Source organism: Sesamum indicum, linkage group LG2 (genome assembly GCF_026168435.1).
Source record: "Sesamum indicum cultivar Baizhima isolate 11 linkage group LG2, ASM2616843v1, whole genome shotgun sequence".
NCBI classification, from domain to species: Eukaryota; Viridiplantae; Streptophyta; class Magnoliopsida; order Lamiales; family Pedaliaceae; genus Sesamum; species Sesamum indicum.
In genome coordinates, this window is record NC_142658.1 from 754,525 (window position 1) to 811,730 (window position 57,206).

The following is a 57,206-nucleotide window of genomic DNA, read 5'->3' on the forward strand; positions in this document are numbered from 1 at the left end:
CACAAATCTCTTCATTTCACTGCCCACATACACCACAAAATGGCCTCTTGGTGCAACCTTCCTGCCCTGCAATTCAGCTTCTGCAGCACCTTTCTTAGCCATATTAGACAAGAGTAGCTAGTGAAGAGACAGGCAAAGAAATGGAGAGGCGCTCGTCCTCGTCGTCGTCCCGATTGTGTAAAAGGGATAAATGTTTCCATATATATAGGGGCTCGAACGTGAGCAAGGCCGTGCCCGTTTTGGATATATAAGTGAGGGAAGAACAGCCATAACGTGTATTAAAGGAGTTGTATGAATGCATGCAGATGCTGAGGTTGACTATATATAAATGTGAGTACTCTGTGATTTTTCTTGGGATCTTGGAGTGTTGTGTGTGTGAGTGTTGCACATGGTGTCACTGACTAGATACTTCCAAACTGACCTGAAATGGATACACACACAAGAATCCAGAATTGATCAGTGATGAGTTACTACAGACACAAACAATAAATTACCAAGAAACAAAACTAGACATATTATCCTATGCTTTTAGACTTATGTTTGAGGTTTGATTAAGTTTATGCAGTGTTTCTAAGTTTCCAAACCTTAAAAGTCCCATGATCATGAGTTGAAATCACTACAATGTTGTCCAAACTTTAAGCTTAGATATCCTAAAATTTGTAGAAAAAAAGATTTTATACACGTGAGTCGTTCAAGATTGCGTTCTTATGCATGCATGCATTCTTACCTGCAAGCATTTGTATCAGCCCATGTCATGAAAGATAAGATATGAAGATATGGGATTTGACAAGATATATGTGTACCACAAAGAATGGATATATAAACTGCTACTTTCTCTAGGATTCTAACTAGCTAGCTAGCTAGCTATAGCCTACAGGCCATAGCAGTTTGCACATGGAATGAAGGACTCTCCAAGCTGCAGCTGCTCCCATTCCTCTCCACACTCATCTAATATTTAGTCTTTTGTCTCATCAATCATAAATATCATATGCGCTCACTACATATGATTGTAATGTTTTGTCTTTTCTTCCTAGACTCACGTTAATTACCGGTGTCCGACCTGTTTTGACCCTATTCGAATTTTCTATTACAAATCTTATTTCATCTTCTCCTGTATTCAATATATACATATATCACACGCATAAATATTTTTTTGTAAATAAAACATATGATGTAGTCGTTATAGATGTGGTTCGTGTATGCTAAGTAAAATATGAGATGAATTAGATTCATAACAGAAAATCTAATCCGAAAGTCCGAAGTCTTTCTAAGTAGGTCGTGTTTTGGACAAGACAAAAACGTTAATAAGAACTCCACTGAAGCTGAAGAAATACCCATTCCTGTGGGGGCCAGAAGTTACGTAGGCAGCCCTGATATTGTCTCCGTCAGCGTAGCCCAGTTTATCTCTTATGATTGTGGATTGGCCCATTTGAAGTAATCCATTCACGAACTACAATTATGGTCTTATTTTCAACTTTGTGTAAGAATATAGTCATATTTCCATGTTCTTATTTCATTTTGCCATCTTCTTGCCTCTTGGGTTGTCTCAAAATTTTCAATCAACCACAACAAATAACAAGTCAAAATGAGGCGGCAATGGAAAAGTATTCCGGATTTGTGTTTTGCAGAATTGATTATTATAGAAGAAGAAGAATTGAAAGCAAATTGGAAACGCCCATTTTGATCTAATCTAACCACCAGCAGATTTTGTAACAGACAGTTCTTTGCCTGATGAAAAAAGAGGGGATTTTCAGGAATTTTGTTCTTGACTTTCTCGCCTGCAATTATGCAATTGAAATCCATCAACACCTTTGTGATCACACTTATGTTGGGTTTTGCACTCATCATCTTCTTCTTCACAACCAGCTTTCTTGAATTCCCATCTGCCAATTCTTCTGTCTCATCAACCCTAGAGTATTCTATTTTTGAAACTCTGTCGAATTCCAGCAAACCAGAACCCTTCATTGACTTGCACAAGGCATTCAATAAATGGGATTCTCAAGTGGGTTGTGCTCAATTCAGGGAAAAACACAAAGAATTGTTGGGGAATAGGTCAAAGATCTCATCTTTACAAGATGCCGAGGGTCAAATCCAGTGTGGTGAGTTGCAGATGAACCACGTGAGTGTTCTTGTCAAAGGGTGGACTTGGGTTCCTGATAATATGAACAACCTGTATAGTTGCAGATGTGGGTTGAGCTGTTTATGGACTAAATCTTCAGTTCTTGCTGATAGGCCTGACGCCCTATTATTTGAAACCACAACTCCTCCATTTCAGGTAATTACTTGTTCTAATCAATAAATTTCTGTTTCTTGAAAAATTGAACTTTTTGGGTATTGCAATGTCTGATGTATGGTTCAACTCTTTCGGTTCACAATATGTAAACCATATATAATGATAGAATGTGGTACTCTCTGTTCCTCTACTTATACTTTGAGGTTCTCCTGGATTGAAATATCAGATCATGATGTTGCAAGCAGTAAATTGATCTACAGGCCACACCTATCTGTTGTTAGCTATCACGACCATGTCTGTTTCTGATGTGTTACCCACGGTCCCTAGGTAGGAATTAAACTGGATTGATAATGAAGCATAGATGAAAATTAGCCTTCACATCCTAGTAATAATTATCAAAGTCCCTTGTAGTATTTCTCTGGTGTACTGTTGTCTATGTTAATATCAATACGGAGATCCATATCTTAGCGTAAAGCAAGAATAACCAGCACTCCTAAATTGCTGAGTTGCTAGGAAGATTCTGAATCATAATGTTCCATGTCTCTCCAGTTACTGGTTCCTGCTTTCTATTGCTGGTACAAATTTCTGTTTGACAATGAGGACGTTGGTGGCTGGTTCATTATTTTTCCTGCTGCATTCTTCATGTGCAAATAAACAAACTCCAACATTGTTATCTCATGTGCATCTCCTCACTCAGAGTCAGCTTTTCATTTCACTTCCTCATAGTTACTGTTATTGTTATCTTTTATGACAGAGGCTATCTGGCGATCCCCTTCGTGTCTATATGGATCTTGAAGCTGGGAGGAAGAAGTCTGGCTATGAGGACATGTTTATCAGTTATCATGCTAAAGATGATGTCCAATCAACTTATGCTGGGGCTCTCTTTCATAACAACAGAAATTATCAATTATCTTCCATCAAGAACAATGTTAGTGCTCTCGCTAACCCATGCCAATGTACCCCTTTTTTATTTCGACCTGTTGCTTATTTGAGATATCGTTCATTTTAATATCATTACGTTGATATTATTTTTATCTGCTTCATCTGAATTTTGAAATTCTTTACGACTTCTACATTCAAGGATACCCTTGTTTATTGGTCCTCATCACGCTGTCTACCTCAAAGAAACCAACTTGCCAAAAAGCTACTGAGTTTGCTGCCACACCACTCATTTGGCAAGTGCATGAACAATGTCGGAGGCTTGGACCAGGCACTGTCCTTCTATCCTGAGTGCGTGAAGGATTCCAATGAAGCACCAAAATGGTGGGATCACCTGCATTGTGCCATGTCACATTACAAGTTTGTCCTTGCAATTGAGAACACCATAACTGAGAGCTATGTGACTGAGAAACTCTTTTATGCCCTGGACTCGGGGGCTGTTCCTATATACTTTGGCGCCCCAAATGTTTGGGACTTCGTACCTCCTCATTCAATAATAGACGGAACACAATTCAGTTCTATGGCGCAATTAGCTTCTTACATCAAGTCCCTAGCTAATGATCCGGTTGCTTATGCTGAGTATCATGCGTGGAGGAGATGTGGTGTTTTAGGTAATTATAGGAAGACTCGTGGAGCAAGTCTAGACACGTTACCTTGCAGGCTGTGTGAAGCTGTGAGCAGAAAAAATGGGAGAAATGCAAAAGCCTTGTAACTTAGTTCTAGTTGTTACTGAGAGTTCCGTGGCCATTACATTTTGATGCTCATTTTGTGTCCCCATATTGTTAGTTGTATACAAAGCACTGAGAGAGGGATGTTGTAGCAAGACCTGCAAACTTACGAAATCAATCATACAGAAGTTTTTGCTTCTACCCTGAAGTTTGAACATACTATCAGCCGGCACTTTTAAGTTTTGCAAGGTTCACTGGCATTGTGATTAAATATTGGCCAAAAATCCATGCAAGTCACAAGAGCCCTCTTGATCTAGTTTTGCTATCCCTGATTTAGCAGCACTTAGAATAAACAAATGCTGGCACCGAGATTGATTATCAAACCGACCTGAAAACCTCAAGGGCTTCAATTTTCTTAGGTGAAAAACATAAGGCTATACGACTTTGCACAAATTTTAGTTTATCAGTGTTTCTGCAGCAATCCACATTCCAAAATAAGATACATCATAGAAACAGGAGAAACCACTGGACAGAACTTTAAGGAGGCAACTATGTTCTAGAGTTGTACAAGTACAATGATCACAACAAGAGGACATGTGAAACTAATGCCACTGAGACCTAGGCTTCTAACTAAATTGCTTAAGAAGTACATCATGCATACAAGTAAAAGTTACATTACTAAGGAGAAACCCTTAGGGTGTGAAAAAAGAATGAGAACTGACTATGGATCACATTGGCAGTGTGCATTTCTTTTGAGAATGCCCAAGCATATGGCAGCGACCACATTGGACAACTCTTTTTGGGCGTTTTAAACTCTCTATGCGGAGAACTTTCTTTTTGGGTCTTCCTGGAGGTCTACGAGTTTTGGGTGGGCGAATTGTGATATCAACTTTAGCACTTCCACCCTCAGCGCCTTCACCAGCCTCCTTCCAAAGGCTTTTGTCGGGAATGGGATATATCATCTGTGAGTAGGTTTCCCGATAACTGTGAACAGTGAAACAATGCTCAGCGAACAAATGAGCATTTTGCCCACAAGAAATAAGTGCAGCAGCAGCATGTGCACATGGCAGACCGTAGAGTTGCCAGCGGCGACATGAGCAGACTCTACTCCTTATGTCCACAATGTTTGTCCGCTCAGTTGACACAATCTCGAATTCAACTTCATTTGCACGGAGTACTTTATAACAGCGAGCATCAGCAATAGCTTCTGCAATTCGCTTTTCAGCAGATGGCACAAGAATTGAGGTCAATCTCATCCCGATATTACGGCGATCATTGAACCATGACATTAACTGATGCCGGATATGCTCCATCATCTGTACAATAGGGAGCTCATGACATTCCAATGCCCAATTATACAATAGTTCTGTGACTGTCAATGTGAAATGGCCATACCGTACCCCTTCAAAGTATGCCACGGCCCATAGCTGGGGGTTGAAATGGTGAAGCCAAGGCAACACTTCCTGTGAAATCTGTACCATCTCAGAGATTTTACTTTCAAACTCAGCTGTTGTAAGTGCGTAAACAGCATTCCAAAATATATTCACCAGCTTTGAGTTCTTAAATGTATCGCGGAAGTTTTCACTGATATATCTCAAACAAAAACCATGAAATGCATTAGGAAAATGTGTCTCAACTGCGTCCACCATTCCCACTGTTCTCTCTGAAAGGATTGTGAGCCTGGGCATACTGTCAGTGTTAACTCCAAGAAGCTTCCGCAGCTCTGACATGAACCACATCCAGTTCTCATCACTCTCAACATCGACAATAGCTATTGCCAATGGAAACAGTGAATCATCAGCATCAACAGCAGCAGCACAAAACACCGTTCCCAAGTACTTTCCTTTGAGATGAACCCGGTCCAATTCCAAAAGTGGCCGACAAGCATTTATGAATCCGTATATTGCAGCACGATAAGAAACAAACAACCGCTGAAATGAATTGTCCTGTCCAGTGGCGACAACGGAGGCAATGCTTCCTGGATTAGTCTTTCTTATCTGTTCACAATACGCAGGAAGAAGTTTAAAACCTTCCTCATAAGTCCCATGCAGAGCAGCCATACTACGCTCCTTCCCACGCCATGCCTGCATATAAGAGACGGCAACCCCATGTTGATCTCGAATGTCTTGCAAAATCTCCTTGGGCTTATACTGGGGATTGTCCCTCACACGTGCTTCCACAGACCGTGCAACCCATCCCACGGATGCCTGTTGATGGTGAAGATTCTGGACCCCTTCACAAGTGTGCTCCCCATGAAGTGTTCTAATGGTAAAAGTGGGGACTCCGGGGCATTTTGCCACGTGGACACGCCACGGACAACCCTCTTTGGAGCACTTAGCTATGAACCTACTCCTATCAGATTTCACTATCCGTATCTCAAAATGTAATGCTATAGCTATATCTTTCAATGTCCTCCTACAAGTATCAACATCCGGGAACTCCTGTCCAATCGACAGCGTATGGCTTGCCAAAGAAACAGCTGCATTCATACTAGAGACCGGCGAATATGCATTTTCAGCCATGTGGCCAGCCAAAGCAACATCCGCATTCGCATTGGGAACTGTGGATAAAGCCTGCTCAGCCATTTGCATCATTCATTGAAACAACACTTAAAGTTGGAAACCCGTCATCACGTCCTCTTCCAAATGTCACGTTTCACGGGAAATATCCATCAAATGCCAAAATTTCCAAACTGCATCCAAGAGCGCCAAATTCTGCAACCGGGCGCCCAGCAAATCCAAAACTTTCCAAAATTTCACCACAAATCACGTAAATCTCACAAATAGGTTTCCAAGAATAATCCCGAATTTCCAAGTAGCTACCTACAAATTAAAAAAAAGAAAAATGAAATTCATATAACATAAAAACACTCAAGATTTAGTCACTGGAATCTCAACATTCAATAAAACCCATCTATTCGTAAACGCCCATGCACAATTCTACTCGCAAAACAATCAAAATGAGTCTGCACAATCAAATAATCAGTCAATGAGTGATTGTATTTCACTTGGAGTGTAAACACTCAATTCGGGTCGGTCCCGCCAGCGAGTCTACTGTGAGTGTGTGAGCCGGGAAAAGAGAGTGAAAAAGAAAATCGAGTTACCTCGTAAAGACAATGAATGTGCTCAGAATTTGTGAGATCTGAAGTACAAACTAACAGATGCGTATGTATCTGTGTGTCTAAGTAGACAAATATACATATACATAAACACAAAACTCCGTGTATATATATATAACTAGGAAGGATTACAGAAAGAGGTGAAGACGTAGAATCTGAGAGTTCTAAGGGTAATTTCGAGTGAGAAAATCAAATAATTTCTGGTGTGATTTGGTTTATGGGTTTGCCCTAATTGAATGGAATGGAGAAATAATGTGTGTTGTGTGTGGGGGGTAGAGAAATATGTGTTGGGGATATTGTAAACATATGGCCAAGTTACAGATATGCCCTTAAGTTTGGACTTAATCTCGAATATAACCAGTTTTTGCCTATTTGATTTGAAGCCCGGGCTCCTAACTCGGGCTATGGCCTGTGGGTGACCCGCTAACCCGTTTAGACGGCCCACGTCCAATCCACATTCTGATACGGGGTGCAAGTGCAACACCAAACTCCAAACCGCTTTATACTTTACTACTGTGCTTTTCCTCTTCTTTTTCAGTGTATCTTCTCCAACTCTGAGGTAACCAAGATTATAGGGGGAGGTGGATTTTATTTATTGATAGAAATGGAAAATCTTGCCCTTGTCTCATCCACGAAAATTGTAGTGGGTTTCTCCCCAAACCCCAGAAACTCTATCGTTTCCGGCAATTCCTTTGTGGGTCTGCCATATTTGCTTAAGAAAACCGGCAAAAATGGCAGAAATTTCAAGTCTAGTTCTTCAGTTTCAGTTCTCTCCTTATTTCAGGCGCCTATGGTCACCAAGACTATTGGTAAACACTTCTTTTAATCATGTTAATGTGGTGATTCTTATGCTTTTTTGGTAAAGCTGAAGTCTCTATGCTGAAGGACTGAAATTTGTATCTGTACTTGCGTATTTTCGATCGGGAGTTTGTTTCTCTAAATAGGACTTGTGTATTTGCCAAAGGTGTGAACTTTATTATAAATGCTGATCCTATTTGTGAAACGTATGCATGTTTGTATGATCTTATTTTATGTTTGCCTTTCTGCATGTTATATCTGGGCTTGCTTGTAGTCAAGATATAATTTTTCAATGTAGAATGGTGTTTTTACGTGCGCAGTTTTGTAACTGTTTTATTGTTGTGTTGTAATGCTATCTTTCTATGTATAGATAGATGAATCTGTTCGTTTATACAAAATCAAGATATAATATTTTTACCTATTATAGTGTTCAGAAACATTTTCTGTGTTATTACTTGAATTATGTGTTAATGTTTGGATCTTTGCCTCGTTTGATCTTCGTTTCATGGGGTTACCCTTTACACACTTTTGGTTTTTTTATGTTATATGCTATTTATTTTGGTGACTTGTACCACACTGATTATGTTGGCAGATACTACTGCTTTTTTGTCCCATTCGTTCTATTGTTTTAGTGCTTGTCATCATAGTATTACAATCCTCATACAGTGCCAGAAAGAGTTGCGAGAGACTGTTTTGCTAGCATTGCTTCTTCAAGCAGCCAAGAGACTTCCTCAGTTGGTGCAAATCCCCAGCTTCCAGTGACACCTCCCCCGTCCCAAGTGTAATCATCGCTTGTGCTTTCACTTTCTATTTTCATTCGTAGCTGTTAGTGATTATTCTTTGTAATTAACATTACTCATATAACAAATCTATGGTATTATTTCGTTGGACCTTACCATGCTGTCTAACTTTTTCACTCTCCGCGCCCTCCTATATGTCTTCTCAAAATAGGGGGTCACCTCTCTTCTGGATTGGTGTTGGTGTTGGTCTTGCTGCACTTTTCTCCTGGGTGAGTACAAGTAGACTGCTTGTTGTTTTCGTAGTTTGTTTCTTAGAGTTCATTTCATCATTTCTAGTTAAACTTTCTTCCTGATAATTTTCATAACATCGCAGGTGGCTGGTCGAGTGAAGGTGAGTACCTTACTATGTGGTCCGATAAATTACGTTTTCTGCATTCCATTTGGCAGTTGAACTTTTCTTTTCCCTTTCTTTCTTTTTCTCCTTGTTCTTCTTCTCTTTTAGTTGGTCAGATACTGTAGTTACTTTTCTGATATAAATTCGGGTCCACAAAAATAGTTTTGGAGGCTACGTAGTGGCATGTGCTGGAGACAGGCCATACATTGAGTCGTTTATGGGTTATAACCTGAGGTTGTATGGTTGAAGGTGTAACATGACACAATCTTCTATGCACCGGTAATCCCTTTGTAAAAGAAGATGAGTCAGGTGGCACTGATATTCAAGGAATTACATTGTGGAGAAAGTGGTTTTTTGTTTATGATGGGTTTGATTTTTTGTCGAGATCTAAACAAAGGAATAATTTAGTAGTTTGTCTCTTGCTTTGGGTTGGTGAAGAAGGCCCACCTAGCAAACCAGGTTGTTTAATATATGACTATACCTTCTCTAATCTTTAATAACATCATTACCAAGTCACTTAGCATGCAGTTATAGAAGTCAATAAACTATGATTGCTTATCATGTTATTTATGTTCTTAACAAACATCTCATTATTACAGAAATATGCAATGGAACAAGCTTTAAAGACATTCACGCAACAGATGAATGCTCAGAATAATCCATTTGGCAATGCTGCCTTTTCACCTGGCTCCCCCTTTCCATTTCCACCAGTTGCAGCTCCTACGTCAGATACATCTAGAATTTCAACTCCTGTCACTGCTCAAGCTGCAACTGTCGATGTCCCTGCAACAAAGGGGGAAGACCCTCCATCTATACCTGTCAAAGAAAACGTAGAACCTGAGAAGGAACCAAAGAAATATGGTACTTAATACACCCTATTATTGCTTTATGCGGAAGCTGCTTGCAGCCATCATGATACACAGAGAACATGAATTGAAGCCTTCCTGTTACTCTTTCCATGGATTCTCCAGTGCTGACACAATTGAGCCAGCTAATCTTTAAGGTCATTTCAAATGCTGAGGATCTGAAACAATATTTTTTCTTTGCAGCTTTTGTTGATGTTTCCCCAGAAGAAACATTCCAGAAAACTGCCTTTGAGAGCTATAAAGAAGAGATCCAGATGGATTCACCAAATGATCCCCAGTCTTCTCAACCAGTAAGTTTTTCTCTCATCTGAGGCTGCTCATGTAATTCATTACAACAACATCCCTTTTTCTTCTCCAACTAATGAACATCTTGATAAGGTTTCTCAAAATGGCACGGCAAGCAAGCCAGGGATTGGTGCTTCAGAACGTACCTCCACCAGTAAGTTGGGAAATCTTTGTTATCTCAGCATAATTATATGCAAAATTTGTTGAGCTGTCAAAGCTGACTTATGTTTGTCAAAAGGGGAAAAAGAAGGCAGACGCATTATGATACTCTACCGATGTAGGGACCACTTGTTTCTTTAACTGCTTGGCTGCCTCAGTTTCTTTTAATTCAAGTTATTATAATTCGATGAAGGAAACCTATGAAAATACTCAAACATATGCTCATGAAATTTAGGTTTTTATGCCCATGGAATTTATCTGAATAAAGTTAAGGTGGACTGAGATATCCAAGTTCTTTGAACTTTTAGTGAACGTAAAAGCTCAGAATATGGGCCTTTTGGTCTTGTAGGGCTGCCTTAACAAATCTTCCATAGCCTCATAAAATGAGATCCATGGTGAGTTTTCATATGGTAGTGTGTTTAAATATGTTTGTTTTTTATACTTTTATTTCTTTATTTATTTAGAACTGAAGGAATGCCTCTACACTTGTTAATTTCTTGGTGATATACATTTCTTTTTTGGAATCCTGCTCAATTCTGCACTGTGAAGAGAATCCTCTTCTTATCTTCTTCAACATTTATAGTTGCACTGCATAACCGAAAAGTTGATTTATAACGGATGCTTTTGTATTGAGTTTGACTCTGCCTATTGGTAACATTCATTGTAGTTCTTACAAGGTTGTCTTTGCTGATAATATTTGCCAAAATCTAGACTGGTGCTTGCCACTGTCTTGTAACAGGTTCATTTATTTCGTATCTTCCAGTAAAAGGGCCCAAATGAGTTTTGACTCGTTTAATTAACAGGTACAGCAAACCCTCTATTGTCGGTGGAAGCTTTGGAGAAAATGATGGAAGATCCAACAGTACAAAAGATGGTTTATCCGTAAGGAGATACCCTTTAAACTTATGTTCTATTCATAGATATGGTCATGTACTTTTCGCTGTTGAGCATTTTTACAGGAGATATGTACTTGTTTTCCATGGTTAAATATCCTTATAGTATAGATTGTGGAACCAAATTGATGTATTGTATATCTCTCATTGGGAAATTAAGAAAGATTGTATAAGAGGTATAAAGGAGATGGGGAGTCTTTACTGAAAACAGTTGCACTTTACTTTGCCTAGGTTGTACACAGAAGAGCTAAAAGGCTTATCTAAATACTTAGATTAAGCCAGTTTAGTTTAACCACATACTTTGTTAAACTATGTTTGCAGTTACTTACCAGAGGAGATGAGGAATCCTGCCACCTTTAAATGTGAGTATCCGTTTTGATTACCTGTAATTAGTAGAACTGCCGGATATTTCTCTGGAAATTTAGTTAGACTTAGCGGACTTTTCTCGAAAAAGAAAAAAAAGGTTAAGACTTAACTAACTATTTTGATCTCGATTATGTAGCAAAAGCAATTTTCATCAGTTTTCTGTTCCCCAGGGACCTATAAAAAGAAAAAAGGAAGAGAAATCATCACCGATATTATAACCTTAAAAATTCTTGAAGTATACCCTAAGATATCCCAAAATCCTCTCATAATCACAGAAGATAGGCATTTTACTTTGACCTAGTATCATTGATCCTAGTCCTCAAGTCTATCAAGGAAATGCTTAAAGACGTCTGCGTGTGATGCTGCAGGGATGCTACAAAATCCACAGTATCGTCAACAACTCCAGGACATGCTGTAAGTATATTTTCCGACTTTCCTATCTGCCTACTAGTTACCCATTAGTACACATTGTTAGATAGAAGATGTTTGTTGGCCTCCAATTCTATTTATTGGTGCAATAAGTTGGCGTCTGTTGAATGATTCAGAAACTTATACTCTAGTAATGATATTCTCAGAAATAACATGGGAGGAAGCCCCGAATGGGACAGTCGTATGATGGATTCCTTGAAAAATTTTGACCTTAGCAGTCCCGAGGTCAAGCAGCAGTTTGGTGAGTTGCAATGGTGATTGTTTGCTCAAATTTCTGTACCATAAACCTTAGTTTGGTGCATGATACATATATGAGATTTGTCTTAGAGATAAATCACCAACTCTTACAATTTCATCCTTTCACTGTTTCTTTCTTTATTACAGATCAGATAGGCCTTACTCCCGAGGAAGTCATTTCTAAAATCATGGCCAATCCTGACATTGCGATGGCATTTCAAAATCCAAGAGTTCAAGCTGCTATCATGGAAGTAAGCAACTTTTATGTCTTCTTTAGTTCTTTTCATTTTTCCCCCTCAAGTGTTTCCATTTCATCGACATATTGCTCTTTTAAATCTTACTCTCAGAAATAGCTTCCTTTGCCACACTTTTAAGTTTCTGCATTTTTGTTCTTTCTTGCAGTGTTCTCAGAATCCATTGAGTATTGCCAAATATCAAAATGACAAAGAGGTGATCATTATATATCATCCATAGATCATTACTTAATCTCTTCTTACCAATCAAACTGTTTGTTCTAAGCTGCAATGCGGTCGAAGCTTACTAAGTTTTTGCCACTTGGGTCTGGAACATCAGAAACGACATAATCGCATGGATTTCTTGTCTTTCTGTTTCAGGTTATGGATGTTTTCAATAAGATATCAGAACTCTTCCCAGGGGCAACAGGTTCTTAGTTCTACTTATCCTACCACTGCCAGTAACTAAGCTGTGTATAGTACACTGGAGAAACTAGATGATGAATCTCATACCACACCTGTAAGCATGTTTCTGCACTTTCCTGATGTCCAATGTATGAAGACGAGACGGGCGTCGCTGCCCTGCTTTATCAACGTGTCGCCAAATCCAGTATCAGCTTTCTCAACAATTTTAGAAAGCTCACTGTTGATCTCACCTTCCAGCACTAGTTCTTCCAGATTCTACCGTAAATTTTTTGCTAGTCCTAGTCGGTTCATCCGTTTATAGTTTTCCTGTGTTTCTTTCCTTTTCTGCTTTTGGATGTACGCATACTTATGTTGAAACTTGAGTCCAACTATAGAAGACCTAAGTCCGAAACGAGCTTTAATTAAATCAACCAATGAAGAGTGAAACTGAAGCCGTCTGACATTTCTCATGTATTTTAACCAAGTACGTTATTGATTTGAACTATGTTTCAAGTTTTGCAGTTACGACATAAATAATTGTATGCATTGAATCTGAGGGGATGAAGCTGGAACTGAGCTGCAAGAAGCAAGTACACGGAAATGACATATTCACTCTTCAGTTCATAAGCCAGCAGCATGCTGTCCAAATCACCTCACAGACTTACAATCACCACATCAACAAGTGCATTTTATCATCATTTGGCCCCTCAATTTAAATAAATATAAGAAATAGAAGAAGATTTATATCGAAAAACAAGATTAATTATTATTGATGATTCAAAAAGGATAATATGATCTCATAGGAAAATGACATCAATTTCTTGGAAGTTAAATCAGATTCCAATCTCGTCAATAAACTCATTTTTGTATCCATACTTAGAGTTGATGATTTGTTCACGATGATTTAGCTTAATGGTTAAGGTTGAGATCGAGTTGAAATTTCATAGTACGTGTGAGTATTTGTCCCAGTTAATGTGAATTTATTAATTAATTTGATATATAATTTGAATTGTGAATTTTGAAGGTGGAATATTAATGAGGATGAAGAATGGATTTTTGGTGTAAGAAACAAAAAATGAGTGTTGGATCTGAATTTGATGATTGTCCAATCCAATGAATTCATATGTTCGAATTTGCAGCATTTCTTTCTTTCAATGCCTAACAGTGACTTAACCTTAGAGCCCCTTTGCCAACTCCAAATAATGGCTACAAAATATTCTCTCTTCCGCTCCCGCACTCTCCCGTCCTTCACATTCTACTCTCCGCCGCGCTTCCGCTTCGCCGCCAAGCGCCTCTTCGTTCCCCTCGTCTCTTTCCCCTCCACCACCACCGTTCTTTCCTTCTCCACTCTCCCGTACGGTCCGTCCCTACAAAAGGGCTATTCCCCTTTTCCCCTCAAACCTGTGAAGCACACCAGCTCCGGTGAGAATATCACATCCCTTGACGAAGCCGCCTTCACTCGAGTCTTTGACATTTCCGCGCTGAGAGTACCCTCCAGTATCTGTTCCAAGCTCGAGAACCGCCTCCGGGGACACCTCCTCAACTGGCCTCGTATTAGGAACATCGCTAGAGTTCCCGGCGATGAAATTGATGACCAATTAAAGAGCCTCTTGCCTAGCTCCGGTAATGGAGCTGAAGCTGAAGATGAGAATCTGGTGGCATTGAAACGGAGGATTTACGGGAAAGCTGAGGGGGGGGAGCCGCTCGATGCGGTTTCGTATCGGGATAAGCTCGCGATGACTTTTAATTCCAGAGGGTATGTTAAGTTTAGAAATTTAGCTAAAATGTCTAGACCGAAGAAGAAGAAAAAGAGGGATGATAGGGAGAAAGTGCAGATGAAAGGGATTGGGAAGAATGAGATGGCGGTGGTTCAGGTGGTTGAAGATGAGGAAGAGGAGAGTGATGGAGAGGAATTGAGTCGGTTGTTAGGGGAGGATGTTAAGCGGCCTCCAAAGTGGAGAGGCTCAACGAGGCTCCTGCTGTTGGATGAGCAATTGGCAAATAAAAGTATTGAGGAATTGCCTGAGGCAATCAAGGTTTATGTTCTTATAGCATTTTGATAATCAGTCATTTGGTTTTGTTTCTGTGGATCGTCTGTTTGCCAGAAGTAGTCTGAATAGTATGTGCTCATTATTGCTGTGCTTGAATTTGGTCGGCTATTTCATATTGGAGATTGTGAATTATTAGTATCTAGGTGTACCGTTAGGTTTGTGATTTTGCTTTGTTTTTTGGAAGCTTATAAGAAAACTAGTACTTCAAATTGCTTTTAATGTCTGCAACATATGATATTCATTATCTATTTGTGTTTGTTTTGGTTACACATCCTGAAGGTGCCGATTCATAGTACTGATGCTATGAACCCAAAGCTTTCAATATATTGGTAAGAAAACTTATAGAATTGTGGAAGTTGGACTTCTGAGTTCATAGACTTGAAGGAGGAAGTTCAAGATGATCAATAGAAACAAACCTGAAGTTATATCCTGACCATGCAATACTTGGTAATAGATTTGTTTTTGTGCTCCATCCCTGTCAACTATTATTGATGACAGCCTTTGTGTTTCTTCATAAAACTAGGGATTATAATTAATTGATATAGCTTTTGCCTGTCTGGATGACAAGCTCTGTTTTCAATCTTGCAGTTAATATATTCTACAATGAGGTATCACATCTTATCTTATGTTTAAATTGTGTTGTTCAGGTAGTTTTTCAAGAACATGACAGCCAGTGTATGGAACTTGTGAAATGCAAATTGACTCTGTTTTATGATTATTGGGAATTACATGAGGTATTCACTTCTGCACTATGAGTTGTGAGATATATTTCTCCATTTCTGTTCTTTGTTTATTTTCTTTTAATCATGCCATGGCCTTTTTGAGATTTGTTTTAAGTTTTACTTTTAGCTTTGGATAAAAGAATATCAGTTTATTTTCCTTTCCATGATATTAGTTTTCAGTGGAAACAAGTCAAAGCTTTGACGTAAATCTCTTAAACATTTTTCATGTCTTTTCGGTGAATCTTCTCTTTTCCTTCGTAGAATCGTCTCCCATTTTGCTACCAGATATACAGGAGAGGACATAGTGATGCATCTTGCAGATATAAGTTGGGGAATTGATTAATAACATATCATCAATAAGTGCTACTTCTTGTTGCATGTGTGTAAGGTAGACATCACGCAATGTTTGCAGGTCCTGGAGATTTTGCTTCCAAATGGCATGATTATTCCTTCAGCTTTTGAAGCGGTTGGGCATATTGCTCACCTGAATCTGAGAGCTGAGCATCTTCAATATAAAAACCTTATCGCAAAGGTACCTGCAATTCCCTGTAGTAAAACTTTGTTTTGGTGTGGAGTTTAACGTTGCTTTGTAATTTCACCTAACATTTTACTTGGGTATTTTTCTTTTTACTTATGTTGACATCAGGTAGTTTTGGATAAGAATAGGCCAAAGATACAAACAGTTGTAAACAAAGTTGAAGCAATTCACAATGAATACAGAACAATGCAGCTCGAGATTTTGGCAGGAAATAAATCCCTTGTGACAACGCTAGTGGAAAATGGATTGCGTTTCCATGTTGATTTAGCAGCAGTGTAAGTATGGAAAGGTGCAAGATATAAGCATAGTTGCAATAGAAATACTTATCGAATCTAATGTTTAATATACCTGCCTGTAGATATTGGAACTCAAGGCTCGCAACTGAAAGGCAAAGGCTTCTAAGTTGCTTCACACGCAGTGATGTTGTCTGTATGTTAGTTGATAATACCTGATTATCATTCAAAGCTTTACGATTGTTGTCTCAGGAGTTATATGCTTCATTATCTTATGATTTATTTCAAAATTCGAGCATCAAATATTAGTTTATGGTTTGATGAAGTAGTATAATCACAAAAATGGTGCTTATTGTCATCTTATGGATGCTATCATGGTTTTAGTAGGATCAGATGGCAAACCTAATATATGTTATATTATAGCTCGAATAGCTAATATGGTAAAGATACAGTGGGACGTATTACCATATCATTTTTCTATTATGAATCATTATCTTGTGGTTATACCTAGAAGTTTTGGGTGCCACTGATTTGACATAAATACTGTAGAAAGTATGTATGTCCTCTAATTGAAGTCTTACACCCTCGCAAAGATATAGGACGACGTGATGTAAGAATAAAGATAATGTAACACTAATTGCATTTTTAGATTTGAGGTAAATTTTCTATTTTTCTCCCACCAAGTTTAAGATATTTTCCACAGAAAGGGAAAATGCAGGAAGCATGAATCATTGTTTAAAATCAGAAAACATGGCTAAGTGAAGATTGATCTTGGAATATTGAAATGGTGATACATGGCAAATTTGGTATAGAAATCTCCTGTGATTAGGCAACATGATAGTAAATAGTTGACAGCCAGTTTTTGAATTGAGCTATCGATTGCCATACTGTTCACACACTGTCATCCTATACCTGTAGACATTCTTATATTTGCCTTTTGTAAAGAAAACATGGAGGTCTCTGTTACTTCATTCAATTTTCCTTTTCCATTATAAATGGTAATGTGCTGGTTCCTACTCCTTTTCTCTCTATATAGGTGATGTTTTTGCTGGGGTTGGTCCCATTGCCATATCTGCGGCAAAGAAAGTCAAGCGTGTGTATGCTAATGATTTGAATCCTTGTGCTGTTGAGTATCTGGAAAGAAACTGTGTCCTCAACAAACTTGAGAGGAAAATTGAGGTATGGATAGTTACCATCATGCCGTATTCTTCGTGTTATGGAGTATTCGAAGTAAATGAAAGGATAAGCGCATCCCTGTGTGGATGTAAACTGTCCACTTGCTAACTATAGACTTCATACGCGGACGAAGCTATCTTTTCTTTTTTTAATTGGAGCTTGCAATTTTCGTTTAGCATTTGCTTTACTAGATAGCGTATGTTGTGAAAGCCAGGAATTATTGCACATAACACTGCCAGCTATTTTATTAAATCATTAGCACTTCTGTCTTATATATTAAAGGATGTTCAATGTTGGGAATTTATGCATCGGCGTATATTTTAAGTGCATCAAGTAGCATGCTATCATTTTAATGTTCTGTCAATTTGTAGGTATTTAACATGGATGGAAGGAGGTTTATTGAAACAGTTTTTGCTAGTGAGAGAACTCAGTCCATTACTCAAGTAGTCATGCATTTGCCAAAGGATGCAGCTGAGTTTCTTGGTACACAAAGTTGCTAAGTTTACTATTCTTCCAAGTTTTTCAACTATGGCAACCCTTCTGTTGGCTGATATAACTTTCACTTCCTAACTTTGGCATGTCATTCTCTCAAAGTAGACAAATTGGTAGCATAATGTTTTTCTCCAGCAGGACATGTATGCTTTTGCACTAATTACTTTTTTTGAATGCAGATGCTTTTAGGGGAATTTTTGAAGGAAATCGTCCAGGTAAAGAATATGTTTTGCCTAGGATTCATGTATATGGGTTTTCAAAGGCTCAAGATCCAGAATTTGACTTTCACGAGGTATAATTGTTTTTCTGCTATCATGTTAGAATTAATTTAGCCACACTAATTATACGTCACCATGGGTTGATTATATTGTCTCTGTTTTATAACCAGCGAATTAGAACTGCACTGTCAGAGGCAGCTCTTGATGTAGAGATGCACAGAGTTCGCGCTGTTGCACCAGGAAAATGGATGTTGTGTGCATCGTTCATCTTGCCTGAGAGCGTGGCATACTCAAAAATGGGTTCAAACTTATAAATAGAAACCCTTCTGAGCGCGTGTGTGTATATTTATATCTAGGATATGATATTCTTTTTGGAAATCTGCAGTTCATTGTCCAGACAGCAACCACCACTATGCCGATGACTCCTAGGATACTGAATGCACAAGCCCCGGACATGTTAAACTAGAGTGATGCTTAATTCAATTTTTTTGGAGAACCAGCTGAAGCTCCTCGAATGCATCCTAATAATTGGTGTTGTATTTTTTTGCAAGATCAGCTTCGTACTAATGTGACTCAATGGTCAACTACTTGGTGATGATATTTTATGCTTGATAGTCTCACAGTGTAAGATTTCGACTTGCTATCAGAAACTTGTCTGACTTAGAATGAGGAAGTTATCATGCAATAGTTGCTGGAAATGGCTCACGGAACATGTCCAACATATGTCTAACCTATCAAGGGGAAAGGATAATGCTGTCTTTAGCATCTTCCGACTAAACATTATGGTTAAGCTAAATATACGAGGAGAGTCATGTAGTTTGAAGATGTTGTCTTTACTACTTGATTTCCCTGTCTTTCCCTTCCAATTTAAGGGTTAACAACTCTGTTCCTTTCCTTTTTTGTTGAGTATGTCAAAAAATGTAAGTGTAAGCTAAGGTTAAATCCTGAGATTGGGAAAAGTACAATGTGGGAGAGCAAGAATGGGAGGTTGAGGACCACATAGAACAGACATATCCGGACACTATCTTGCTCTGGGCTTAGGGTTTTGTTATTTACTGTGTCAAGGTTTTAAGGTTAAGTCAGTGTTCGGCACTGCAAGAAAGAAATGCTGGAACATAAGTCGGCCTTCATGAATTCATTGGACAATCATCAAGAAATGCTGTAAGTATGTTTACTGACTTTCCTATCTGCCTACTAGTTACCCATTAGATTTACACATTGTTAGATAGAAGATGTTTGTTGGCCTCCAATTCTATTTATCTGGTGCAATAAATTGGGATCTCTTGAATAATTCAGAAACTTAATACTCATGTAATGATATTCTCAGAAATAACATGGGAGGAAGCCCTGAATGGGACAGTCGTATGATGGATTCCTTGAAAATTTTTGACCTTAGCAGTCCCGATGTCAAGCAGCAATCTGGTGAGTTGCAATGGTGATTGTTTGTGTCAAATTTCTGTACCATAAACCTTAGTTTGGCGCACGATGCATATATGAGATTTGTCTTAGAGATAAATCACCAACTCTTACAATTTCATCCTTTCGCCGTTCCTTTCTTTATTACCGATCAGATAGGCCTTACTCCCGAGGAAGTCATTTCTAAAATCATGGCCAATCCTGACATTGCGACGGCATTTCAAAATCCAAGAGTTCAAGCCGCTATCATGGAAGTAAGCAACTTTTATGTTGTCTTTCAGTTCTTTTCTTTTTTTCCCCTTATGCATTTTCATTTCATCGACATAGTGCTCTGTAAATCTTACTCTCAGAAATAGCTTGATTTCCTTTGCCACACTTTTGAATTTCTGCATTTTTGTTCTTTCTTGCAGTGTTCTCAGAAATAGCTGCACTGCATCGAACTTTACTAAGTTTTTGCCACATCTGGAACAGCAGAAACGACTTAATCACATGGATTTCTTGTCTTTCTGTTTCAGGTTATGGATGTTTTCAATAAGATATCAATACTCTTCCTAGGGGCAACAGGGAACTAAGCTGTGTATAGACGTCTTCAACTACACTGGAGAAACTAGATGATGAATCTCATACCACACATGTAAGCATGTTTGTGCACTTTCCTGATGTCCAATGGACAAGATGAGACGGGCGTCACTGCCCTGCTTTATTAACTTATCACCAAATCCAATACCAGCTTTTTCAACAACCTTTAGAAAGCTCACTGTTGGCCTCACCTTCCAGCAGTACTTCTTCCAGATTCCACCGTAAATGTTTTGCTAGTCCTAGTGGGTTCATCCTTTTATAGTTTCTCCGTGTTTCGTTGCTTTTTTGCCTTTGGATGTACGCATATTTACGTTGAAACATGAGTCCAACTAGAAGACCCGAGTCCAAAATGAGCTTTGATTCCAACTAGAAGACCGGAGTCCAAAATGAGCTTTAATTAAATCAAACGCGGCATGGTGAAACTGAAACAGCTTGACATGTCTCATGTATTTTAACCAAGTACACTATTGATTTGGACTATGTTTCAAGTTTTGAAGTTATGACATAATAATTGTATGCATCGAATCTGAGGGGATGAAGCTGGAATTGAGCTGCAAGAAGCAACTACGCTGAAATGACATATTCACCCTTCAGCTGTCCCCATCACTTCACAAACTTACAATCACCACATCAACAAGTGCATCTTATGTCCTTTTGGCCCCCAATTTAAATTTGAAAAAAAAGAAGAAGAAGAAGAAGAAGAAAATCTATCTGAAAAAACAAGATCAATTATTACTGATGATTCAAAAAGGATAATATGATCTCATATGAAAATGAAATCGATTTCTTGGATTAGATTCTAATCTTGTTAATTAACTTATTTTTGTATCCATAATCAGATTTGATGATTTATTCATGATGATCTAATTTAATCGTTAAGGTTGAGGACTTATGATAAGTTCGAGGTCATAGTTGGAGTTTCATTCAGACGTGTGGTTATTTGTCTCATTTAGTGTGAGATTATTATGTAATTATGTAATCATCATTTCATAGAGAAAAAAATAAAATCAGATTCAATGTGTTAATTATGAAATGGGATTTTAAAAGAAAAATAATTTGATATATAGTTTAAATTGTGAGTTTTGAAGGGTGGAAGATTAATGAGGATGAAGAATGGAGGATGATTGGATCCACACCGACACACATTTTTGGTCAAAGATTAAATGAATGTTGGATCTGAATTTGATGATTGTCCAATGAATTCATGAAGGCCGACTTATGTCGTCCATTCAATCCAGTCACCCATCAACATCTTCTTTTGTGTGAATCAGATTTAGTTTAGTTGATGAAACGAAGTACTCAGGATTTTTTAATATTAATTATTGATGAATTATATATATTTGATAGGATAATTACAATCGTCTTTTATGAAGTTTGGTAAAATTGCGAATGCCTTCTCATTGTTGAAAAATTACAAAACACTCCTTGATGTTTAAAGAAATTATGTAATTCTTGGATGAAGGTATGAAATTATAACTTTGTTCTTATTGTAATTTTTTTTATAAAAAAAAATTAAAAAATTTGTAAGAAAATCGAACGAGATGGATGGAAAAAAATGAAACAATATAAAAAAAAATTGACCAATTAATTCACAAAAAAAGTTAAAAATTTTTAGAAAAGAAATAAAATTAGAGTTCTTAGTCTATAAGGGCATTTTAGTTAGTTTACTACAAAAAAATAAATAAAAAACTAGTGGAGACAAATAAATTTGGTTAATTATTAGATAATTATTAAAATCATAAGGTATTAATAATTTTTCAAACAATAAACGGGTATTCGTTAATATATATAGATATAATGGATGATGGGATGTAGTGTAGGGGATGATTTTTTCTTTCCATGTAAGGTTGAAGAGTGAAGTGGTTGATGGCTGAATTGACTGACAGCTTCACACTATGAAATAAACAAGACAAAAAAAGAGGGTCCGGGGAGAGATCTTTACCAATGTTTAGGATCTACTAATGCCCCACTCAAACTTCACTCATCATCTTGAAAATGACTTCCACTTTTCTACTTTTTCTTTTTCTTTTTGGTCACTACTACTTCATTTAATTTTAATTACTTACGTCCCTCTTTTTTAAAATTTGATATAATTATATATAAATTTTTTATGATTTGAAAAATTACAATTTATAATGCTGATCTTTGTTTTCCGCCAATAAATAGGCCAATCTCTTAGTAAAATTCATGAAATTTTCAACCATAAGCGAAAAGATTGATTGAAAATTTATATTTAATCCCAATTGATCATGAAATTTTATTGTAAGTAAAACAAATTCTTTAGATATAAACTTTTATTCATTTTTTTATATCGACAAATTTTCTGAACTTTCACCAGCAGATGAATATATTTGTTGGACGGAAACAAATATTATAACTATATATAATTTTTCAAATCAAACAGAATTTACGAATAAATACACTAAATTTCAAAAAAAGACGGTGTAATTATCTCTTAATTTTCTTTAAATCAAAATTAAACACTTTGAATATGTTGTTAAAGGGAGTTGGTCTTTGGTACAAGAAGATAATGCAAAACCCCAATTAATTAATATTAACCTTCAAATAATTAATTGGTAATTAAGCTTTTAGGTCATGACCTTGCTACTATTATTTCTTTAATTTAAATTCTCATCATTAATGAATTATATTGTCACTCAATATATATTCTTAGTGATAATTTTAAAGTTATTATTTTGATATTAGGATTGAAAAATAAATCAAACCATTCGATACTCGACTAAAATCGATTGATAAAAACTCGATTTGTCGAACTTAACAAACCAAACTTAAATAATTTTTTTTTTGTTTAATAAACTTTCAAACTCGATTCAATTAATGAGAAAATAATAAAATATACTTGAAAATATGAGCTCAATTAGATTGATAATCAAACAGAATTTTTTAAATTTGAACAATAATGTGTTGCACTCGACTCGAATCATTTACAATCCTACTCTTGTCGTAGTGTCGAACATTTGTAATAATTAGGTTGTAATGAAGAGAAATGAATGATGAGGAGTGGAATAATTAATTAAGAAAGGAGGTTGTTGTTGTCAAGGTTAGGACAGCAGAAAACAACTGAGACCAAATTCAGAATATGTGGTAAGTAGTTTTCAAGCTTTTCTTCTACTTAAAATAGTACTCCCATTTTTTTCTTAAATTAATCTTACAAACAAACCAATTATTATTATTATTATTATGATTTTTAAATGAAAAAGGTTACTTACTTTTGACTTTACAAAAAGTAAAAAAGAAAAGCAAAGGTAAAACAAATTGGTTCGACCTAATTAAAATTGTTTATGATATCCCTTGCAATGGATAACCTAATTAGAGCTAATCATCAATTCCTAATTAAAACCCCATTAATTAAGAATTTAATTAGTAATAATTAGATGCTAATTAATTCATTGCAGAACAAGGGGTAGATGTATATCGAAGGTTTAGCGCTTTGATTGTGTGGTTTCACGGCGAAACTTCAACTCGCCATAATTTTGATCGAGGAGTTATGGGACGGACCACACATTGCTTCGATCGTCTTCAAGAAGAGAATTTAATCTCTCATTAATATTGTTGTGAGGAGCCGTTATTCGACGCGAAATTCCATCAATTCAGCCACCGTCCTAGCAATTCTTTAATTTTTTCTATTTTTCAATCAACTTCACGTATTTTTTCTATTTATCTTTTGGGCTTGATACTTTTTTTCAGAATATTACAACCGTGATAGGGTATTCTTGGGCCAAGTTTTGCAGACTTTTAAGATAGTTCAAATTTTAGCCAATTTCAAACCTGTTTTACCTATATTAAGATTATGGTTCATTTTTTTTTTAAATAACTGATAATTATGTTAAGAAAAACATTCATAAATATAAATTACTTTTTACTTTCAGTCTCAGGTTTCAAGAATATCGAAAATCGTGTTTTCACTATTCTTTATTTTCAATTGCTCACTGAAATAGCAATTTGAGATGTATAATGTTAGGCGATGAAAAGGGTCGTGTGGAGATAAGTAATGGGTCAATTTAAATAAAGCATATAGAAGAATGATATAATAAATAGGTTTGGAAGTAGCAAAAGAGCGATTTTTGATGCCTTCTTTTGAAAACAAAATAAAATAAAACGTGTTTTAACGACATGTTCTAGAAGATTAAGATTTTAATGAATTTCAATGCAAGAAAGAATCTTTTTTCTTACATTAACATTCTTTGTCTCCATCAATATTAATATTATGCTCTTTTAAGGGTATTAGTTATTTTTTTATTATTTTGATAGAAAGGATAATTACATATTATTATATCAATTAATGATTTAATGTTTTCATTTTAAAAAATAATGATTGTTAAATGCCCATCTCATTCAAAAATTTAATTCTTGAATGGGATGCGTTCAATATTAAATTATTTTTTTATCTAACAACTTAAACATTTAAATAAAATGATCTTTTAGCAACGATAAACAAACTCGTAGAAATGAAATAAACACGCATCTATATGAATATTTTGCCGTGTTCTTACGAGCCTAATTAATTCTTAAACATTAGCATATTTTTAAAATCAAGAAAACATATATAGTTAATTATACTTAGACTCCCTTTAAAAATATCAAATTATATTTTCTCTCCCCCTCCCTCAAAAAAAAAAAAATTTAAAAAAATACACCTACACCCTCTTAAAAAATTCTTTCTTTACATATGACTCCATTTCGTTAGATTTGAACGAAAAATGTTGGTCATGTTTTGTTCAAACTATAACGAAACGGGGCCAGACGTAAACTGTGAATTTTCAGGGAAAGCGTAAATATAATCTTAAAACTTAGTTGTAGGAACATGTGATTTCAAATTTTTAAAGGGGTCTAGGTATAATTAACTCAAAAATATATATTAATTATCTTAAAATTTAAATTAGGATATTGATTTATATATATGGGTGATTGGGGGAGAGTTAAAGCTTACTAAATTATTTTGCATGTGCAGAATAAAATAAATGATGCGTGCAATAAATAGGGAGGAATAATATTTGAGGGGAAAATATAAATAAATAAAATGAGTGAGAGTGAGGTGTTATTATTATAAAATGCAGGACACAGACACACACACACACGCACGCACGTGTTCCACTGACAGAGCAATAATCAGATGCGATACATAGCAGTGGCTCCCTGTCCTGATGGATGGACTGTTGTCACATCAAATAATTGCAACTCTTAGTTTGTGCACCACATATAATTGGGTTGACGCTGGTCAGCTGCTTCCCACCCCCACCCACTGCCTATATATATATACAAATAATTTCTTTGTGATATTATAAATGAGTGGATTATCATCTTATGAAAAATAAATAATAATTTACCTCTTTGTATTTTTTAAAATACAATAATTTACTTTCTTATATTCTTTAAAATACAATAATTTATCTCCCTATATTTTTTAAAATGAAACAATTTACCTCCTTAAATAAGGAGGTAATTGCTTCATTTTAAAAAATATAGGAGGGATAAATTATTACTTTTTTATGAGACTAATTTACTCATTTGCAATATCATAAGAGGATAAATTACTATTCACCCTATATACATATATATGACCCGTGAAACCCTTCAAAACAAAAATTTGACACTTCTCACCGTGCGGCAAAAATCACATTGTTAGCAACAATATAAATTTATTACAAAATAATGGAATTTAATATTAAGTCATGTATGTATATAATAATTAATTTGTTGTTGATTTTAATATTAAATTTTTATATTGTTGGTTTTGGTTAGAAATTTTACTAAAAAAATATTTGTTAAGAGACTTTTTTGGTGAACTTCTCAATTTTTTTGATAAAGCTGACTGCGAAGTTTTATGTTATTAATTCTTTTTTTAATTATACTAAAGAAATATTTCATTTAAATGTTAATTTTGAAATTGCATCAACTTAAAATTCATATTCCTTGCTAAATTTGTTACTAATTATCAATAAATGTACTCTTATTTCTAATTTTCTTAACTGTTATCGTAATTTCTTGTAGTGTTTTCATATTTCCTTAAAGTGCAATTTTGCCTATTATTTCTATTGGGTTGGAAATTACTATGATATATATGTTTTTTTTTTTCTTATTGTATACAAAAAAGAAAAAATAGGGTCCTGATGATGTTGAAACAAATTTAAGTACTTCAGACGTTCAAATTTAAGTATATATAGAGCATATAAATAAAAAATAATTTTTTTTGAAAAAAATGCTTATTATTAATATTATTTAATTATGATGGTAATGATATTCTTTTGGTCTACATAATTGGTCATTAATTATATTTAAAACATATAAATTTAAAATTTGATTAGGTAATGTAGCAGGACGACTCTCTTAATTAATAATTTGTATAAATAAAAATACAAGAATGTGTAAAGAAAACAAAGAAAAGGAGGTCATGTGAGACAGCAGGAATGAAACATGAGTAGTCCTAATTTGGAGTATTATAACACATTATCCAGCTAATCAATCAATCCTATTTATAATTAATGAATCAAATTCAAAAGAAATAATGTCCTTATCATCAACCCTTTTTGCTTTTTGGCAGTTTGGGATGTGATCACAAACATATACATATATTTAAACAAAAGGTTTTCTTTAACTATTTTGTCATTTTATTACACAGAAATATTAGAGTGTGATCTCAGATATATAGTCCTGTTGTGTTAAATATGTATATACTATGTATGTATGCATGATGATCCATCACACCCCCTCCTTATCTTGTCTTTTCTCCACTCCATTTTGCTCCACTTAATTTTCACCTTTACATGTACTAAAATCCCATCAATTTCCCAACAAACTTCTTCTTCTTCCTTTTCTTTTAGTTTCTTCCTTGAGTGGGAAGCTTGTGATAGTTCAAGAATTCTAAGGTTTGTTGAACCCTTTTGTTTTCCTTAATATATATATATATATATGTGGGATTCTTGTTGCTTTTTCATTAAACCCTTTCTGGGATTTGCCTGATTCTGAGGTTGTACTTTGTGACTATATAGCTTCAGCTGCATGGTTCTTGGGAGGAAAAGTTTGAGCTTTGGCTAGAGTTGAAAGGGTTTTGAGCAGGAAACTTGAAATCCTTGCACTCATCAGGATTCCAGGTAGTTTTTCCTTGAACTTTCTAATGTTTTCTCTACAAGAATTAAGATTGTGTTTAGGAGAGTTGGAGTACAAGGTTGTAGATATGCATCTTCATGTTTATAATCTGTATGTTTCAATTATGTGTAAGATCATCATGACCCTTATGCATAGAACTGAAGCATTGAACAGGTGCAGGTTTTTGGGATTAATTTTGTTTGTCAAATTTTCTCATTTCTGTAGTAATATTACTGGTTGAAGATTAAGACTTGAGATGGCTGGATAGGTATAGGCTTCTTTGTTGGTTGTTTAGGGAAAAAGATAGTGAGTTGCTGCTGTTTATTTGAGTTGCTTAAAAGGGAGATATGTTTTTGCTTAGTTGTAATCCGCAGCTTACTACAAATTTGACATCTTAACATTACCTTAAAACTCTCTCTCCTCTCTCTCTCTCTCTTGAAAGTGCAAAATTTTGGCACTTTGGAGCCAGATATGTTTGAGAACATTCCACTAGAATTTTCTGTTTTGAAACATTGTTAGCTGAGGAAAATGGTATTATTAAAGTTAATTGCTTTTGGTAATAAATAATATTTTAGTTCTGGCAATAGAATTATCATTTACATTTGTTTATTTGACCTCATTTATTTGGTGCAGAGTTTGTGTCTGCTACTGTTTGTATTGAGCTACACCTGTAGTTCACCAAGAAATGGGCACCCATGGCAATAATAGAGATCCTGACTGGATTTGTCGCCCCTTATGAGTAGACTCTTATGCCCCTCCCGATACTTGCAAAAGATGGCCCTACAGTCAAAATCCCCTTCCCTCCAAATTCTGACTATTTTCTTGATTTTCTTATCTGGTTTCCACTTATCCATGTGCCTAACGCTTGAAACACAAGCCTTATTAGAATTCAAGAGACAGCTCATTGATCCTTTGAACTACTTGGAATCATGGAAAGAATCAGATTCTCCCTGCCATTTTTATGGAATTACTTGTGATCAAGAAACTGGTTTGGTGACTGAGATTTCACTTGACAATAAGTCCCTTTCAGGAAATATATCACCGTCACTCTCTGTGCTGCAAAATCTCACTTCTCTAGTATTACCATCAAACTTGATCTCAGGGGTTCTTCCAAGTGAACTGAGCAAGTGCATAAACCTCAAAGTTTTGAACGTCTCCGATAACTATTTGAACGGCAGCGTTCCTGACTTTTCCATGCTCACAAACTTGGAGATTCTTGATTTATCAGATAATAGTTTTTCGGGGGCATTCCCAAGTTGGGTTGGAAATTTGACTGGTTTGGTTTCGTTAGGCCTTGGCGATAATGATTTCAATGAGGGTAAAATTCCGGAGAGCCTGGGGAACTTGAAGAACTTGTACTGGCTTTACCTAGCTGGTTCAAACTTGACTGGAGAAATTCCTGAGTCTATCTTTGAGTTGGAGGGGCTGGGAACACTAGATATATGCAAGAACAAGATTTCTGGGAACTTCCCAACGTCGATAAGCAAGCTGAAAAATCTGTTCAAGATTGAGCTCTATCAGAACAATTTGACTGGTGAAATTCCAGCAGGACTAGCAAATCTGACCCTTCTCGAGGAGTTTGATATATCTGCAAACCAAATGTCGGGGACAATCCCTCATGAGCTTGGCAATTTAAAGAAGTTAACTGTGTTTCACTTGTTCAAGAACAACTTTTCTGGAGAAATCCCAGCAGGCTTTGGGGACATGCAGCATCTAAATGCCATCTCTCTCTACAGGAACAGCTTTACAGGAGAATTTCCTCAAAATCTTGGTCGGTATTCACCGTTAAATAGTATCGATATATCTGAAAATAAATTTTCTGGTGCATTCCCAAAATACTTATGTGAGAATGGGAATTTAGAAAAGTTGCTTGCTTTGGAGAACGATTTCTCTGGGGGGTTCCCAGATACTTATGCCGAATGTAAACCTTTGGTACGGTTGAGGATCAGCCAGAACCAGCTTGACGGGACGATACCAGATGGCATCTGGTCACTTCCTAATGTCCAGGTCATAGATGTTAGTGATAATTACTTCACTGGAGGGATCTCAACAGGCATTGGGGCTGCACTGCAGCTGAATGAGTTAATGCTGTCAAACAATAGATTTTCAGGTGAGCTACCTAGAGAGATTGGGAGGCTTACACAACTGGAGAGAATTTACTTGGATAATAATAACTTCTCCGGGAGAATTCCATCAGAACTTGGTGCTTTAAAGCAGATAGCATCTCTGTATCTGGAAGCAAATGCATTAACTGGATTAATACCTTCAGAATTGGCTGACTGTCCTAGACTGGTGGACTTAAATCTTGCTTCAAATTTTCTTAGTGGTAGTATTCCCAGTAGTTTCTCCAAGATGGCCTCATTAAACTCTTTGAATCTTTCAAGCAACAGACTCACTGGGCCAATTCCAAGAAACTTCGACAAGCTGAAACTGTCATCTGTTGATCTGTCGAACAACCATCTGTCAGGGAGCATTCCGCCTTATTTTTTGACAGTGGCTGGTGACAAGGCATTTCTTGGAAACAAGGGACTTTGCATTGATGATGATGAAAGTGGCACAAAGTTTGTGAACTCACAGTTGGGCTTTTGTGATGGGAAAAACGGTCACAAGGATTTCATGAAAAATAAACTAGTTATGTCCTGTGTGATATTGCTTGCCTTGGTCGTTTTACTAGGCGGCTTACTGCTTGTGAGTTACAGGAACTTCAAGCACAGTGAAGCAGACAAGCATCTTGGAGACGAAAAGGGCATTAATTCAAACTGGAAGCTCGAGAACTTCCAACAACTGGAGTTTGATGTGGATGAAATATGTGACATGGACGAAGACAATTTAATTGGTAGTGGAAGCACTGGAAAAGTTTACCGGGTGGATTTGAAGAAAGGTTGCGGAACAGTTGCTGTGAAGCAGCTATGGAAAGGAAGTGGAGTGAAACTTATGGAGGCAGAAATGGATATTCTGGGAAAGATTAGGCACAGAAATATACTAAAGCTATATGCTTGTCTAATGAAGGGAGGTTCAAACTTCTTGGTGTTTGAGTACATGGCGAATGGCAACCTATTTCAGGCGCTTCACACAGAAATTAAGGCTGGAAGGGCAGAACTAGACTGGTACCAGAGGTGGAGAATTGCAGTCGGTGCCGCAAAAGGAATCGCCTACTTACACCTTGATTGCTGCCCACCTATTATTCATAGAGACATTAAATCCACCAATATATTACTTGATGAGGATTATGAAGCAAAAATAGCTGATTTTGGTGTTGCGAAGGTGGCTGATCAAGTGTCCCCTGGGGGATCAGAGTTGAGTTGTTTTGCAGGCACCCATGGCTATATAGCTCCAGGTTAGTTCTCAAGACCCTCAAACCTTCTTAAGAAGCTTATTAGATTACTCGAAATGTGCTACATTATTTCTTTCATGAGGATATGCAACATTAACATCGATTAAAAAGCTATAAGTATGTGTCTTGTTCTTCCATGCAGAGATGGCATATTCAATCAAAGTCACCGAAAAAAGCGACGTGTACAGCTTCGGGGTCGTGCTGTTGGAGTTAGTGACCGGAAAGAAACCAATAGAGGAGGATTATGGAGAAGGGAAGGACTTAGTCTACTGGGTTTCTACACACCTCAACAACAGGGAAAACGTGCAAAAAATTCTTGATCATAAGGTGGCTACCGAGCTAGTTCAAGACGACATGATAAAGGTCTTAAAGATTGCCACACTTTGCACTTCTAAGCTCCCAAATCTGCGGCCCAGTATGAAAGAAGTCGTCAAGATGCTCATCGATGCTGAGCCCTGCTCTTTCAGGTCTCCAGACAATTTCGTAAAAAACGAGAAGGCTTATCTCTAGCTCCTCTCCTAAGCATGTTTTCTATCTATTCTGTTTACACAGTAGTTTGTATAATCAGTATTTCAGATTCCAACCCAAATGGATGGATGAATGATGGTAGTTTGTACAATTAATATTTCAGATTCCAGCCCAATGGAAGTATATTCTTATACATATGTTACTATTCAGTCCATATGCTCAGATTTTGCTCTACAGCTAATGCACGCGGTCCTATAATGCATTTCCACAGGCAAAGAGCCAGACTACTTAGATCATCACTTGGATTTTAGATGCAAACTCGAAAACAAATAACAGAAATAAGAAAAATTGCTATCCTTTCAAAGACTACCCACTTACTATTTGTATATATTACCCGGTCTTCAGCTCTTCCAGATTCTTGCAGTCGTTGGACACACACTTCCAAATCCCACTACTTTAAGCACAAGAACAAATGTGTGGTTGCATTGCTAATGATCTGTCATACATGGAAAAAACAATGAAGAAATCACTGTCGAAGTCAAGATCATACACACCCATTCTCCTTTTCAAAATTCATAATTGTTTTTCTATACGGATTCGGTATTTAAATGCATGTTCCATACATCATACCAGCTGAAACACTTATAATATGCTTGTGAAAAATGATTTTGTTGGACTCGACAGAATTAGAGTTGTCATCATGATTATTTCAATGTCCCGATTCTTGCCGTTTAGTTACAATGACAAATTATTGCCTTTTCCATTATATAGGATCAAGAACTGAGGTATCATCTAGTAAAAGACTATTATTGTACTCATCAAATGTACTTAAAATTGGACTTTTGTCTCCCTATAATAGTAGATCATATATTATAGGCCATGTAAGTGTCATTAGTAAAATTTTAAAAAGTTGTAATAATCTCAAATTGTTTGTTTCCGAGCAATATACGATAGAGACTGACCCACAGAAATTTTCTTGTAATTTCCATAATTTAGTTTTTTTAGGGAAAAAGAAAAACAAGAATGTCTGTTTTCCAGGATGACCCTGCCTTGTATTCTTTGACCACGCGCTCTTGCCCTTCAAATTATTCATTGGGGACTTGGTCTTTGGTCCTCACACTCTCTCAAAACCGCGTTTCTTTGATTCTTCCTAAAATCCAACTCCCTTAAATCCATCACACAAATTTAGAATAATCAAGAATCATAGTATTATTGATTCTCCGAAACCCTCTTGCTCTTTTCTAGCATCACCACCATGAAAACACTTTCTTGCACACCATTTCTATGGCTATTCATTCTGTAAGAACTTCCCTTTTGGTCCTTTTCCTTGTTGCCCTTTTGCCATTCATTTATTCACTTTCCACCGTTGCAATATCTGAAACTGCTAATCAAACGTTAGTATGTGCAATATCACGGTCTGTTGGTTATAACCAACAACCATCTTCATTTCTCAACTGCACCAGTTTTCCTCAGGGAGTTCAAGTTCCACTCAGTCCTCAACTTCCATCAGTTTCCGGAGTTGTGGGTGGAAATGGTTTTGTCTGTGCCTTGAGCTCATTCCATCCTTCTTCCATGTCTGTGATGGTTTGCTGGAGATTTTCAACTGTTGGCAGCAACATGAGTTACAAAAGAATTTATATCGGTCCAGTTTTGACAGAGTTAGACTCTGGAAATTCCCGTATTTGTGGTCTAGTCAATCGCTCAAACTCCCTCCAATGCTGGCCACGGCAAGACTTCAACTACACTGCTAACAGTTTCTCTTCAAGTCCTTCTGTGGGAGAGAATTTTGTCTGCGGCTTGACCGCATCAGGTGAAGTCCAGTGTTTAGGAAGTGATAGTAATGTCACTGATCATGTTCCTAGGGGAAATTTTAGTTGGGTCGCAGCTGGTTTTCACCATGCCTGCGCCGTTTCCGTTGGTTGTAGTCTTGAGTGTTGGGGCCATATGGCTGGGGAAAAGCCTCAGGGTGAGTTCACATCACTTGCATTGGGGGAGAATCGGAGCTGTGCCTTGAGGCCTAATGGAACAGTGATTTGCTGGGGAGAGAATGGATTTAGTTTGCCTGAATCATTGAGGGATGAGTATTTTATTGCCCTTGAAGCGAAAAGGAGGATTTTTTGCGGTGTTGTGATGGAAAACTCTTCGTTGTTTTGCTGGGGCAATGAGGATTTTGATTCAAATCCGTTGGTATTCAATGATGTAGTTCCGGGTCCTTGTAGAACTAGAAATGAGTGTCCTTGTGGGCCTTTATATAACTTTGGTGAATATTGTGCTCAAGGGCTAATGATATGTCAACCTTGTAATAGGCAGACAAGTCTACCCCCAGCACCACAACCACTATTGCCGCCACAAATGGTGCCACCAGCGCCATCCTCAACAAGTAGCAAAAAATGGACTAGCAAAATGGTGGCCTTTATGGTGGTAGGTTGTGTGGGATCTTTCTCGTTATTAGTCTTCTGTATCCTTTTGTTTTCAAGGTATTTCAAGATCCGCGGCAGCAGGATTCATGATTCGGGCCGCTTGGAAGAGGGAGGCTCGTCGCCTCAACAGAGTGACCAAACAGGTCAACCTCAACCACAACCTCAACCAACACCACCAGTCTTGGAAAAGAAGCTCAGCCATTTGATTAGCATGGGTAATGGTGGTCACTTAGAGGAATTTTCCCTGGAAGTATTACTTAAAGCCACAGACAACTTCTCAGAGGAGCACAAGATTGGCACTGGCAGCTTTGGATCAGTTTATCATGCTATATTGGATGACGGCCGCAACGTGGCAATCAAGAGAGCTGAAGCTTCAGCCTCTTCATCTAATGCAGGCGCCACCAAACGCGGCCAAGAGGACCAGGACAGTGCATTCTTGAATGAGCTTGAGTTTTTATCACGCGTAAATCACAAGAATCTTGTTAGATTGTTGGGCTATTGTGAGGACTGCAACGAGCGTGTGCTCATCTATGAGTACATGGACAACGGCACCCTTTTTGATCATCTCCACAAGTTACAAAGTTCTCCTCTAATGTCATGGGCTACAAGAATAAAGGTAGCCCTTGATGCAGCCAGAGGGATCGAATACCTCCATGAGTACGCTGTGCCACGTGTCATACACCGGGACATCAAGTCATCCAACATACTACTCGACGCCACATGGTCAGCCAAGGTATCGGACTTTGGCCTCTCGTTGATGGGCCCACAAGACGACAAGTCCCACCTCTCATTACGTGCTGCAGGCACCATGGGGTACATGGATCCGGAGTACTATAGATTGCAGATATTGACAACCAAGAGTGATGTTTATAGTTTCGGGATAGTATTGCTGGAATTGCTATCAGGGTGCAAGGCAATTCACAAGAATGAGAATGGTGTGCCAAGAAATGTGGTGGATTATGTTGTCCCATATATCATACAGGATGAAATTCATAGGGTTTTGGACCCAAGAGTGCCACCTCCGACCCCATTTGAGATCGAGGCAGTGGCCTACGTAGGCTATCTAGCCGCAGACTGTGTAATGCCGGAAGGTCGAGATAGGCCAACAATGTGCGAAGTTGTAGATAGCTTAGATAGAGCATTGGAGGCGTGTTTGGCGGTTCCGGTGTTGTCCCGTTCCACCACTACTTCATCAACGTAGTTATCATTATTATTTTTATTTTTAAACGGAGTTACATAGATGGCAATAGGGTTAAAACTTTAAAGGAATCAGATCGAAGGGTCTAAATAAGACAATTGTACATAGATGCTAATGCCTAGAGAAACAGTGTGGATACAACATTTTTTGAGCCAGACAATGTACCAGATTCTTCAATGGTTGTAACAATTTTACGTGAAGTAATGGAGTATGTAAATGTGACATTGTACCTACTGCAAATAATGATGAGATGTGCAGCACAGCACAGCTCATCTGCAATATTCATTTCAGAGCTTTGAAATTTAAGCTCTCTTTTAGTTGTTAATGTCTACGCAATTAGATTTTGTTATTCTCTGCAAGGCAAAAGTCAAAAGCAAGACAAATAAATTTGAAATTGGAAATCACCAATTTGAAGTAGGATGTCGCCTTCATGAATAGGCAGTTAATCTGATAACATTTTTTGTTATGCAAAATTAAATTCAGAAAAAAATTAGGACCACGTGCATGTTTCTTGACCAAAATTTCTAGACAAATGGAGCAATCATTCAGACCTAACTGATTCACCATATACATATAATCTGAATAAAAAGTCTTGAGGAGAAAAGGAATAAAACATTGCAAAAGAAATTGTCAAATTACAATGACCTAAGCAAGTTTAAACGTTTAGGAAAGATTTTTAGACCAAGTCTATGACAATTAAGGAAATTAAAGTGTTCGCTAAGTCTTTCAGACAATCAAATAAATGAGGAACTCATGGAACAGAGAACAGCTCTTGAATAAATATCATTAACTGGATGATACACGGCACATTGAGATCTATCAACCAAAAGAAAAAACAACCTACCGGAGATATGCTGTTTATGCCTAAAAAGATGAGGATCGTAGGATCAAACTATTGTGACACATTGAGATCCATCAACCAAAAGAAAATTGATGTCTCTAAGATATTCTTTATGCCAATAAAGATGGGGATTGTAGGATCAAAATGTCAGTAACGAAGCGATATCTTTAAGCATGTTTTTCATTAAAAATGCAACTTCTCACCAATACCCGTGCCTTCGACGGACAATAAATATTTTTACAAGGGACAAAATGTAAGACGGGAAAAATAGCAATGCACTACATCAGAGAGCTTCTGCACCTATACATAAACTTGCCGGTGGTTGGTATCAATTGGCACATTGGCATACAAAAGGAAGCCATTATTTGTTCTCTCATCATCCCAACATAGAAACATGAAACTTTGATCCATTCACCATGATTTTGACATCAATGTTATATACGTTTACCTCCCTGTTTGCAGTAATACCTCTCATTTTCTGCCATTCTGTGACTTTTCCAAATTGAGCTTGTTCTATGCAGCCAGTGAGCCCAAGGCAGCCTCCTTTCTTTCAAGTAATTCTGTCAATATATTGTCAATTTTTGAAAATACCTCCTGTTTTGGGAGAGTTCCATCTACCTGCAGACAAACGGAAAATAAGTTCTTGAAAAAAACTCGGATGGTATATAAACTGGAACAAAACGAAAAAATGGACCACAGTTATTTCATTGAAAGAAATGAGAACAAATCATTATAATGAATAATCGCACTATTACAATGGACTGCATTTTTTATCCAAGTAAACCTAAATTTTCATAGGGGTCATAACTTTCTGGAAAAGATATCAATTAATATGGTGTACTTTACAGTAACAGATACTTGCTTAGTCCTAGTAAATCAAGACCATTTTCGGTCACGAACCTGCAAATTTTTGGTCATTCTTTTCCCTTTATTTTACTGTTGTCCTTTTTCCCCCTCTTTTGAGTGGGTGGATGAGAAAATATATGAAACTTCTAATTGTTAGAAAGTGTATGCCTTTTTTAGACAATGAAGAAAAGAAAGTACATTACTTACTTTAACTATTACATCTTCATACATTGAAAGCACGGCCTCCACATTACTGTTATGAGTGAGCAGACGCAGCTTAACCTGAAAACAGAAAACAACATCAACTATTAAGTCTGAGTTGGAGGCTAATTCAAAAGGATAGAACAGAAATTAGAAAGATACAGATAATTCAGAAGACAAGAGTATCGGATATGCCTTTTCTTCAGTGTCGTCAAAACGCTGAGTAAGTCTTGCAGCAATTTCTTCAGTTTCTGGAGGAGAATACTTAAGATGGTATATTTTGCCCGTAACAGGATCTAGTCTGCGGCCAACAACTCTCTCAACAAGGATCTCTTCAGGGACCTGTTAGATGGTCATTTATTTCATACATATTTAACAGTTCAATCAAAGGTAACTACAACAGTTGAAAAAATAATACACCATTGTGAAACTTTACGACCTAAAAACTACTCGAAGAAACTAAAGGTTTTTTTAGGAAATGCGAAAATATAGAGAACAAAGGCGATCATCTATACACATAACATGCTTAAACATTGTTAAGAACATTATTGTTTAAATTAATTGTTATCAGGTTAAGAATATTAATATTATCATTCAATTCAAGAGTTATCAGATAATCATTGAGTACCAAGACCAACAGCAGAACCTCACTTCAAGAAGAATGAAGATATCTGGATCAAACCCAAATTTCTTGAGAGCAGTTGCTTGGGATACACTCCTTGGATACCCGTCCAGAAGCCAACCCTTCTCCTGAGAATCTTGCTCTGATAAACGCTCCTTGACCATCTACAACCAAAGAGAGATAACAACTTCATTTGCAGAAGTATGATCAGCTCTCTATCTCTGTCCTTCTTCTTTTTTTTTTTCTAAATTGTTCCCTCCATTTTTTTGGATTATTTATATTATTTTCAAAGGAATAGAAAAGTATGTCCGTACAGAAAGCTACCATGACAACTATTTCATCTGGGACGAGTTGCCCTCTCTCCATGAATTCCTTTGCACGCTTTCCATTTTCTGTGCCAGCAGCAACTTCAGCCCTGAGAAGATCTCCAGCTGCTATGTGCACCAAATCATACTGCAAAGTAAAATGATTCAATAAAAGTTGTTTCACTATGCGATTCATCACAAGAAACCAGAGAAGTGATATGCCAAGACTAAAAAGGAAATAACGTTATGTAATAAAGGAATGAAATAAATCTATAGAATGGTAATATTGTGCATCAAATCAATCAATATATGCCTCATGGAATCAGCCAGAGACGAAAGACACAAACTGCCAATTCTCTAGAAAATACTACATTCTAGAAACTACCAGACATGTGGTCTATATAGCAAATGTTGTTTCAGTAAGAGCTGGACAAAGCAAGGCTACAGGTCAAATTTGTGTGACTAAGTCTGAACACACAGAAGATAAACATCTGGGGAATAAGTCCATTTCCACCAACAGGCTATTTTCTTCTTGCAAAATACCACAGGTTATTAATTGCAGTATGTCCAATTAAGTTATCAGCTGGTGCACGCCTGGGCAACAACAGAAAAGGCGCCTGTGCCCTCCATGGAATCACCAGGCCAAACCCCATCTCCGCAGAAGATTAATGGCCATAGGTTGGTGCCTCCAGAGCCATGGTGCGCACCATTCTGCGTCATTCGCAACTATGTTTTTAGGTCTTCCACCCCATGATGTATAAATCAGCCCTAGACTATATCTCAGATGAAAAAGCGCCATCATTCAATTTCAATAAATTCTTATTTTGGATAATGCTTATGAGCCGCCCTGCAGCCTTACTCCTTGAAAAAATTCATACCAGATGCACTTGCTGGAACGACATTATATGCATAGAACCAAGGGTGATCATAGTTTGCTGCATGCCACTTTCTCTGAATCCTATGGTATGTGGTCAAGTTTTTTCAACAATGTTTTTACACCCCAGCATCACCTGCTTTCACAATCAGCTTTTTTTTGTAGATATCTAGATTCCACCCAAATGAAATTCAACTCACCTTCGCTCATTACTGAATTGGTTCTGGAGCTCTATCCAGTTCTTGGTTTCAACTTTCGACCAGGGTTGACCATCTACTGTTGGAAAATCTTAGCCATTCTATATGGTATTGAACCAAGATGGAGTTGAGATGATCAGAATCTGAATCTTCATCAATACAGGGCAAAGAATGCGAGGTACAGTACTTAAACATATTATCAAAGCTACAATAAATAAACCATAAATGTTTATTATTATTATTTAATAAGTTACATATAATATCATCAATAACTAGTATCATATCAATCAATCAGCAAACAGAAGGAGCTTAGACCAAACAAAAGAGAGGAAAAATCCAACTTCCAGTTAACCACTAGAAAGTGTAATACATCAATCCAGTATTACCAAATTTAAAACAACTACAGAAACAAATAAAACGAAATATAAGAAACAAATTACCTTCTTAGTAATAAGCTCACATTGAGTTCCTTTACCGGAAGCCGGAGCACCTGATATCATCACCCTCAAGGGCTCCGCCTTTTCCCCTGACGCAACAAGCTGTTGAGTAAACAAACAATCAATCCATTAAGAATACTACCATACTTTTCACTTCAACTGAAATCAACAAGGGGACCAAAAAAAGGCTCTTTACCAGAAAAGTAGGAGCAACTCTTGATTTCCTGAAATTGGTTTGTGATAGATTTTGATTTAAATGGAGAGAGAACAGGGGGAGCTTCGATTGAAACGACGAAAATCTTGAAATGGGGAGAAGTTGATTGGGAGGGGAAGTTAAGGGCTTGTTCGGATTGAAAGATGGGGCTGTAAAGTTCACAGAATAACAACTGCAAGAAGCCATTGACCTTCTTCGAATGCCTCTATCAGTCTCTTAATTTCAGATTCTTCCCAAATTTATGTGCTCAGATTGCAAATTTCGCAAGAGAAGTGTGAAACGAGCAGTGTGAGGAAGAACTCAAGAAAGGCGGATAGTCGTCCACGTTGCGCACGAGCGGGTTTAAAAGTGACCGGGTCTGGAGCGGGTTTCATTCGTAGCCTTAGCGGGTCTCCAGACCGTGGCATAGGCATAGGTTCCACCAACAGTTTTATGGTTAGATGAGTAAATAATGATTCCTAAATATTTTGAGTCAAGATTTTAGTTTTTATTTTTTAAAAAATATTATAATTTTGGTCCAATTATTAAGAGAGAGATTAAAATTAATAGAATCAGAATACAATCGTATTTCAGATAATGACGTGAAAAGAGGGTTGGGCGCTGGCAAAAGACGATGGACGCAACAAAAAATGGGGAGAAGAGAAGGGGTCATGGGCAAGGGTTTTGCAAAAGGGAGAAAGTTGAGATATTGTCGACGGTGGATTGATTGACGATGGGTAAGAGCGCAGAAAGACAAGTGTAGGATGGGCACTTGAAATGATGGTAGTGGGCCGATGGAATATGGTCGAACGACGAAAGATTTGGAAGATGAAAAAGTTGATGAACACCCTTGTTCTTCAAAATTTGTTTAACTCTACCCCCAATTTTAAGGGTTGGACCAAAATATAATATTTTAAAAAGATTAAGAACAAAAATCGTGTCTCAAAATATTTACGAACCAAAATATATTTACCCTGGTTAGAAATATAAACATACAACTACGAGGCTTGTTTGAATGGTAATAAAGAGGTTATGGATTTAAGTTTTGTGAATATGAGCACATAGTTTATTTCTAATAGTAGTGACTTGTTTTTTTTTTTTTTGAATATATTTATTAATTTAATATATTTATATATTAAATTAATTTTTGAGTTGAATTTACTGAAAGATATAATAACGAATTGAACTTTATTAAAAAAAAAAAAGAAATATAAGGGAAGAGTGCATCAATTGTTTTTTGACTAAATACTTAGTCTGGCTATTTTTTAAAAAAATTATTATTATCATAAAAAGTTAAATTAAAATTAGAAAAATATATATGTATGTTATTGTAATTTAATTATTAAATTGAGCCATAAAATATGTATAAGAAAGCATATGTCAATATTATTAAAAGTTATAGTAATTAAAGTATTTTTCAAAGAATTAAAGGGAAGTATTGTATAGAAAGGTAATTAAGTAGACAACAAGGGGCAAAAGTGGCATTACAATTCGGAAATGTTACCGTTGGTCAAGAAGTCAACGCCAACCGCTCCACCGACTTACGCCCGCCTATAAAGGACGCTATTATTCCCAAAACAAGAAATCCAATCTGGGCGTTGCCCTAATCCAGAACAATGGCGAGACCGACGATCACCCGGCAATTAATCCCTTCCTCTTCAACCACCCCCGGTGCGGCCACTGCCACCACCACCATAACCCTTGAAACGGGGTCATCCTCCAATCAACAGCAGCCGCAGATTAGAGATTCTTTAGTGCTGAAACTGAAGCGTCCTAAAAAGAAGGTTTCGTGGAAGGAAGGGACCGTTGACAACGAGTTTATGAACAAAAAGAGCTCCAAGAAGTGCTGTATTTTTCACAAGGAAAAGCCTTTTGATGAGGATGATTCTGATGTCGAAGGCGACTGCGATCACGATCATCGTAATAATGGAAGAGATAGCAATGAAAAACATAACCACAATCATGGAGGCGATGGAAACTGCTGCCATGCTCCGTGAGTCGGTCATAGATTGATTGCGGACGTTCTGTTAGATTCTGTAAGTGTATTGTTGGATTTTACAGTGATCATGATGGAATTATCATGATCTCGATCCTCTTCACTTCTTTCTTTTATTCCTGATGTGTTTATTTGGGGGATCGTGTGGGTCTTAATGTAAATTACTGGGATGTTGAAGAAAAAAAGAAGTTTGGATGTAGTTGAAGTCATGTATATGTTATTTCTTTACACCTATTATTGTGAGCTTTTCCTCTTTAACATCGCACCTCTGTTACGTAAATTAGTGCATGCCTTTGGTAATTATTTTATGATCCTGGTACGCAACTTAAGTTTTTGTAAATTGATGATTGTTAGCCTTTGAGTAAACTATAGAGTTTTCATCATTATTTTGCTAGTGGAACATGTGGTTAGAGTTTAAAGTATGTTTGGATCTTTAATATTTAAATACGTAGAACTTAATTAATTTCTGGAAAATGGGAACTTTGTAGCATGTTAGCATCGGATTTACGACTTCCTAGTTCAAAGGCGAGTGGTCAGTAGTTGACTGAAGTCAGTTGAATTAGTCAAATTAATTCTTTTCTTTATTGGGAATTCTATCTAAAATATAGATCATTTACTGATTTATACTTTTGACTGCAAGTGATTATCATTTAAAGACTAAATAACAGTCTTACTCTAGAGCACATAATAGGAGTTGCAACTTGCAAGAGTTTGTAAGTTTGTGATTATTGAAAAGCGACCTTTCACTTTTCTAGTGGAATCATTATCCATTTTGGTGTCTTAGAAGTAATGATTCTTAGGTAAATCAAGAAACTTGTATTATGCATTGAGTTGAGAAACGGGATATATTATATACAAATGAGGAATGCGGCTGTTCACTGTTCTAGTTGAATCATATATGCATCATTTTACAGTTGCCCTAGAAATCATGATTTTGGATAAATCGAGAAAGTCCATATAAATGAGATAAGTGTGTTTATATAAAGTTTCGGAATGCGGTTTTCTGATTTGTTCAATGCATACAAGTGCTTACATTATGATCTTCAGGATTAGTTGATATAAGGGAGGAGGAGTTTAGGTGTGATAATTATAATTGTATAAGTGCTTAGGTTATGATTTTTAGAATTAGTTACAAGGCGTGGGGGAGTTTTAGTTTTGATGCAATGGTTGTCGCCCATAATGAGTTAACAACATGTGCTATTAGTTTTAATAGTCATTTTATGATTTTGTAGAGAGAGTTTATGCCAAGTTATTGGTTAAGCAATTATTTCATTGTTACCCACGTCTTCTTATATCCATGAGATTACAATGTAGATGGTGTCATTAGGCTATGGCTAAGGATCATGTGGAGTAGATTGTAATTTATTTGTGTGGATGATTAATGGTTTTAATACATTCCTATTGATTTTATGGAGGACAGGTGAATCAAGGAGCTTTGATGTGATTTTTATAATGTTTTAAATCAAGTGCTGAGGTTATGATCTTCAGGATTAGTTGATATAAGAGAGGAGGAGTTTGGATGTGATAATTATAATTGTATAAGTGCTTAGGCTATGATTTTTAGAATTAGTTACAAGCGTGGAGGATTTTAGTTGTGATACAATGGTTGTCACCCATAATGAGTTAACAACATGTGCCATTAGTTTTAATAGTCATTTTATGATTTTGTAAGAGAGTTTATACCAATTTATTTAAGCAATTATTTCATTGTTACCTACTTTTTATACCCATGAGATTACAATATAGATGGTATGATTAGGCTATGCTAAGGATTATTTGGAGTAGATTGTAATTATTTGTGTGGATGGTTAATGGTTTTACATTCCTCAATATCCCGCTATTAGTTTAAGTAGTCATATTTTGATTTTGTACACAAATTGTTTCCAAGTTATTAGATCAATGATCATTTCATGCCTGTTCTTGGTGTCATTAGAGATTAATATATATGGATGGTACCATTAGGCCAAGATTGAGGATCCTTCAATAAATTAGAAATGTGTAATTACTTGTGTTGGATACTTGACATTAATGATTTTATACATCTTTATTATTTGTCAGGAGAGTAAGTGCTTAAGTTATGTTCTTTAGGATTAGTTATCATAAAACATCAATGATAGTTTAGATGTGGTAATTATAATGCTGAAAGTGCTTAGGTTATGATTTTCAGGATTAGTTGTTATAATACATCAAGGAGTTCAATTGTGATCCAATTGTTGACACCCATGTTGAGGTAATAATTTGTGCTATTAGCTTAAATCATCATAGCATGATTTTGTAGAAAATTGATGCCAAGTCACGGGAGGTGATTATTTCATTCTACTTGTTTTCGGTTTCAGTTAGATCAGGATATGGATGGTATCATTAGGCGAAGGTTGAAGATCTATGCGTAAGAATTTGTTATCTTGTGATGGATTGTAACGTTTTTCATTCCTATTGCTTTTCAGGAGTATACCTCACTGTAGTCAAAGGCGCGCTGTAGCGCGCACCATTGCGCGAGAGGCGCAGCGCTCGCGCCATACGGCGCCCATGGCGCGCGCTTGGGTGCCATTTCGGCGCTGCCCAGGCGCACCATGACAAAGAGGGCCTGGGCGGCCTGGCTGCTGGCTGAGCTGCCCAGGCCTATGAATAAAAAAAAAAGAAAACCCTAAATAAAAAAGGAATTTCAGCAAATTAAATACTTTGCATGCATGGGTAACTTTCATTCTTCCCTCTTCTTTATTCAGTTCTCTCTTATTCCTTAGCCAACGCATCTTCTTCTTAGTTTTTCTCTTCTTCTCTTCTATAGTAGCCTGCCGCTGCTGTTCGCTGTTTATTTATGGTATGACTTTTTTTCTAATTTCATGAAGTGTTAATCTTTGGCGTGTACAGCAGTACAAGCTCTAATTATGCCGACTGAATCATTGAAATTGATGTGATTTTATTAATCTTTGAGTGCATTGGTTGTTCTGTCACATGATTAGATTTAGGCTTATTTATTTTTTCATAAACTATTTAGGATTGTATTTGAATCTTTAGGACTTTTGCGATCTTATATGAAGTTTTGTTATGTTGAATTTGTTGTTTTATAATGTCTTATTTAACTCCTTATACATTAATCTAGTAAAAATAATACTAATTACATAAGTATATAGATTATTTCTTATATTTGCGCATCCTTCGAAAAGGTGCGCGCCATGCCGTGCGCCATGGCTCCAGGAGCACTTGGCTCCATTGTGCGCCGTGCGCCACTGACTACTATGGTACACATGCTTAGTTTATGATCTTCAGGTAGTTGTTATGAGACATCAAGGAGTTTAGGCATGATAAAAATAATAGCACATACTTAGGTTATGATTTTCAGGATAGTTGTTACAAGATTAAGGAGTTCATCTGTAATATGGTGATGGACACAAATAATGACTTGACAAGATCTGCTATTAGTTTAAATAATCGTTTGATGATTTTGTTGAAAAATTGATGCCAAATTAGGTTAAGCAGTTATTTTATTATACTTGTTTTTGGTATCTATGTAGATTAAGATATGCATGGTATAATTAGGCTAATGGTTAGCATCTGTAATTATTTCGTGTTGGATGCTTAACGATTTTTTACATCCTTATTGTTCTTTTGGAGTACAAGTGCTTAGGTTTTGATCTTTAGTATCAGTTGTTATGAGACATCAAGGAGTTCAGATGTGGTAATTATTATAATTAAGTGCCTGGATTATGATTTTCAAGATTTAGTTGTTATAAGATGTCAAGAAGTTTAGCTATGATCTGATGGTTGACACCTATAACAAGTGAACAAGATGTGTTATCAGTTAATATGAGTACCTTGTATTCTTAAAACTTTGGACGCGTTTACCTAATGGGCTCAAATCCCTAATAACACTAGCCATTCATAAGAACACTTCTGAAGAGAAAGAGAATCAATGGCTTGAAGAGAAAGAACGAGAGGAAAAGGAACTGAAAGTAGGAGAAAGAAAACTAGCGCATCCATCCAATGAAATTCCGTATTTTTGGGTACAAATTGATGGTGAATTGTTTATGACTTTTGGATGTCAGTTTGTGGTTTGTTTTGAAGTTGTTGAATTACATTATTTCATTGGCATAAAGTTGGCATGTTAATTACTTTAACATGTGTCATGTAGTCATTGGATGAGTTGTCAAAGTTGGCGGGTGAGTGACGATGATTCAGCATAATATTGAAGTTCTAGGTAGTTATTCCACTATTTTAGCATATAAAATTGCATACATAGACATTATAGTATTGGTCTGCGTTAGAAACTGCAATTTTTGGGTGGATCAAGTTTTTCTATTATTACACATGAATTTTTACCATGGGCTCTGTAAATGCGTTTTGTGCTCTTTGAAGTGTGGTTTTGTGGAAGCCGATAGATGTTGGTTTTTCAACCTATTGGTGAGATCTATTTACTAGTGGATTCCTCATTAGGTTAGGGTAAAGAGACAAACTGGGTGCAAGTGTGGGTTTGTGATCCAATACAAGAGGGTGAAGCCGCCCACTTGCCCTCACTGCATTATTATTCGTAGGCTTTTGGATCTAGATATTCTTTGATGGTAATTTCCTTTTTGATATTTCACATATACCTGATTTTTTTAAATGATTTTATTAGTCTATTTGTTTATTTTATTTCTTCAGTTATTTGTCTATTTTTTGAGGCTTGCTTCTTCCAACTAGTTGGGCATTGGATTATTGAATAGGCTGTTGTGAACATGACTACACTTAACATTTTTCAGATATCAATGCTTAGTTGCTTGCAGACAATTCTTGGAGAGGAGGTAGAAGAAATCCTATTTTGGTTACTTTTGAATTATTTGATAGTTCATTTTTTGTATTGAGAAGTTTGTGATTCTGGCGTCACTTGGTGACTGAATTAAGACATGTAACTTTTTCATGCTTTCCAGGATCCATCTCGAAGATTCATCGGTATTGTTTTTCTAGGAGGGGTTTTGATAGATTGCAAATTTTAGTAGAGTTGTGTTGCTGATATGAGGTATAGATGTCGGTTTATACGGGAAATACTCATCCAAAGGCCTTTGAGAGCTTGCGGCAATCGCGATCGTCTCATGGTTCAGCCAATATATCAATATTATAATGTGTAATTGCTTAAGTTATGATTTTCAGAGTTATCATTTGTTTTAAGACATGGAGGAGTTATAGCAGTAATCTGATGATTGACACTCATTATGGATTTACAAATCCGACCCAATATTGCGCTTTGATAAAATGGTATATTGTAGGGCCTGAGGCCTGAACTCCATTATCTTGTCCGGTGACACCTGAGTTCATAGGACACTATAGTGATCCTACATATTGTTCATCTTTTCCTTGTCAGTGTCAACTTGTTTTATTTAATGTAACACCTCACTTGACATACGAACTCTAATTCTCTTGTCTGTGGAGGGCGACACAAATCTCAAACACCTCGTGCCTGACATTTTGATTCGATTTGGTACAGAACATGTGGAAGTATAGAAAATTATGGACATTACTACGTATGTCTGGTGCGGCTAGTTAGAACATTATAGACATAGCTAGGTTCGATCATGTAATAATGGATTTATTTATGTTTTAATGATGCTCATTTATCATTCTTGACCTAGTTTTATTGTAACATCAGTACTATTATAAAAAGAAAACATATTCATCCTATCATTTTTTTATTGTGCCAATTTACTCTTTATTTATCCTTTAATTTATTATATTTTTTTTTCAGAGAAAGTGTTCATCTATATTATTATAAAAGAGAACCCTTGATCGTACCAATTTTGTTATTATCCTAATTTATTCTTTATTTGCCCTTTAATTCATTCTAATTTTTTTTTTCAAAAAAAAAAAATTATCCATAATAGTAATTTATTATTATTTTTCATCCCAACCACTGCTCTATATTTCTCACTTACTATATATTTTTCTAACATTTGTTGTTAACGTTCTTTTCTCACTTTCTTCGTTCTTCTCTTATTCTCTCCTTTCAATATTGTTATATATACTAACAATATAGAAGAAGCCGATAATACACATGAATCTTCATTGATTTATATTGACAGTGAATAGAGGCGAAAAAATTGTTACATGTTGATTTTATTCGTTTCTTATGACATATATATCTTGCTTTAATTTAAATGTCGAATTAGGGTTGAATTACAACTACCTCTTTTGAAATTGGCGTAATTACGAATACCCCTTCGTCGTGTGAAAATTACGAGTGCTCCTCTCAAATAAAATATAATTATCTAGTTCCTGAACTGTGGAGTAGATATATTACTATTTTATCTTTACGGAATGTTTTAAAAAAATAAAAAAATATATTTTAAAAAATATAAAAAAGATTAAGGGTGGATAAATAATCTACAGGGAATATTAGCTTATAAAAGTATTTTAAAAAATTATAAAATATATATACATCATAATTTATAATTCAAAATAATATTTTGGTCGGTTCACTACAAAAGTTGAATGAAAACCTAACGAAATGAGTTCATTATTACATGGACATTAAAATCAGAGGGGTTATTTATAATTTTTTTTCAAACAATAAGGAGGTAATTGTAATTAAGTCGAAGCTCATGGGAAGTATTGGTAATTTACCGTATTGGATTACTATGTGTGTTAATTTCACTTTTGTTGGTTTTTCGGTGATTGTGCATTAATTATACTTATCATTTTCATTAGTTTCTCTTGAAATCATTTCTATTTTGATTATTACGGTTTATAATCTGTAGGAAGTCATGCATGCATGACTCATATAAATAATGTGGGGAGAAATGGTACTGGTAGTTGATTGGATTAGAAAATATTTTGAGCAATTGCTAAGCGCTCTTCCTTTCTCACGTTCTATTTATGAGCTCAGAAGTCGTATTGTTTTTTTTGCTAAAGAGTTGTTAATTTTTTAATATAATTATTGAGATTAGTATGCAAGTGTTTTACTTTGAAGAATTGATGATATGTTGTTGATTATGGCTTCTTGAAAATTACTGAAAAGGTTGTTCCAAATGACGCGTTCTTTGAATTTAAGAACTCTTTTCTTAAGCAATTGATTTTTTTTTTATTTCCTGGATCCTTGTACTATTTTTTTCTTTTTGATTTGAATTTGGTATTTTCTTCGGGGTCTCTTACAGAATTATTGATAGTACTTCCTTAACGTTATTTCTACAATCTGTTTATTGAATTGTTGAGCTTAATGTTCTTCTTTTTACATTAGTTCAACTGTTTTGTATGATAAAATATTATTGTTCTGATTTACACCAACAGAATAATACAAAATATTTGATTTGTTTCTATGTATCAGTGTGTTATTAATCAAAATTCACATACAAGCTGAATACCAAAAAATTATATGCAATATATTTGGTAAGAAGATGGCATCGTAAATTATTCATGGTAGTAAAACTATTTTTGATTCTATTTGTATTTCTTTATTTGGACGGAGAATATTAAGAAAGAAAAAGCAAAAGTTTGTAAGGAAAAAGAATGAGAAAATTAAATAAATTGCAATTATGTGGTTACTAAAATTAATTAAAGTTACTATTGTGCCTAACTTTTAAATTGAGTAGACGTAATTATTAGCTCACCTTACTCCTAGCTGAACCGCCCAATTAATCCTAAGTCATATACTAAAGTTTCTGTAATTGTTTTGTAAAAAAACTTTTTTGAATAATTAATTGTTTGTCGATATCTATCAATCTATTATTTGTAAAAGAAAACCTATTTGGCATACAAATTTATGAATACCTATATTTACCGTTTAATTCATTTCTTTAGTTAAAAAAATTGATAATTATAATAATTCCAATATTTTTTATTAATTTCATAATAATATATTTTTTTCTTTTTCTTGATCCACTACTCTATTTTTCCCTCTCACCTTCTCCATATTTTTTTTCCTTACAAACTTTTATGCTTTTAATAAATTCACAATCATTATTTTTCTGTCTCGCCATCTTACTCTATATTTATTTCTTTTGATAAACTTCTTTCTTTCTCCTCACCTTATACTATGTTATATCTTTTTACATTTTTTTCCTTAATCTCATAATGTAATTTCTTTCTACATGCTCGTGGGGACCGTGTGAGATAACTACTAGTTAATTCAAAAAGTAAAAGAAAAAAGATATAGAAACTGCAGTGACTATAAAGGCCGTACAACACTTGAGGAGAAATCAAGACAAGAAGAAAAATGGCAGTGCAGAAGGAGGAGAGCAAAATCCTTGTATTTGGAGGGACTGGATACATTGGGAGTTACATGGTAAAAGCAAGCATCAAATTGGGACATCCCACTTATGTTTTCTCAAGGCCTAACTCCAACAAAACTGAAATGCTCAATCAGCTTCAATCCATGGGTGCTATCGTAGTCAAAGTATACTCCCTCTTATTATAATTATTATTATGTAATGATCGAGCGCTAATGTCTGTGTGAGGGCAGTCATATGTGATTCTTTTCTTACGTGTTTAAGTTGCCTTGATATGCTTGCAGGGAGCAATAGACGAGCATGACAAGCTTGTTTTACTGCTTAGGGAGGTTGATGTGGTGATCTCTGCATTGGCTTATCCTCAAGTTCTTGATCAGCTCAAAATCATTGAGGCTATCAAGGTTGCTGGTAATATTAAGGTAAGGAATAATGCTACTCTTTTGTAGGAGAAGAAAAGATTACTGATGCTGATCTATCCCGACACTGATTAAATGCTACATTTCTTAGAGATTTCTGCCGTCGGACTTTGGTGTTGAAGAGGATAGGGTGAGTGTGTTGCCTCCCTTCGAAGCATTCCTTGAGAAGAAGAGGAAAATCAGACGTGCCGTAGAAGCAGCAAACATCCCTTACACTTTTGTTTCTGCAAACTGCTGTGGTGCTTACTTTGTGAACTTCTTGCTCCGCCCTTATGAGCAAACAAAAGAGATCATCACTGTGTATGGCAGTGGCGAAACCAAAGGTGAAAACTTCAACTATATAACTCTTAACTTTGCATATTTCTTGGGTTAATAACAAGCACGACGATTTCGCTCGTTTTCAGCTGTGCTGGTTTATGAAGAAGACATTGGGGTTTTCACTATCAAAGCGGCAACTGATCTGAGAGCATGCAACCGTGTGGTGATATATCGGCCAGCAGCCAACTTGATATCACAGCTTGAATTAATTTCTTTGTGGGAGAAGAAAACAGGAAGAAGTTTTAACAAGGTTCATCTCCCAGAGGAAGAAATGGTGACCCTTTCAGAAAGTACGTATAACTCTGAGATATTCTGATACTTCATCCACATGCCGGATTCAAACACCGTGTGTATCTTAATTCATGATGTGTGTGTGTGTGACAGAGAAAGCGAGACACATGTAGTGTGAGAGAATACTTTTAAAAAATTTTGACTGTATGAAATACTGATTACTTGATTTATTATTGCAGCACTGCCAGATCCTCAGAATATACCAATCTCCATCCTTCACAGTGTTTTTGTAAAGGGCGTAACATCGAACTTTGAGCTTGGGGAGAATGATGTTGAGGCTTCTGCATTATATCCAGACCTGAAAGTGACTAGCGTTGACGAGCTACTCGATATTTTCCTGTGCAATCCCCCCAAGCCTGCTATTGCAACATTTGGATAAAAGTTGTAGAGAGTTAAGACAGTTGCTCATTATCTCATGCATTTCTGACAAGATTGTTTCGCGATTTACAAAGAGTTCATCTATCTATGTATTTATGCTGTAATCAAACTGTAATAAAGATTCAATGATTGGCAAGATTACCTTAAAGGAATGAAACAAAAAACAAGAGAAAATATATATACATTTTACAGACAACTAAGTGTTAACTTGGAAAACAGGGTGCAGAAGCAAATGATGCATGGGTTGATATTTTGCACAAACCTAGCTTCTTTTCTTCATTTTCTTCTTCGCTCCATGATGGGAATATAACAAAGACAGGCATTGTGTCAGCATCAAATAATTCCTAAGGACTATGGTTACAGGAGATCTCGCTCTTAAGCTAAATTCGCCATGAGATGAGACTGTTCACATGAGGAAAATAACTGTAAACAAAAGGAAGATTTTCCTTGTTCACAACAACCTTTCTCATAAGTTGCAAATGATGATCGTAGGCATATAGGTCATTGACTCTGGACCTGAAGACTAATTCAGCATAAATTCCTACATAATAAACTGGAACCAAATCTCTCATGCAATCCACTGTACTGATACTATATTGCTTTTCCCAACCTTCACCACCTAAACTCCTCAAGATCCACACATCAATTTGGTTCATGTGTTGACGAGACACAAAACCAAGAAATCCCCCCATTTCAAATATCCGATCAAGAATTCCGCCAATGTTTGGGAGTGGTATCTTCTCAAACTTTTCAACATCCACTCGCATGGATGCAATGTACTCGTTATGATCAACATTTGGAACCCAATGTAGAGCTGCTATAGAAAAAATTGGTTTGTAACCCAACTAACCAAACAATCCAGAGGGAGGTCCATCCACTGCTCTCCATGATCGACTCTCAATGTTCATAATCTCGCAGCCAATGTACCTTAAGTCATCCTGAAACAAGTGCACCAACTTATACCTCTTTGACTCATGGAAAAATCCTAATCCATATGATTCACGATCAGGGGAAGACCTAGTTCCCAACGGAATTGGTTTCAGCTCCCTAGTGACAGGGTTCAAGACAATTAGTCCTCTTCTCCTCATACAGTTATCAAGAACAATCAAACCATTGAATGTTGCTCTAATTTGGCCCATACAAGTTGTATTGTACTCTTTCATCATGCTCTTGCCATCTTTAATTTCCAGAAACTTTATGCAAAACTACGGAGGTGGGTCAATAAGGGGCCAATGATGTACAGGCATAGACTGCAGTTCGGAGACCTTGGCTTCAACAGAAAAATTGATTTTCATGGCTGATGACACTGAAGTCTTTCCAACAATGGAAGATGGGAGGCCCTTTGTAACTGGACTCAAAAATATTAATCCAATATCTGATCGTCGTAGATGGGCATTAATGAAAGTAGGACTATTAACAATCTCATACACGACTTACAAACAAACCTCGAAGTCCGTAGGGATTCTAGTGGAAGCCTGACAATGATGTCGAAAATGCAGTCTTTTGGGAGATAAGGTACAGAGACAAGAATGTCTTGTGGTTCCTTGATCTTTTGGTTTTCTTCAGGCTCCCTTTTCAACTTTATTCTTTCTTCTACCAGCCTTAGCAAGCTAGTAGTTTTGCTCACCGATGGTTTTGTATTCATGCCTGTCTTCATATTTTGAAACTTTCTAAAAACAGTGTTTAGAGTAAGTGATGGATGTGGAATCCACCAAAAATAATTACTACGAACATTTTTGTAGAAGTGAGTAGGTCGAATCCATAGGGATTATTTTCAAATTAATTTCTTCAAAAAAAAGAATAATTAGAGGGTTTGTGATGGAGAAGAAGAATAAACATTAAAAACTAAAGTAAATTAAAAAGTTAATAAAATTAGAAAAGATAAATATAAGATAAGAGTATTCCAGACAGTATGATGCTTAATTCCACAGTCGATCATAGATGCAAAGATAACAATCATTCATGATAGATAAATTGGTTATGATCATTGGTACGACCTAATGACCTCATATTTCCTTACCTTGTGGATAGTCAAGGAACGTCCGTCGACTAAATCCCTAATCAGTAAACAACCTTGGAAATGTTTTCAAAATTTAATTTAACGACAACATTAAGAACTAGAAAGGCCCAATTCTAACCAATAAATTCCTACGAGTATTTATTTAAGTTAGATTGTGCATTCCCCACAACATAATAAAAAACTTTTACATAATCAATTATGATATGTTACCACTAGTTATTGAACTAAACAAATAATTACGGATTTGCAAGTTCAATTGGCTAGGCAAATATTCTTGACAATAAATCAGATTATTTGTAACAAAAGCACAGAAAATAACACAAATATTAATATGAATAAAAGTACAAAACATAAATTAGACCTCACAACTCGTTGGATTTAAACTTTCACCAAGTCTTCAACCGGAATGAGAGAACTAGCTAGACATGCAATGCATGAAAAGCAAAATAAGAAAATATTAAAAAAGTGTAGAAATCTCAAAAGTTCAAAAGTTGAATCTTAAAGTAAATTACATCCCTATATATAATAACTAGATATCTAATTCAAGTAGGATTAAAAGTAGATTTCTAATTGAACTTAAAGACGTATGAAAATAAAATTATAATCTTAGTTAAACTCCTCATTCATCAAAAGGTAGTCCAAGCAGCTCCAAATTCTTACTAAAAATTGAGTTTGAGTCTTGTCCGAATTTCCATTTTGGTGGTTTTCTTCATTTTCCATTTCGTTTGTCTTAATACTGCAAGATAATATTTAATTAGGAGCATTTTGATAACAAAATAAGTTAAAATATTACATAAAATAAGCACAAAATGCAATTCTATTAGTGAGAAGCTACATTAGCACCAGTCTCTTTAAACTAGCACCAGCTACTACATCAACAACGGCTTTGATCAACCATTGATGTACTGTCAACTCATAGATAACACTACATAAATTACGCATAAATGGAATGGAATCAATAGACTATATTTTCTCTCCTTGCTAGCTATGATATCGGTGACTATTACAAATACTTTTCAAGAACGAGTATACACAGCTCAACTTTGACCATCAAACAAGAAAAAGAAGGAAATTCCAACAAAGCTATCACACGACCACGACCATCTTACCTTGAACTGACATAACCATTTCATGATATATATATATATATATATATATATATATTTCTCTTGTAAACAGATATCCTTGCATCCGATCCTAATCCTCCCACTTCTTCAACAAGAATAAAGATATTTTTAATTCATATATCTGTAATCTATTCGCTTTCCCCACACAGAACGGGAAAAACACATCATAATCTCCCAAAACATCATAAGACGTCGAGGAGTTTTAGCAGTAATCCGATGATTGACACCCCATAATGGGTTGAGTGATTATTTCTTGTACCTATGTATGGCATGCATTATATCAAGATATGGCTGGATCAAGTCCGGATCCTTGGTGAAGACTCAATACGAGGTTATCCCTCTTCTGAATATAGGTTCAGTTACATTTGTTTCTTGGTATTACGGATGTCTAAACTCTGAAAATTTACTCCTTTTTGTTCATTAATGTTTTGGGGAAGAATGGCTACATCAAATGCATACATAAATGTGGATTGAGTGAACCTCAGCAACGAAAGTATATCGACCACATAGTTGGATCTAGCTCGTTTACAGCTGATTGGATTGCGAACATGTCTTTCACATGGTATTGAAGATCATTCATAGAACATGAGCCATTTTTGTGATCATGAACGTTTGTAATCAATTCACCTCTACTTTGACGTTTTGATCATAGTTATGTACTATGTTCATATAAGAAGAACTTTGGTGTGACATGATTAAAAAAATTAAAAAAAAATAAATTATAATTATAAATTGCAATAAATGTGAAGTAAGGTGAGAGACTATGTGGAGTGGTGGGTAGTTAAGAGAAAAAAAATATATAATTTTTTGAGATTATTAAAAAATATTGAAATTACTAATCTGACCAAATTTTTCAAAGGGGGAAACTGAAATAAATAGTAAATTTGAGTATTCAAAAATTTGTACGATAAAAAATTTTCTTTTATAATAATATAGATGCCCAACCCTATCAAAAAAGGAGTTGTGCATTTGGAGAATTCCGAAATCTATTTCAAATATGAATATCAATTGGGTTATCAATCCACATATCCGACCAAATATTGGACAATGAATAACAACGTACAATTGTAGGGTATGGGACATGAACTATGTGGTTGTAAATTATTATCCCTGGTAAGTTCCAGACACGTTACCAATATGGAATGTACATTCTTTTGTGTATGTTCTCCAGTTCTCTACAATTGTTGACAATAATTGATACCAAAGGTCTGTCAATATTGTACGCCCATTTCTGCATCGCTGTTAGTAAAGGTCCCAAATGCTGCAAAAGTGGAACTGCAAAAAACGTGGAGACTGTGTACGTTATAGCTTGACTTAAACGGTGTCCAAACAGAAAAAGATGCAGAATGCAGAGTGACTATAAAGGCCATACAACACTTGAGGAGAAATCAAGACAGGGAAAAAAAAATGGCAGTGCAGAATAACGAGAGCAAAATCCTTGTATTTGGAGGGACTGGATACATTGGGAGTTACATAGTGAAAGCAAGCATCAACTTGGGACATCCCACTTATGTTTTCTCAAGGCCTAATTCCCACAAAACTGAAATGCTCAATCAGCTTCAGTCCATGGGTGCTATCATAGTCAAAGTACACTCCATCCCTCTTATTATTATTATTATGTAATGATCGAACGCTAATGTCTGTGTGAGGACGGTCATATGTGATTCTTTTCTTACGTGTTAATTTGCCTTGATATGCTTGCAGGGAACGATGGACGAGCACGACAGGCTTGTTTCACTGCTTAGGGAGGTTGATGTGGTGATCTCTGCATTGGCTTATCCTCAAGTTCTTGATCAGCTCAAAATCGTTGAGGCTATCAAGGTTGCTGGTAATATTAAGGTAAGGAATAATGCTACTCTTTTGTAGGAGAAGAAAAGATTACTGATGCTGATCTATCCGGACACTGATTAAATGCTACATTTCTTAGAGATTTCTGCCATCGGACTTTGGTGTTGAAGAGGATAGGGTGAGTGTGTTGCCTCCTTTCGAAGCATTCCTTGAGAAGAAGAGGAAAATCAGACGTGCCGTAGAAGCAGCAAACATCCCTTACACTTTTGTTTCTGCAAACTGCTACGGGGCTTACTTTGTGAACTTCTTGCTCCGCCCTTATGAGCAAACAGAAGCGATCATCACTGTGTATGGCAGTGGCGAAACCAAAGGTGAAAACTTCAACCATATATCTCTTAATTTTGCATATTTCTTGGGTTAATAACAAGCACGACGTTTTCGCTCGTTTTTAGCTGTGCTGGTTTCTGAAGAAGACATTGGGGTTTTCACTATCAAAGCGGCAACTGATCCGAGAGCATGCAACCGCGTGGTTATATACCGGCCAGCAGCCAACTTGATATCACAGCTGGAATTGATTTCTTTGTGGGAGAAGAAAACAGGGAGAAGTCTGAACAAAGTTCATGTCCCAGAGGAAGAAATGGTGAGCCTTTCAGAAAGTAAGTATAATCTGAATGTAGAGATACTGTGGTAGTAGTTTATTATAATCCAAACTGCAGATTAAATAGAGTTGATGTACTAATTACAGGTCTGCCACATCCTGAGAATATACCAATCTCCATCCTTCACAGTGTGTTTGTAAAGGGTGTAACAGCCAACTTTGAGGTTGGGGAAGATGATGTTGAGGCTTCAGCACTATATCCAGACCTCAAAGTGACGACCATTGATGAGCTACTCAACATTTTTCAGTGCAATCCGCCGAAGCCTGTTAATGCAGCATTTGCATAAAATGCCATATTGTGTGGGGTCAATGGGGATGGATGGATGGTGATGACTGAATGATGAGGTTGTTAATTATGTTTGTTTGTAATTGGGTATTAATGTGGATGTCAAATTCTGCCATTACTTACTCCTTTTCTTCATTAAAGTTTTGGGGAAGAAAGGTTACTACATGAATACATACATCCCCACCACACCTTAAATCATTACCCTTCCATAAATGGAACTAGTCTCGAAATAATTAGGGGTTAATTACAATTAGACCCCTCTTAAAATGTAAAATTACACTTTTTTTTGAAAAAAATTTAAAATTAGACTTATATTTCCTCTGAAAATTCTCTGTTTACACCTTACCCATTTCTGTTAAGGTTTGTACAAAAAATGCTGACATTAACAAAAAAATTATATAAAATTTTAAATTTATTCCCCTTTTAACATTCTGAAATATATTTTTGTATTTATAAGTGGATAAGTATAATATATATTTATATAAAGAGAGTGAGGTTAATATCA

General features: G+C 36.2%; 11 protein-coding genes and 1 pseudogene across 15 annotated transcripts; 9 read left to right on the plus strand and 3 right to left on the minus strand.

Moving 5' to 3' along the window:
- The first annotated feature begins 1,472 nt into the window (after positions 1-1,472).
- FUT13 (fucosyltransferase 13) lies at positions 1,473-4,041 on the plus strand. The gene is made up of 3 exons (XM_011098332.3): positions 1,473-2,275; positions 2,988-3,161; positions 3,315-4,041. Exons 1-3 carry the CDS (start codon positions 1,787-1,789, stop codon positions 3,882-3,884), a joined length of 1,233 nt encoding a protein of 410 aa, XP_011096634.1. The 5' UTR covers positions 1,473-1,786; the 3' UTR covers positions 3,885-4,041.
- A 308-nt stretch (positions 4,042-4,349) lies between these two features.
- LOC105175750 (uncharacterized) lies at positions 4,350-7,225 on the minus strand. The gene is made up of 2 exons (XM_011098317.3): positions 6,944-7,225; positions 4,350-6,662 (listed from the first exon to the last, which is right to left on the minus strand). The coding sequence occupies exon 2, from the start codon at positions 6,432-6,434 to the stop codon at positions 4,569-4,571; it is 1,866 nt and encodes a 621-aa protein (XP_011096619.1). The 5' UTR covers positions 6,435-6,662; positions 6,944-7,225; the 3' UTR covers positions 4,350-4,568.
- A 166-nt stretch (positions 7,226-7,391) lies between these two features.
- Positions 7,392-13,276, plus strand: LOC105175764 (protein TIC 40, chloroplastic). Its single transcript, XM_011098343.3, has 14 exons — positions 7,392-7,767; positions 8,423-8,537; positions 8,708-8,765; positions 8,870-8,887; positions 9,490-9,751; positions 9,940-10,046; positions 10,135-10,195; positions 11,004-11,082; positions 11,415-11,455; positions 11,828-11,873; positions 12,035-12,129; positions 12,273-12,376; positions 12,528-12,575; positions 12,740-13,276. Exons 1-14 carry the CDS (start codon positions 7,563-7,565, stop codon positions 12,794-12,796), a joined length of 1,296 nt encoding a protein of 431 aa, XP_011096645.1. The 5' UTR covers positions 7,392-7,562; the 3' UTR covers positions 12,797-13,276.
- A 554-nt stretch (positions 13,277-13,830) lies between these two features.
- On the plus strand, positions 13,831-19,354 carry LOC105175772 (Met-10+ like family protein). Its single transcript, XM_011098372.3, has 9 exons — positions 13,831-14,799; positions 15,462-15,548; positions 15,949-16,068; positions 16,183-16,349; positions 16,433-16,503; positions 17,344-17,486; positions 17,855-17,966; positions 18,155-18,267; positions 18,364-19,354. The coding sequence occupies exons 1-9, from the start codon at positions 13,861-13,863 to the stop codon at positions 18,505-18,507; spliced, it is 1,896 nt and encodes a 631-aa protein (XP_011096674.1). The 5' UTR covers positions 13,831-13,860; the 3' UTR covers positions 18,508-19,354.
- LOC148788909 (protein TIC 40, chloroplastic-like) lies at positions 19,215-20,708 on the plus strand. Of its 2 annotated transcripts, none has more exons than XM_088876225.1 (4): positions 19,215-19,354; positions 19,521-19,615; positions 19,769-19,863; positions 20,020-20,708. In XM_088876225.1, the coding sequence occupies exons 1-4, from the start codon at positions 19,299-19,301 to the stop codon at positions 20,032-20,034; spliced, it is 261 nt and encodes an 86-aa protein (XP_088732351.1). In that variant the 5' UTR covers positions 19,215-19,298; the 3' UTR covers positions 20,035-20,708. The 2 variants fall into 2 exon arrangements, with proteins under 2 accessions (XP_088732351.1, XP_088732349.1); XM_088876223.1 differs by having other exon boundaries at positions 20,125-20,708.
- A 6,167-nt stretch (positions 20,709-26,875) lies between these two features.
- Positions 26,876-31,292, plus strand: LOC105175791 (Leucine-rich receptor-like protein kinase family protein). Its single transcript, XM_011098384.3, has 4 exons — positions 26,876-27,075; positions 27,199-27,300; positions 27,929-30,632; positions 30,772-31,292. Exons 3-4 carry the CDS (start codon positions 28,031-28,033, stop codon positions 31,137-31,139), a joined length of 2,970 nt encoding a protein of 989 aa, XP_011096686.1. The 5' UTR covers positions 26,876-27,075; positions 27,199-27,300; positions 27,929-28,030; the 3' UTR covers positions 31,140-31,292.
- A 993-nt stretch (positions 31,293-32,285) lies between these two features.
- Positions 32,286-34,944, plus strand: CCR4 (CRINKLY4 related 4). The gene has a single exon (XM_011098395.3). It carries the CDS (start codon positions 32,382-32,384, stop codon positions 34,716-34,718), a length of 2,337 nt encoding a protein of 778 aa, XP_011096697.1. The 5' UTR covers positions 32,286-32,381; the 3' UTR covers positions 34,719-34,944.
- A 776-nt stretch (positions 34,945-35,720) lies between these two features.
- AMK2 (adenosine monophosphate kinase) lies at positions 35,721-39,590 on the minus strand. Its single transcript, XM_011098406.3, has 7 exons — positions 39,235-39,590; positions 39,042-39,140; positions 37,550-37,678; positions 37,255-37,389; positions 36,799-36,945; positions 36,610-36,684; positions 35,721-36,174 (listed from the first exon to the last, which is right to left on the minus strand). The coding sequence occupies exons 1-7, from the start codon at positions 39,436-39,438 to the stop codon at positions 36,070-36,072; spliced, it is 894 nt and encodes a 297-aa protein (XP_011096708.1). The 5' UTR covers positions 39,439-39,590; the 3' UTR covers positions 35,721-36,069.
- Positions 39,591-40,800: 1,210 nt separating this feature from the next.
- On the plus strand, positions 40,801-46,547 carry INH3 (inhibitor-3). 4 transcript variants are annotated; one of them, XR_016064117.1, is made up of 5 exons: positions 40,801-41,267; positions 43,395-43,457; positions 43,672-45,783; positions 45,964-46,005; positions 46,132-46,547. XR_016064117.1 is itself a non-coding variant. In XM_011098417.3 (2 exons), exon 1 carries the CDS (start codon positions 40,848-40,850, stop codon positions 41,226-41,228), a length of 381 nt encoding a protein of 126 aa, XP_011096719.1. In that variant the 5' UTR covers positions 40,801-40,847; the 3' UTR covers positions 41,229-41,267; positions 46,132-46,547. The 4 variants fall into 4 exon arrangements, 1 of the variants encoding a protein (XP_011096719.1); XR_016064116.1 differs by lacking the exon at positions 43,395-43,457; XR_848927.3 differs by lacking the exons at positions 43,395-43,457; positions 43,672-45,783.
- Positions 46,548-49,245: 2,698 nt separating this feature from the next.
- Positions 49,246-51,008, plus strand: LOC105177578 (eugenol synthase 1-like). The gene is made up of 5 exons (XM_011100789.3): positions 49,246-49,586; positions 49,704-49,838; positions 49,927-50,158; positions 50,240-50,443; positions 50,624-51,008. The coding sequence occupies exons 1-5, from the start codon at positions 49,407-49,409 to the stop codon at positions 50,821-50,823; spliced, it is 951 nt and encodes a 316-aa protein (XP_011099091.1). The 5' UTR covers positions 49,246-49,406; the 3' UTR covers positions 50,824-51,008.
- Positions 51,009-51,154: 146 nt separating this feature from the next.
- LOC148788910 (F-box protein CPR1-like) lies at positions 51,155-52,501 on the minus strand (annotated as a pseudogene).
- A 2,725-nt stretch (positions 52,502-55,226) lies between these two features.
- On the plus strand, positions 55,227-56,823 carry LOC105175830 (eugenol synthase 1). The gene is made up of 5 exons (XM_011098434.3): positions 55,227-55,556; positions 55,674-55,808; positions 55,897-56,128; positions 56,210-56,413; positions 56,503-56,823. Exons 1-5 carry the CDS (start codon positions 55,377-55,379, stop codon positions 56,700-56,702), a joined length of 951 nt encoding a protein of 316 aa, XP_011096736.1. The 5' UTR covers positions 55,227-55,376; the 3' UTR covers positions 56,703-56,823.
- The last annotated feature ends 383 nt before the right edge of the window (positions 56,824-57,206 follow it).

Excerpts from the sequence above, each read along its gene's own strand:
- FUT13 (XM_011098332.3), top strand. The coding sequence starts at position 1,787 with ATGCAATTGAAATCCATCAACACCTTTGTGATCACACTTATGTTGGGT. Across the intron at positions 2,276-2,987 it reads CCACAACTCCTCCATTTCAG|AGGCTATCTGGCGATCCCCT; the intron begins GTAATTACTTGT and ends CTTTTATGACAG. Across the intron at positions 3,162-3,314 it reads TATCTTCCATCAAGAACAAT|GATACCCTTGTTTATTGGTC; the intron begins GTTAGTGCTCTC and ends TCTACATTCAAG.
- LOC105175750 (XM_011098317.3), bottom strand. The coding sequence starts at position 6,434 with ATGATGCAAATGGCTGAGCAGGCTTTATCCACAGTTCCCAATGCGAAT.
- LOC105175764 (XM_011098343.3), top strand. The coding sequence starts at position 7,563 with ATGGAAAATCTTGCCCTTGTCTCATCCACGAAAATTGTAGTGGGTTTC. Across the intron at positions 10,047-10,134 it reads ATCCCCAGTCTTCTCAACCA|GTTTCTCAAAATGGCACGGC; the intron begins GTAAGTTTTTCT and ends CATCTTGATAAG. Across the intron at positions 11,874-12,034 it reads CAACAACTCCAGGACATGCT|AAATAACATGGGAGGAAGCC; the intron begins GTAAGTATATTT and ends TGATATTCTCAG.
- LOC105175772 (XM_011098372.3), top strand. The coding sequence starts at position 13,861 with ATGATTGTCCAATCCAATGAATTCATATGTTCGAATTTGCAGCATTTC. Across the intron at positions 16,504-17,343 it reads CACACGCAGTGATGTTGTCT|GTGATGTTTTTGCTGGGGTT; the intron begins GTATGTTAGTTG and ends CTCTCTATATAG. Across the intron at positions 17,967-18,154 it reads GGATGCAGCTGAGTTTCTTG|ATGCTTTTAGGGGAATTTTT; the intron begins GTACACAAAGTT and ends TTTTGAATGCAG.
- LOC148788909 (XM_088876223.1), top strand. The coding sequence starts at position 19,299 with ATGCTGGAACATAAGTCGGCCTTCATGAATTCATTGGACAATCATCAA. Across the intron at positions 19,355-19,520 it reads GACAATCATCAAGAAATGCT|AAATAACATGGGAGGAAGCC; the intron begins GTAAGTATGTTT and ends TGATATTCTCAG. Across the intron at positions 19,864-20,124 it reads TTCAAGCCGCTATCATGGAA|GTTATGGATGTTTTCAATAA; the intron begins GTAAGCAACTTT and ends TTTCTGTTTCAG.
- LOC105175791 (XM_011098384.3), top strand. The coding sequence starts at position 28,031 with ATGAGTAGACTCTTATGCCCCTCCCGATACTTGCAAAAGATGGCCCTA. Across the intron at positions 30,633-30,771 it reads CCATGGCTATATAGCTCCAG|AGATGGCATATTCAATCAAA; the intron begins GTTAGTTCTCAA and ends TCTTCCATGCAG.
- CCR4 (XM_011098395.3), top strand. The coding sequence starts at position 32,382 with ATGGCTATTCATTCTGTAAGAACTTCCCTTTTGGTCCTTTTCCTTGTT.
- AMK2 (XM_011098406.3), bottom strand. The coding sequence starts at position 39,438 with ATGGCTTCTTGCAGTTGTTATTCTGTGAACTTTACAGCCCCATCTTTC. Across the intron at positions 37,679-39,041 it reads GTGAGCTTATTACTAAGAAG|TATGATTTGGTGCACATAGC; the intron begins GTAATTTGTTTC and ends TTTACTTTGCAG. Across the intron at positions 36,685-36,798 it reads TTGACGACACTGAAGAAAAG|GTTAAGCTGCGTCTGCTCAC; the intron begins GCATATCCGATA and ends TTCTGTTTTCAG.
- INH3 (XM_011098417.3), top strand. The coding sequence starts at position 40,848 with ATGGCGAGACCGACGATCACCCGGCAATTAATCCCTTCCTCTTCAACC.
- LOC105177578 (XM_011100789.3), top strand. The coding sequence starts at position 49,407 with ATGGCAGTGCAGAAGGAGGAGAGCAAAATCCTTGTATTTGGAGGGACT. Across the intron at positions 49,587-49,703 it reads TGGGTGCTATCGTAGTCAAA|GGAGCAATAGACGAGCATGA; the intron begins GTATACTCCCTC and ends ATATGCTTGCAG. Across the intron at positions 49,839-49,926 it reads AGGTTGCTGGTAATATTAAG|AGATTTCTGCCGTCGGACTT; the intron begins GTAAGGAATAAT and ends TACATTTCTTAG.
- LOC105175830 (XM_011098434.3), top strand. The coding sequence starts at position 55,377 with ATGGCAGTGCAGAATAACGAGAGCAAAATCCTTGTATTTGGAGGGACT. Across the intron at positions 55,557-55,673 it reads TGGGTGCTATCATAGTCAAA|GGAACGATGGACGAGCACGA; the intron begins GTACACTCCATC and ends ATATGCTTGCAG. Across the intron at positions 56,414-56,502 it reads AATGGTGAGCCTTTCAGAAA|GTCTGCCACATCCTGAGAAT; the intron begins GTAAGTATAATC and ends TACTAATTACAG.